Here is a 70096-nt window from a genome sequence, read left to right as displayed (position 1 = left end):
GGGAGGTTGTGCAGGTGGGACCCTCAGGTAGGTGATGGCAGGAGTTGGTATGCTAGTCTCTTCATGCAAGTCCCTGCTGCCTCACAACATCAAAAGACTGTTTCTTAGAAGGTCATGTTGCCCATCTCCTTCCCCTTTCCATGGGGCTCCTCCACAGGATATGATGGAGGTGGTTGTTTAATCTGTTTTAGCTGACTTGTTCTAATATTTCCCACACCGCCCTTTGGGGAAGTCCCTCTGAATGTCTAACCACTGTGCCTCATGCTGCAGTCACTATTTTCTCCTTGCTTTGTCATTAGAAGAATGAAAAGCAGTATTGCCTGTTAAATGAATTAAACTTTTTGTTCCAATGCCTGAGCAATCATAAATACAGCCACCCACCCACACTCCTGAGTCTTAGAAACAGGATAGGACGCAGAGGGTGGGGCCACCCTAGAAAGGAGGAAACTGAGACCCAGATTCAGGAGGAGGAAAGGCAAGAACCCATCCAAGACCGAAAGGGAAGGACCTAGGGTCCCAGCAGGCAGTTTTCTCTCCTTAGAGAGATGGACAAGGCAGAGGGCAGCCAGAGATAGAAAGGTCTGGACCAACAGACAGACAGCAGAGGGGGAAAGGGGGAGGGGGGGAACAGGAGAGAGACAGGCGAACAAAGGGACAAACAAACAAAGAGCTAGACAGACAAAGGGACCGTCAGCCAGGGACAAGCAGACGGGCGAGAGGAAGCTGACGGAAGCGCTGGTACGGCATGTCCAGGGCTGGGCACAGGAGATGGGCTCCCTCCGTCTGTCCCTGTCAGTCAGGGGCTCTGCAGGAAGATGTCAATCAGGGTGTCTGGGGCTTCTGCTCACTCAGTCCATTTCTATGCATTTTCCTGGGAATCAGTGTTCCCCTTGGGTCTCTCCACACCCTGTCCCTCACCCTTTAGACTCCCTGTCTGCGCCCCATCCCTGTCACTGCTGTCTAGGCCATCTTTCTGACCTGCCCTTCTCTCTCCCTGTCGGGGATGTTCAGCCACTTCCTGTGGGCTTTGGGAAGTTCCCACAGGAACCGGGCCAATCCTCCAGGGATGGAAGGCGGGCAAGGGCTCCAGCTCTGGGGGGACAGCTCCCAGGCCTGCAGAAGGGAGAGAGCCATATAGGACTGTGTCCCCGCATCTGACTGTCTGGCTGGGCTTAGCCAATGAGGCAGGAGGAGCCCCAGCAGGGAAGGTGAAAGAGCCCTCTGCCCCAACCCCTCTCCTGTGGCTCAACCTCAGACAAAACAGACCTCAGGCCGTGGGTGTAGGAGGGAGTGGCTGATTTGCATACAGTTTACATCTCATTTGCATGTTCCTGATTCCCAGTCATCCCACAGACGCTGTCCTTCCAATTCCAGGTCTCTCCAGCTCAGTCTGGCCCCTAGGAGGGCTGGGGGCAGAGAGAGGGTTGGTAGGAGCGAGGCTGGGGTTCTCACGCTGGTGCCCCTGAGTCTTTCTCAGGCACCTGCTCCAGCACAAGTCACATTCCTAACCTGCCTAGGGGCCCCACCTCTCCTACCTTAGATCCAGCCTCTCCACCCCATGGGCCAGCCACACACTGTCCTCCAGACATGCCTTTCACTGTCCAGCCTCTGACCTTTGTCCCCACGTTTCCCCCAGCCTTCCCCACCCGTCTCTGTTTAGCTCAACATTAGCCATCTTTCAAGGCCAGGCGCCAAGCTCTCCTCTTCCATGAAGACTTTCCTGATCACACAGCCCAGAGCAATAATAAAACTACAGTTCTCAATGCTGGAAGGCGCCTCAAGAAACCACCCTGTTTGTCTTACCTGTCTTCAGGTAGATGATGCATCACTGTCCCCATTTTATCGATGAGGCAACTGAGTCCAGGATCAGTTAGGTAAGTTTCCCAGCGCAGTATAGACAGTAAGTAGGGAGGAAGGGACTCTTCTCAATGTCCCCCATCCCACTCTCTCTTTGTCATTCGTTTGGCCAAGAGCAAAGCCCTATTCTGGACCCCTCTTATCTGGCCAGTGAGCTAACCATTAGATATTGTTGCTTAACTGGATTCTTCTGGATTGGGATTTTAGTCTCCCGAAGTTCCCTGGGCTCCAGTCATACAGAACCACTGGCAGTTTCCTGAATTCTCCTTACCCTTTCTTAGCAACATGTCTTCGCCCACGGTGGTCCCTCTGCCAGGTCGGCATTTCTCCCCACCCTCTCATGAAGGAGGAAAACTCCAGCTCATCCCTCAAAACCTAGCTCAACTATCACCTCCTCTGAGAAGCCTTCCCTGAAGTCCTTTGGCAGCTCCCTGGCACCACATTTAAGCCTCCTGGGCAGCTCTTGTGACCCTGCTGCTGACAGCACAGCCTCCCTCCCTAACCAGGAGTCCTTCAAGGGCAGGGATCACCATGTCCTGCTCAGCTCTTTCCCCAGAGCACACATTGTTTAATGGGACCAGATTTCATTACCACCTTCCTTCCCCATCCCAGGTGCACGGAACAGAAGCATCAGTTGGGGAAGTCAAGAAGAAAGACCAAGAAGTTGGTGCAGCATGCAAGAGAAGCCCCAGGAGATGATCCAGGGGTGCTGGGGGTGCATTTCTTGGTTTTCTAAATAATCCCTTTCACCTGACTTAATGCTGAATGAATGAATGAGTGAATAGAGAGAGAAAGGTGGAGGAACAGAAGGATAGAGCTTCAGGGAGAGAAAGAAGAAAAGGAGAACAAAAAAGGAAGAGAAAAGGTGGGGTGTGGGGCAGATGGGAGCAGAGTCAGAGGAAAGAATCAGAGAAGGGCATCAAGGACAGAGGGAGGGAGGAAGCAGAGAGGGAGGGGAAGGAGGGAGCCCAAACTTTCCTTCCTCGCACGCCCAGCAGAGACCCTGGCCTCAGCCTCAGTTCCCTCCTGCCCCCACTTTCCTGTCTGGGAAACGGGCACGTCACCCCCACTCCAAGAACAAGGGAGGCTGGGGATGGGGTGGAGGGTGGAAGCACCTGCCTGCTGTATACCCTGAGGCCCTGCCACTCACATGGTCTCACGAAGCTCGCCTGAGACGCGAGATTATCATTCCCACCCCACAGATGTAGGGACTGAGGCTGAGAGGCAGGTCATTTGCCTCCATGAAGTGGGGTCTGGCTCCAGAACCCTACTCTCCCCGAAACCCCAGGGCCCTCTCAGCCGTGAAGACAGGCAAGAGAGAGGCAGACGACATTTCATGTCCCACTTGGAAAGTCAAGGTGCAGAGGACAGAGGGGGGCCACTCCGCCACACCCCGTGGAGGACAGTTAAGTTGTGGTGTCATCTCCCACTCCAGAAAGGCCCCCCTGCATGGACTCAGTCTTCACCTAGTATGTTGATGATGCTCAATCTAAGAATCTGAAGACCTAACAGGGGCTCTGAAGACACATTTGAGTGGATGCAGAAAACCGGCTCTGCCGTTTCATCCTTCCTCTGCCAATGCTCCCCAGCCAGGGGAGGGAGTGGCTCAGGTGTTTTCCTTTGAAAGACCCCACAGAGATCCTCCCCCCCCATCCCCAAAGCCCAAGGATGCAGCAACATCCATGGTTCTCTGAGGCTCAGCGATGCACAGTGGCAAGTAAGTGTACCCAGCTCTCCTCTCTAACTCACACTAGGGAAGTATAGGTGGGGCCTCTGGACCACTGAAGACTCTCCCCTCCCCCACAGAACCAGCACCTCACCCCAGGTGAACAGGCAACTCCCCTATGTTCAGCCTCCCTCAGATACCAAACCCAGTGGCTCATGCTCTGCTCTATCTGGAAGTCCCCTCTAATGTCTAGCTTAAGTCTTTCCCGCTGCTGCCTGTCCAGTCCTCAGTAGTGATGGTAGAGAAGAATCTGAGCTCTAATGGTCAGGGCATGGGGAAGAGAATAAACACTCACTTCAAGCCTTGGGGAATGAGGAGTGGCGATGCAAAAAAAAAAAAAGAAGAAGAAGAAGAAGGAGGAGGAGGATGGCTCACTCAGCCCCATCTCTTCCCCCTAGCAGTGATAGAAATGGAGGGTAGACAGCTAGAAGGACTTCCTGACAGAAAAGGGAGGTACTTCTGGAGTAGGATTAGGAAGGGCAAAGGCTGCATTCCGCCTCCGGCAGCTTCCCGGCCTGGCAGAGACCCCTCAGTGGCAGCTGCAGGACGACGGCCAGCACTTCCAGAAAAGCTCAGTGTGCTGGGGCTGCTGGGAATCCTTGCGGCTCCAGCGGAAAGGAGAAAAACCTGGTCCCGGAGCCCCCTTGTGGCCACGAGGAGGCAGGACAGGCAGCCCTGCCTCCCTCTGCCCCAGCCTGGGAGCCTGACCTCCCAGCCCTGGTGCAGGGGAGGCAGCCCTGGGGCCCCACCTTCTGAGAGAGGCCCCATCCACAGCCCCCAGCTCATCACACCTACCAGCTGACCCCAGGAACAGGGTGGAGACAGAGATCAGAAGGGCCTCTGGAGCTCTGGGACAAGGGCGGAGGCCAAAACCGAATGGGAACACCCAACCTGCACACCCACCTGGCTCCGCAGATGTAACAACACAGACTGAGGTGGCTCCTCCCAGGCTCTCCATCACCCCGGTCCTGAGAAGGTGAGGGACAGTGGAGTGGATGGTGAGGGCACAGGTCCCAGAGCAGGGACAATGGGCAAGGCCGGGGGGGAGGGTGCCCCAGCCATCCTTCAGCACCATTTGGGCACTGGGTAGCCCTGACCACTGCCCCTTCTGCCAGCATCCACGAAGGGGTCAGAGAACCAGTACAAAGTCACCCTAACAGGGGCCAGAGGGGTGTGCAGAGGAGGGTCTGGGGAGAGGAAGAGGGTCATAAACCTGGACAGAGACCGGGTTCCCCTGGATCCACACGCTCCTCTCAGGACTGCTTCCTTCCGCTATTTGGAAGTTCTTCCAGGCATCTAACCTGAATCCTTCCTGCTGGGATGGGAGAGGGTTTCTCCCTGGGGTTATTATGGCTTTTTGCCTCTCTTATAAACCAAACAAATAATTCTGAAACCTGAAGAGAAAGGAGCGGCAGAAGCTGGCGATGGATGAGAGGGAAGGAGGGAGGCAAGGGGGAGTCGGTAAGACAGGGGACAGCCAGAAAGGTGATGTTTATGACCCTCTCCCCTCCCTATCTATGAGGAAGGAACAGGGAATAGGGACTCCCACTTGGAGGAGGGATTTGGGGCAGATGACAGGGAGGACTTCCCAGAAAAGGATTGAGGAGAACATTCTCTGAAAGTGTTTTAGAATATTAGAAACTGGAGATGACAGGGAGAGGAAGGGAAGATGGCAGGAGAGGGAAAAGGGAAGTGTCTTATCCATAAAAAGAAGAGAAATCAACACAGAGAGAGTGCAGAAAAAAGCCCTAGACCTCAAGAGGCGGGGACCTCAAGCAGCAAACCCTCAGAATCGTTCACTTAGCAGCGCTGGGCTTCCGTCTCCTTCCCAAAGTGGGGGTAACAGAGCCGTCTGGGGCTAGATGAAGGCAGCTCGTGCCTGGCTTCCTCCCACCTGCAGGCAGGTGAGTGAATCAGAGCAGGAGGTGGGCAGGGCCCAGGAGGTCTTCCAGCTTCCCGGCGCCACTGCCCATCCCCTGACTGTCCATCACAACCCTGTGGGCTTAGGGGAGCAAGGCTGAGTCCTGACCCCAGAGCTCCTGGATCACTGGGGCCCAGGAACCTGAATTCTAACCAGCCTCCAGGTGATTCTGAGTCAGCCCCAAGACTTGTTGACTTAGCCTCATGCTGTCATTTTTCAGGGGAGGGTAATGAGACCCAGAGAAGCAGAGCAACCTGCCCACGTCACCATCGGCACAGTGGACCCCACATGTGCAGGCAGGGAGGGCTTCTCACTTCTCCTCCGTGGCTCCTTGGCGGCAGGCTCCAGGAAAGGTCTTCCTGGCCCTGCCTCTCGGTCCCAATGCAGCTGGCAACTCCCTCCCACTCTCTGGCCCGTGTACAGACCCCTCGTCTTTCTTCACCAGGACCTGAGTTGGGCTCGAGCATCTGATGTCCATCCCAGCCCCTAACAGGTGGGAGGTGTTCAATGGGCATTCGTCAATGAATGACTCATCAGTCAGTCCCTCCTGGCCTCCCCCCAGAGGACAGGAACTTCCCTAGAGTCCCTGGGAAAAGGACTGCTTGCTCCTTTTGCCCCCAGTCCAAGTCCTATAGGGAGCTGGGATCCGGATGCCTTGGCGCCCAGTCCTTCCTCAGCCAGCCTCACCTGGGGCCGAGAGAGCAGCAGGACCCAGCTCTGCTATGTGGCTTCCCTGGTGAGCAGCTGGTCTACTCATCCCGCAGATAAACATGTGAGGTCAGCAGACCCCTCGGGAGGCCAGGCAGTGGCGGTGTCATGAAAAGACCAAGTGTCATGGGTGCTCCACTGCACCCCCAGGGGAAGGCCAGGAGAGAGATCAGCCTGAATGTCGTCACTGGATGCAGGGGTGAGATCCTGGGGGCCCCCATCCAACCTGGCTCCTGCAAGAGGTCCACCTGCAGCCTGAATGGGACCCACTTTCCTGCTCTAGGCCCTCCCAGACAGGCAGGTCCCCCTCTGTCAGCCCCAGGGGGTTTGTCCACCCCAAAGGTCTCCAGCTGGAGGGCACAGATCATGGGAAGATCAGATCGAGCGGGACAAAGGGAGAGTGGAGCTGTCCGTGCAAATCGGGCAATGACCATTCAGAGTCACACCTGGGACTCCGAGTGCTGGCAGGCTGGGAGCAGGTGGGGTAGAGTCCACCATAGAGGAACAGGGATGGGGTGAGATGCCAGGGCATAGAGAGTAGGGACAGCAAGAAGCAGAGAAGGGAGGGGACAAGGAGAGAGAGACTAAGACAGAAAGGATGGCACCAATGAAAAGAGGGCATCTTGCTTCCAGGTGCCTCAGTTTCCCCTCTGAAGCTCTTGCCCATAACAAGGTCTCATCAGGCAGCCTTTCATGGGAGCCCCCAGCCCTCCCATTGGCCAGCGGCTGGGCCTCCCTGTGGATTCCTAGAGCGCCCACAGCCCTTTCAGGAAGAGTGCATAGCACCTGACCAGGAGTCAGGCACGTGGGTTCCAGTTCCGTGTCTGCCACAAATGTGCTTTGTGGTTTTGAGGAAGGACTCGCCCCCACCAGCGCCTTAGTCTTCCCAGCTGTTGAAAAACAGGGGGCACACTGGGAAGTCTTTAAGATCACCTCCACTCCTCTGCTCGGAGAGACCAGGACGCCAAGGGCTTAGAGATGGTATAAGGCAGTGTGTGGATGGAAAGATCCTGAACTGACAATCTGGACTCATGGGATCCTCTTCTTTTACAGCTGGAGACGCTGAGGACCAGAGAGCCCATCGTGCCAGGACTGGGAGGAGCCACAGACCCTCAGTGCTCAAAGTATGATCCATGCACCAGCAGCATCAGCACCAGCAGAAGGAGCTTATAGAAATGCAGCATCTCAGACCCTGCCCCAGACCTATGAGACCAGAATCTGCATTTTAACAAGATCCCCAGGTGACATAAAGTTTGAGGGCGCTGCACCAGCAGATGGCCAAGTGCATGGGTTTCATGTGGAGCCACACATAGCTCAGACAGAGGCCTGGCTCCTCTCCTCTTGCAACTTCTGTTTGCTCATCTGCCTTTGGAGATGATAAAACCGACTTCACAGGCTTATTGTGAGGATTAGAGCCCACACCGAATGAGAAGCATTTGGTGCAGCGCTTGGCGTGTGGCAAGCACTCAGTCAGCCGTCAGAGTGGTTCCCCAGGCCCACAGGGCTGTGTGATACATTACGCTGAGTGATTGGAGCTTCCTTGGGACAGCCTAGTTACCTGCTTGCTGTGTGATCTCGGGCAAGGCTCTTGACCTTTCTGTGCCTCTGTTTCCTCATGTGTAGACTGAGAGTAGTCAGTGCCTCCCTTGTGAGCTGGTTGAAAGATGAGGTAATTAAATGATCTGATGCGGGTGGCAATAACCACTCCACAAATGATCTTACTGTTGTTATTATTATGAGCGCTCTGATCTCCAGAGACCTAGATTCTAAGGAAGAAGGCAAATCTCCTTCATCCAGCTGGGCCACGAGGAATAGGATGGGGCAGAACCTTCTGGAGGGGGAGCCACAGAAAGGGAAGACAGGACTGCTTCCAGGAGGCAGCCACAGTGGCCAAGGACCGAGCAGGCACTTGTTCCGAAGCCCAAGCTTTTGGACGGATCAGCATGCACACCTAGATCTGGCTGACAGAGTAGGAGTCTGAAAGCTCTGCCACAAATTTGCTGTGCAAGCTTGAACAAACAGCATGTCCTCTCTGGGCCTCCGCCCCCTCATCTGAACAAGAGGATTGGCCCCTTAGACAACTTCTGAGTCTCTTGTGGCTGTAACATGCTGATTCAGTAGTTCTGGTACATTCTAAAACATACACCTACCTCCCAACCTGTCACAACATGGGTAACCTCAGGACAGGACAGCCCCTGCCCACCTCCCCCTCACACACAGAGGCACAGGGACAGGAGGAGGCACGGGGGAATCCACCCGGCCTTGCCACAAACACACACCACTGGGTTCTCCTCATGGCCCTCCTGGGCCCCTTCCCCTCAGCAGGGCCAGGTGAGCTCGAGGACACCCCTTCTTGCGCACCACAGTCCAGGCATCTGCTGCCCCCTGCTGGCTAGAGAGGGGATGGCTGCCTTGCCTGCACAGCCAGGCCTCGGGGCCTGGACCGTGGGAGGTGGGATGTCCACCATGAACCCTGTCCTTAGGGCCATCCTCCCCTTTTGCTGCTTCCCTTCCAGGATCCAGAGAAGAAATGAGGAGAAGGAAGTCCGTCGGCTGCCCCGGACCCCACGGCAGGGAAGCAAACTGGAACACACTGATATTTATATTAACAGGCAGATGGCACTTACTATGCGCCAGGCACTGTCCTAAGTGCTTTACAAATATTGTTTCATCTGTCCTCTGAGAGGGGTACTAACATTATTCCCCATTTTACTGATGACCAGAGTGAGGCAAAGAAGTCTCAAAGCCACACAGCCCTCGGGCTCACGTGGGGCTGTACCACCCCTCAGAGGGGAAGAGGCTGAGAGGGACCACGTAGAGGTAGAGACACATGGACACAGCTACAGAAACGTGGGGGGGGGGGGGGGACAGGCAAGGAGTGAGGAGAGAGCAGCAGGATGGCAGGGAGAGGGAGGGGAAGGAGCGGAGGGAGGCGTGCTCCCCTTTGACCTCAGGGCCCCAAAGATGCTATCAGGCCAGACCCGGCCGGAAAATCCTTCCTGGATCCCTCCACATTCCAGCCTCTGCCGGGCTGGTTTTACAGCCTCGCGGTGCGGCCGGACACTGTTTATGGCAGCCCCATTCTCCAGCCCTTGTCTCCAGACCCCCAAGGCATCTGGCCAGGCTTCGGGAGGCTTGTGGGGGCAGAGGTCCCCCGCCCAGCCTCCCAACCCCTCCTTTGAACCCTGCTGGGAGCCGGAAGGACAGAGCTGGGTGGGCGCCGCAACGGCCCCTTCCAGGCTCCTCACAGCACGTCCAGGGGGAGGAGGCGGACCCCCAGGCAGGCGCCACCTCACAAGGACCACTGAATCCCAGCTCTGCCAATTCCTTGCTCTGTGACCTTGAGCACACGATTTAACATGATTTAACCTTGCCAAGACTCAGTGTACCCTTCTGTAAAATGAAAATAATAGTACCTCATGGTTATTTTGAGAATTTGACACATTATAAAGTGCCTGCCCCAAATTGCAGCTGATATTATTAGCAACTACAGAGTTTGTAAATAAGGCCAAGAACTAGAGATTCCCACCCCATTTGGGGTCCTAGAAATTTTCCGCTACTTCTACGCGCAGGCCAGTCCCTCTGCCACAAGCTGCAGGGTCCCACCTCTCACCACCGGGGCCCCACGTCAGACCCCTCCACCTCCACACACTCTGCCTGGGCTTGTGTGTGTTGCCCTCTGCTGGCAATGCACAGAACTGCACACCCCTCTCCCCTGGGCTGCTGGAAACCTGAGGCTGCGGAGGGAGAGGAGGCCCAGGAAGACGCAGAGGTTCTCCCCAGTGTCCCAAGTGCCTGGGAAAACCTCCATAGAATCCAGTAAAGCACCGTGGGCGATAGGACCCCAAGAGGTTTTGGAGTGAGAGTCAAGAACTAGACAGCCTGCGTTGTAAGGAAAAGTGTGGGCAGATGAAACTGAATGGAAGAGGAGAGATGAAGGAAGGCCTTGACGGGGCTTCCCACTGATTCAGGCAGAGAGAGTTCAGGGGAAGGGAGCTAGGGAAAATATGACGCCTCCTTCCCAGGGATGTCCCAGCCACACAGAGACTGGGGCAGGGGAGGATATGGAGAAGGAGGAATGGCTGTGATGCCCCCAGAGACACACGGAAAGAGGGGTCACTAGGTGTGGGAGGAGAATGCCCCCCCCCTGCACCCCCCGGGTGGGGAGGGGGTTAATGGGGCTGTCCTGCAGGCAAGATAAAGACTCTGGCAGAGCTGGAGCTGGTTCCCTGGAGTGTCTTCCAGATAATGCTCAGAACCTGGCTGAAGATGAACAACTCCTCCCGGGGAGAATCGCTAGGGAAGAGAAAGGAAGCTGGCCTGCTCGCCCTCACCCCCTCCTGCCCCACCCCCAGTCCCTTACGGAGGGAGGGGTGGAAGTTAGACCAGAGGAAGAATTTGGGATGGTGGCTGAGCCCGGGCTGCAGTCCCCTTCCTGACCCGAGGTGCTGAGAACTCCCAGATCTCCCCGTCCTCTGCCCACCCACCCATGCCCACCATTGAGTGATTTCATAAGAAGGTAGGTCCGGCTGGGGGGACTTTGGATGCTAGACCTTTCCTCAAAGTCATCAGCAACAAGTCCTTGAGCAATGTCAAGTCCTGCGGTCCCCCCTTTCTGCACCCCCAGACCTTACAGGTGGCCTGCTCTCCACCCTCCAGTCCCTTTCCTGCCAACTGCCCCCTCCCCACACCCGACCCCACTCCCCTGGCCGTCAAGAATTCCAAACAAGAGGCTGGGTTCCAGGCCCCATGTTTGTGTTTATCTCATGACAGGCTCTGTCTTGTCAGAAGCTGCCCCTGTGCCTGACCCCCTGCCCTGGCCCCAGAGCTCTGCTGGGAGGATACACTGAACAGGGATGCCCAGCGGACAGGCGCTCCAGAGGCCGGGCCAAGGAGTGTGGGGGTCCATATTTTCACAGCAGCCTGAGCCCCAAATGGGTGGGGCTGGGCACCTGAGGACCCCTTCTCCTGAAAGGCCTTCTCCGGACCCAGGGGCCACCTCTAGCTCCCTCCTTTTTGTAGGTAGATGTCCTTACATCAGCCTCCCAGGCCAGGAGTCGGAGCCACCCGGGAGCCCCCTCTCAGCCCAAATGTCTCCTCAAGCTGCAGGGCCCAGGTGCTCCTAGCCAGGCCCTCCCCTCCCCTGAGCCCTCTCAGAGTGGGGGCTTAGGGAAGGGCCTGCAAAGAGGGCACCAAGAGGAGGAATAAACACACAGTGCATGAAGAGAAATTGGAGATACAAAAATGAAACTGACCCCAAACAGGTCATAAACAAAGCAGGACCTACTGTAAATAAAGAGTAAAATTCACCATAAACAGAAAGTGAGATGGGCCATAACAGAGGGGCCTGGGGTGGTTAAAAACATAATCACTGACCCCTCCCCAAGTGAGTAAGGGAAGGGGACCAGGGAGCTCCTGGCCCAGGGAGAAGGAGGCCCTGGGAAAGGGACAGCATGAGGGACAAGAGCTTACTGCTCTCTGAAGGGGACCCGCACAAGAACACGAGTTGATAGGATCTCCAAACAGCACGAGGGATGGAGGTGAGACTTACAGAGTGACTTTCTGGTGTCAAGGGCACATTGTCATCTGCCACCACTTCACCTTCTCTTTTTATCCTCACAGCTCCCCTCCCTCCAACCCCACAGGGCAGTGGACAGAATCCCAGGAAATAGCCCAGGAGAAAGATTCAGAAGCTGGGGCCCACGCCAGACCTCAGGAGAGAGAAGGTCCTGAGTAGGGTGGGTTGTATGTGTAGAAAAGAGGGCACAAAGGAATCATCAGACACCCCAGCAAGAAAACAGTATGGAATACTGGCGCCGGCGGGACTCCAAACCCAAAGGTAAAGAGCCATTGCCACCCTGCCCTCCTCCCTCCGCTCCTCTCCTGACTCTGCCTCATCTTGCTCTTCTTCCCTCCTCCGGACTCTACCTCCTCTATTTCCCCTCATCTCTGGTAGCGTCTACACCATCCCAAAGCATCAGGTTCAAAGGCAAAAGTGAGTCAATCCTAGCATCGCTCTTATACGTCAACTGACAGGTCAGACTGAGATCCTGGGGACATCTGGCACATTTAGGACTTGCCTCGCTCTGTCTCTTCCCACTGTGTCCCACCCTGTCCTCACCCTGTCCACACACACACACACGTGCAAACCCTCTTCCTTTTCCTTTCACCTCTGTGCACACGTCCCTGCCTCCATCTGAACTCTAGAAGTCAGGAGAAGGCCAAAGCTGTGCCTGCCCTCGCCAAGGGATCCAGGTAGACCCGGTTCTGTCCCTAATCTAAGATGGGGTGTGAAGGTGGGGGGAAAGATGGGGCCTGTCAACCTTCCCGAACCTTCCTAGGACCAGAAGAAGGTCCAGACGCTGCCAGACCTTAGAGGCATAACCTGCTCCACCACTGCTCCCCCCCACCCACCACGCAATTACTATTCATAGTGCACAGCTGGGTGATTAATGACCTGATTAATAATTACTCAGGCTAATAAAATAATTAATTAATTTAGCAAGCCATTATTTATCTGTTCATCCTCAACCTGAAACTCTGCAACCAGGAGTTTGGGAATCTCCCCTCCAGGCTCTTTCAGAAATGTGATCGTTAATGGGGGCAGGGGAGGGTGGGGGTGGGACTTCTCCATCTCTCCATCCTGCGACGCACCTGGGGCAGGAAGGGAGCGGGCCTGAGGCCTTTCGGAGAATGCAGATGGAAAGGGCTGAGACAAACCAACTGGCAACCTTGAGCCCTGGAGGCTGACCAGGGAGGTCCCAGGGGGTAGGGGTGGAAGGCACTTTCCTGTGTGCAGGGGAGCATAACAGGGAGCTGGGGGGTGGGGCTGGGCACCCAGGTTTGGGGAATTCTTGGATGTGTTCTCTCCAGCAAATGATTGATGACACCATTTTCAACAAATGATCTTTATCTCGCCTCTTGTCTCCCAAATTTATGATTTTGCCCCTAAGCCCCAGGCTAGACAAGCAAGGACCCGGTGAGTTCGGGGGTGGGGGTGGGCTGACTTGGGGTGGGGTCCAAGAATTAGTGGGGTGGCTCCAGGCCCCCACAGCAGGGAGAAGCCGCCCCTGCCGTCTGTGTCTGGGCTCCTGAGAAGGAAAGTTCTGCAAGGAGTTTGATTTGGGTCTCAAGAAGCTAGAGGGGCTGGAGCGCCCCTTCCCAGTAGGAAGGGGAGCAAATGCCAGGAGAAAGAGGGCCAGGCTGGTCTCCTGGGGGTAAGAAGGGAGGGAGAGGCCTGTCCCTGCTGTGAGGGAGGGAGATGACTGGCACGTCCAGTCAGTCTTTAAACAGACGGGTGTCTCTGCCACGCTCCAGGCCCAGGGGCAGACACAAGACACCGATCCCGCATGGCTGGGGCTGAGGCACTGTTTGGTCCCACTGAGCAGCCCTATATCACACTGCCAGGATGTGCAAGGACGAATAAGAGCCCGACCTTGCCCTAGAGGCACTCAAGTACTTGTGAGGGGAAAACAGACTCCCAAATAGATAATGCCCCAGGACAAGTGCCGTAAAAAAGAGGTGTGTATAAAGTCCATGGGAGCACAGAAACGTCCCGCCTGGGGGTGTCAGAGAAAAAATCCCAGAGAGTGGACATTTGAACTGGGCCTGGAGGAATGAGCGGGAATTTGCCAAGTAATGACAGAAAAGTACGTGCAAAGACAGGGAAGAGCAGGATGTGTGTGCAGAACCGTGAGTAGGGAGGCAAGGAGGCAACCTGGTGAGACGGGAGGCCAGATCAGAAAGGATGAGGGGGGCCGAGCAGGAGTCTGGCCCTTTTCTGGCAGGCAATGGGGAGCTACTAGAGGTTTAAGGAGGAGAGTGACCTGCACTGATTTTTGTTTTAGGAGGAGAATGTGGGAGGTGCAGAGGAAAGGCGGTAGGCCCCGCGGCCACTTAGAAGGCGGAAGCGTGTCCGGGCTGAGATGAGAATCCGCAAGGACTGACAGGTTGGGACCAGGCGGCGGCCAGGGAGCTGGGAGCTGGCAGGTTGAATCTCAAACCTCCATCGGTCTGGATAGAGAGACTCTAAGCATGAGGCTGCTCCGGTTTTCCTCACTGCCCAGCGCCGGCGGTCCAGCGTGGGTGTGGAGATGCGCAGGAAACGGGGGACTCTGAGTCACCCACATTTTTGAGGGGTGGGGAGGAGCTGGACCTTCCTCACAGAGCTGAGGGATCGGGGGAGTTAGAGCCAGGCCTGGCTGGAGGGTCGGACGTCTGAGTTGCTTGTGCCATCAGCAGGGGGGCGTGGCCAGGAGAACAGAGATAAGCAGAAACCCGCCCATTTGGTGGCCGAGGGAGGGGGCCGCGGGGCGGGGCCCCCTGTGGCCAGCAGAGGGCGCGCGGGAGGCGGGCCGGCCCTGGAGAGGGCTCCCGCGAGGGCGGCGGCGAGGTGGCGGCGCGGGCCCGGGCGCCCTCTGCCGGGCCGGCCCCGGAAGCCCGGACTCGCCGCTTCCGCAGCGGAGTCTCCCCTCCCGCTCTCCCGCCGCGCGCGCTGGGCTGCGCTCAGAATCCCCCAGGGAACGGGGGTCCCGCCCTGGAGAAGCCGTCTAGGTCTGGGACAGCCAGTTCTGGGGCCACCCGTCGCATTGTTGGGCTCCCTCTCCGGCTTCTCGGACCGTTGGCTCTCCAGCTTTTGCTCGATCTCCTCCGGCGACCCCCCAGCACCCTCAACATGCATGTGTGAGTGTGGGTGTACCTACGCCTGCGCACGCAGGGAGGGTGTGGCTCGAACTCGGCTCTCATTTGCATACAACAAATTGCTTTCCCTTCCATTACTTCACGCAGTCCTCCTTTCAACCGAACAGGACAGGAGTACGGCCCCATTTCACAGGTGAGGAAATGGAGGCTTCAAACGCAGGTCGCAGGGTTAGTAAGTGCAAGACTTAAACCCTGGCTTCCACCCCAAGGCTATATTTGGTGTCCCTACTCTGTGCTAATCAAGGTGTGGTCCCTGTTCACAGAGGGTCACCCAGGGGAAACAGAGGAACGAGAGGACTCCGGCCCGGCTGGCGCAAGCAGGGCAAGGTTCCCGAAGGAGCCCTCGGAACAGGAATAGGGGTACAGGAAGGACGTTTCTGGAAGTGCCCTGAGCGCGCCAAAGCGGGGGGCAGGCGGGCGAGGTGCCGCCGGAGCCCCTCTGCGGATCTTCGAGGAGGTCGGCGCTGCCCATGTGCGGTCCGACACTCGGACTCATCCAGACACAGCCCGCCCCATCCGGCTGGGGAGAGGTCCCCGGCAAGCCCTGGGTGGAGCCAGGTCCCGGGGCCACCCAGGCGTCTGTCCCGGTGGGCGGTGAGAGTGAGAGCACCTGGTCGTTCGCCGCCTACCCCTCGGGCCCCGCAGCCCCTTTCGTGCGGGAAGGACGGCCGCCTCCACCTAGGCTTCCGCCAACTTTAACCATATTATCTCTCCTGCCCCTACGAGTTTCCACAGTAAGGGGGCGGGGGTTGCAGGTAATTCGCCTTCAGCCCCCGGGAACGACGTCATCATTCCTTTACACCATCCCCTCAGGTCTGACTCCAACGGGGAAGTCCTTCCTGGTGTCTGACCACCATTCCTCCTGCTGCAACTTCAGCTAAACCTTACAAGTTCTGTCCTCAGCGGAGCAAGTGGGTGCTTTAACATTCCTTCTCTTAGCTAAATAATCCAAAGCTCCATTCCCTCTTCCACGCTGACATCCCGTTTCCCCATCCTGACAAGGCTTCCCTTTAAGGGCCCCGATCTTTGCTTTCTGCCGGCTTTCACCGTCAAGATAATCCAAGATTGCTTTCTGATTGGCTGCCCCCTCCCTTCCAATTTCCCCTTTCACTACAGGACCTCCCCGGCCGTACCAGTATCCAAGTACCACGCGCCTGGGCGCGTAGATGGACTCAGTTTCCTCGGTGGGAAGTTGCACTGCCTCTGTGGTGCCCCTCTGTTTATGGGAGTTCTGCTCCACCGCACCTAGGTCATCTCACCCATCCCCCAGCTTCTGAACAGGACGCCGCCACATTCTGTCATTGATCTCAAAACTATTTGAGCGCCTACTATGCCTCCGGTCCGAGTTCCTCGCCTCAACTCCCAGCCCCTCCGGCGGCTCCCTAGGCTTAGAGGAAGGAGCGGGAGATCCAGGAGTGCCGATCTCCAGTCCAGGGCGCAGGGTAAGAGAGCTGAAGGTCGTCGGTGACTGGGTGAAGCCACTGGGGTAGGGCGGGGGTGGGCAGACGCCGGCGGGTCTGGGTGCTCAGGGGCCGCAGAAAGGACACTGCGCCAGGCGCCGCTGCCTCCCAGCGCTCGAGCCCAGCGCAGGATTTCCCATTCTTAGCGCAAGGAAGACCCCTTGTGGCTGTTGTGAGAAGAGCCGGCGAAGAAAGGAGGCCAGAGCCGGGAGATGACAGTCCCCTGCCCAGCCTCCCTGCTATCCTGCCTGGGGTAGGGACTTGTTCCCTAGGGGGCCTTCGTGGCTCGCTATGCCCAGAAATCCTCCACCCATTCCCATACCATCAAAACCCAATAACTGGGACTTCGGGAATAGAGTCTTCTCGCCAAACCACAAGGAAAAATAAAACACAAACAGTAGCAAGTGAAACTGTGGTTAGATTCCTGGAAGGACTTCTCTCGAAGCGGCTGGGAAGCAGGAGGATGGATTGCGATGAAGGGATGAAAGAAGACAGGCTTTCCGACCCTCCCCTTCCCTGGCAGTGGGGAGAGCGTTCTCCGAGTTCTCCGAGGAATCCTCAGCCCCTGCCCTGCGGCTCCTTCCCGCTCACAGCGAAGGAAGCTCTCCCCAGCCGGGGGCTCAGGTAGTGTCAGCGCCAGGGGCCGTCCCTCTGCCCACCCTTAGGAGGGATGGGGGGTGCGCAAGGTCATCGAGGACAGGGACGGGACCCCACGTTCGTCACGATAGATCGTTGCACTCCTGAGAAGATGCATCCCACCCCCACTCGCGTCTGAGCTCCTTTGGGGAGCGGAAGCGCGCTAACAGTGCTGCGCCCCTTCCCCCACCCTTTGACGCTGCTAGCTACCAAGCCCGGCCCGGGCAATGCAAATGTGCATACATTTGCATCCCCAGCTGCGCACAGCTGCATCCGGCTTTGGGCCATAAATTCGTGGAGGGAGGCTCCGGGCGAGCGGGTCCCGCGCCGCCGCCGCGCCTGTTCGCGCCCCGGGGGCCGCGGGTTCTCACGCCTCCCTGAGCAGCCGCCGGCGCTGTCCGGCCCTGCCCCGCCTAGCGCCACCTTCTGGGCGTCTGTCTGCCTCGCATGCCGCAGCTGCAGCTGCAGCCGCAGGCCAGGCCTGAACCCCCAGATCCCCCTTCCTCCATCTCTCTTGGACTCGACCGGGTCATTGTCCCCTAAATCTATTCACGTCTCTCTGACGCCTCGGGCCGGGGGCTTCTGGTCAGATTTTCGTGCCAGGACTAGTGGTAGCCTTCTAGGTGGCAGTCCTGCCTCCGTGGGTACCTTGCTAGAAAACAGGTCTGATCATGGTCAACAGCTTAAAACACTGCAGACCCCCTAGGCTTGCAGAATAAAGCTTATATTGCTCACTGTCGCCAAGAAAAGCCCCTCACGTTCTGCCGCATCCCTCCTTTCTTTATCTTCAGTTTTGTCTCCTGCATCGTAGCCAGACCCAGGCCCACAACAGCCTGTGCTTCAGTTACACAAAATTGCAGGCGAGTCATCAGACTCCCCGTGAGCTCTCTCCCTCTGCCTGCCCTTTACCTGTGCCTCGTCTCCACCTGGACCGCCCCTCCCTCTTGTCTGTCCTCTGGGGAGATCTCCCTAATTTCTCTCACTTCGTTGCTGTGTCCCAGTTCCCACAGAGCTTGGTCCCAGGAGATGCTCAGAAATACTGAATGAGTGAGTGAATGAATGAATGAAGAATAAAGCTGCAGTTGTCCCAGGCACTAGGAATATGACACACATACAGACACTCAGGGCTCCACTGGTCCCAAGTGGCCTTCACATGACCTCTGTGAGCCCACAGGAGAGCCCCTCTCCCCGGTCCTTTTGGGTCCTCTCATACCTCTCCAGGCACCCCCAAGGGGGTGAGGGGTGAGAAGCCAGGAGGATTATGAGTGGGGGGAGCTGGCGCAGTGACAGAGCACCTGACTCAGAGTCAAGAGGCCTAGGTTCAAACTCTAGTGCTGCATGACCTTGGAAAAATTAACTTCCTCTTGCTGAGGCTGTTTCCTCAACTGTCAAAATGGGAATAACATTGACTATTAATAGGGATTTCATAATAATTGAATGAAATAGTTCATGAAATGTGTACTACCTGTCAAAAAGGGTTGGATTCCTTGAGGTCCAGACAGACGATTTGGGGATCCATCTTGCCCCCTTCCCCTGGGGATGAAAGCACCTCCACGAACAATCTGAGCCAAGAAGCTAAAGGGATTGAGGTTTCCAGGCCCTCAAATTTCACCAGTATGCCTTCTGCAGGAATGCATAGACAGCAAGGCATTCATCCAGTAGGGTAGAGGTCATACCTGTTTGTTGCCTAAGGGTCCTCACTGCTGTTCCCTCAATGGCTACCAGGGGGCAGCACAAACCCCCAAATCACCTCCAGCAGCTTAACGGCTACTGGCAGGTGAGCCTTCTGGGCCATCCTCTGAGAACTGAGTCCTGGTCGCCGACTCCCTCCCCTGTTCTTCCGGTTCCCTCCCAGGCATGTCTTGGTGTCCCATTCACAGACACCCTCACTCCCACCCCCTACCCCCACCCCTATGCCCCGTGTCTCTTCCAGTGGCTTTGTGCTCCCTTGGCCAATTTACAGCAGGCTCCCAGGGCCCCTAATTGGCCAGTGTGCCCTTGATCATGGCCAATCTTGCCATAAATAGGCATCTCTGGATTGGGAGGGGCACAGCCAAAGCCTCTGCAAACAGAACACAGCAGAGAGTTCTGGGGAAGACAGACCTGCGTTCCAGGCCTGGCTCTACCACTAATCAACTGGGACACCTCGGGCAGATCACAGAGGGCTCAGTCTCCTCTCAGAGTTGTGAGGTGTAAATGCATTCATCCATAGAAAGCTCCACTTTGCTCCATGCTTGTCTGATCCCTCTGACTTTGCCCAGGGTTTGCCCTACCCCTTCTCAGGTCAGAGCCTCCCTCATCCCAGCTCTATTTCCAGTCCGGTGCAAACTTCCTTGAGCTGGTGCCAAACTCCATCATCCTAACCCTGAAATCCCCTTGGACACACACACCCAGTCCTATCTCACCAAGAGATGCAGCCTGGACCCAGCTTCACACCAGACAGGGGTGGTGCCTAACATCGAGGGAACTGATACAGGGTTCCAGCCCACTCTCACCCATAGAGCCCCACCAGGCATCTTCTCTGAGTGAGACAACTGACTACTCAGTTATCTTATAGGAGGCTGACTTGTGTGTGTGTCAGGGATTATGACATCCAACAGGCTGGGCACCCCAGGAATGTCCAGGCCTCTCACCCCATCCCACAGACAGGAGGGCTTGGTGAGGTTGTCCCTGCTGAGACTCCTTACCTTCTTTCATGATGACAATGTCCAGGAGGCGCCCCTCCCTCGTGTGGTGACTTTTCCCTCACTCCCTATCACACCTTATCCTTCTCACCTTTCTTTTCACTCTCTTTTCTTTTCCTCTCCTTTTGTGCAGCCACCCTTTCTACTTCCGTTTCCTCTCCTCTTTCTTCTTGGTTAGTTTCTTCCCATCCTTCTCACCCTCTAGAAACCGTATCCTTTCTCCATCCCAGATGTTTTCCCTGGTCTCCCAGGGGAGGTCTCCATCATCTCCCTCGAATTCCCCACCTCTGTCCTCTCTGCTTCCCCTCCCAGGCCTGAGACACCACCAGGGCCATAGTGATTTGAGCCACTTTTTGGAGATCCCACTCAGAAACCAATACCTTCAGCTTCTTCAAGGGACGTAGATAACGTCTAACCTCCGCTGCTGGGGCAGCCTCACTGATAGGGTATCGAGACCAGGACAGTGCAATGCAGAAAGCAGGAGGGCTAGAGGCAGGACTGTGGGGTTGCGGCCAGAGGTGGCCAGACATTCTGGGCAGGGAAGGTCTTGTGAACTATTCATTGTTGGTGTTCTTGGTGAGTTTCACACTCGTTGGTGATGATGGAGACAAATCCAGCCTCCCTCGATGTCATATCATGTCGTTCTCTAACTTATGTTCACATCGTTGTTCACCGTCATCTTTCCGTAATGACCATCTGGTCATCTGTAATGACCAGAAAATCTGGAATGCCCATCCCCCAGCACCAACTGCATCTTAGACTGTGAGCTCCGGAAGGCAGGGATGACACGTAACCATCAGTAAAGCTCTTTGCTTTGAGAAGTCTCCGGAATACTCAGGAGGCAACAGAAAGCAAGTGGATACAGAGGAAACAGAGAAACAGCTGAGGCCCAGAGGGGTAGATTTGGGGATCATGAGCCTTGTCATGAGCAGTGGTTGAAATCATCAGAGCAGATGAGCTATCTCAGGAGGAGGGAACAGTGAGATGGGAGCTGAGACTGGAACACTGGAACCACCGCTATTTCAAAGGTATGAGGCTGAGATGAAGCAGCCAGGGAGGTTGAAGGGGGCCTTCCAGACACCAGCTCCTGAGAGCATCCATACATAGTACATTCATAAGAGTTTTAAACAATTGTTGTCAAGAGTACTTAGTGCTACAGGACAATTTTATGATGCTAAGTTAAAAAAATACAAAATGGTACACACACTACGTAAAAACACGAATTTGAACAAAAAACAGCCAATATGGACAAAACCTAGTCAAGCACACAAACATAAAAATATGTATTATATTAATATGCTAGGATTATGCTTTTTCCAATTTTTGCTTATATCAATTTTTGTTATGATTATGAGATAAAATATTTTATGAAAAATTAAATAATTATTCAACATTTGAACTGAGTCTCCTCAGGAAACTGATACCCAGAGAGGCAAATTAATTTACCCAATATCACACAGCCTGTGAATGACAAAGCCTGACTTGAATTCTCACCTAATGATTCTTTCCCAGTGCCTGGGCTGTTCTGGGCTGGTGCTTTGGCTAAGTCTGGAGCAAGGTCAGTTGTGAGCTTATATTGTTTCCTACCCTCTCTCAATCCACACTTTATCCTGCCGCCCTGTGCCCTTGGCCTTCTGCTAGCATGCTGCCTCTGAAGCCCTCTCTGGCCTCCTGGCTTTCCACCTGAACAGACACATCACCTGCAATTTTCTGCTTCCGATCTGTATGGCTGTCCTGGTACAGAGCTAAGAGCAGCTTTCCTCCACCTTCCTTAATGACTTCTTCCTCTTGGCCCTGAGAAGCCCATAAGACATTTTCCACAGCCCATCCAGAGCATAGTCCAAAGCACCTTTCAATCATGTTCATAAATGATTTGGGGATTATCTACTGCCTTGAATTACTGAGGCCATTGCTTCCCCTCTATTAGTGACTCAACTTGGACTCAATGGAATTTAATATATTCAAATGAACACAAACATGTATTCAGAGAGTGATATTCAAATTAACACATCCCTCCAACTCGCACACACACAGACCTGCCGTTTTGTGGGGAGGAAAGGGAAGCTCTTTGCCCCATCTCTTTTTGGAGAAAGCAACAGCGACTCAGTTCTGAGAAATCTCTAATGTGCATTAGGGTACCCCTCCTGCAGCCAATGAGACACCTGTACTGCCAACCCCCTAGTTTGCCCCCCTATATATGCTCCCCTCTCATACACTTCCTGGGATCACCTCAGGTGGTCTGGGGATGGAGGGAAGGAAACATCAGGATTCCAGGCCCTCCACCCCTACACCAGGGTGGAAATTAAAGTCATTCAGGATGCAGAAGGGCATCTTAAAGTGATCAGAAATGTTTTTTAGATTTTCAGGGGAGTCATGCAGTCCAGAGCAAAGACTATTCTAACTCAGAACACATGAGGGTAAACGCTAAGCTGATTCATTGCCCAGAGCCCTTCAGAAGTGAAGTTTCAGCCGTCTGTGTCTGGGTGAAGAAGACATTCTGCCTGGAGGCCGAGGATGCAGGCCCTCCGTGAGCTTCCACATTCCCCGCATCTGTGTCTTGGTGTACACACGCACACGCACGGGTCCCCTGCACATCATCTGTTTTTCTAAGCCTTCATCTCCCAAACGTCCTCGTTTCATTCCAGTCTCCCAGTTTTTGACACGGACAAGCTTGTGCCGCCTCCTCACTCTCTTCCACCTCCTTTATCCAAGCTTGCAACTTCGTCCCCAACCACAGCTGACCCGCTCCTTAATCCAAACCAGAAACTCTCTTTTCTGCTTTGAGTGAAAGAGACATGGGGAGGGGGGTCAGCAAGATGGTTTCTACCTGCCCTCTGATCCCTTAGGCTGATGAATGGGGCAATGGAGATCTCCAAAGGAGGAAGTTTTTACTCCCATGCTGAAAGGCAGCAAAAGACTGAGGCAGAAATAAGGATCCAATTGTTTTAGCTGGACACTAAAGATGTGGATTTCTAGTCTTGTTACAAGACTCCAGTCATCTCAAGGAGGATTATAAAATTCTCAAAAGTGATTGTCTTGAATTTTTTTTAACAGAAAAATACCACAAAGAGAACTGACTCTGTTTCTGTGGGGATGGCAAGGGTCTCTTTCACATACAAAATCATGAAGAGCACAATAAAAATAGAAATTGCTTTTCAAGGTTAAGAATCCTTGTTTTAGACATCATTGCTGAGAGAATCAGGAGGGCTGAGGATGGGAGACGCTCCATCCCCAAGAAGAGAGATAGGCGGTTTTCCTTTCCCCACACTTCCAAAGGGGAAGAGGAAAATATCTGTGCTTTTCTTTCCCTCTCAACTTCTTCCCTCAAACCCTCTTATTAGCTATCTACTCCTAGAAACCAGGAAATAAAAAACGGAGAGGAAAAAGGGAGAGAGGAATGAGAAGATGGTAGAAAGGGAAAAATGGGAATGGAGAAAGGACGATAAGAGAAAAAGTCAGGAAGAGGCAAACAAAAGGGGAAGAGAAAACAGAGGGAACATCTGCGTCCTGGTCTAGAAGCGGGAGATGTGCCCGCACTGCACCCTCTGCAGCCGCAGATAGTCCCAGCCCTGCTCTCTCCTGGGAGCATCATAGTAGCTCTGTCCCCTCCACCTCCCAGCTCCCTGTGGAGACACGCCTGGAATGGTGAGGCAGGACCTAGAGAAAGGGGGTTCATGGCAGAGGACAAAGGAACACAGTCAGGCCAGGTCTCTGGGAGCTGGGCTCTCCTGGCTCCTGCCGGGAAGAGCTGAAACATAAAGCAGCAGAGGGTCAGGGGGTGGAGGAAGTAAGAGGCGAACAGGCTGCACAGGGAGTGCTGCATGGTTTGCAAACAGCGGAAGGAATGGTCCATCGCATTCCTACGCAGCACAGGCAAGGGCTCACCTGCCCTTCCTTCCTTGCTGCAGATCTCACCTGCCCCCACACCACCCTTGGTGCAGATGCAGAAGCAGAGGTTCATAAGCTGCAGCAGCTGTGGCCAAGACTTCAGCTTCCCACCGGCTTCCTTCCCCAGAAGAGAGCAGAGGCAGGAAGCGGGGCAAAAAAGGAAAGGGTGCCATAATAACCCCAAACCTTTTCATCTCAACAGCCCCCATACTTATCAGCAAGCTCAATTTTCAGCATCTCTTCCTTTCCCTGGCTCAGAACCAAATGATCACACAAGGCTTTCCTGAGAAGAGGCATGAGGCTGTGGAGCCAGCACCGCCTCTTGCCGTCTGGGAGGGGGCATCACATTATACACAGAAAGAGATGCACCTGTTTCCAGAGGTGGCATGGGGTAGAAAGGGCTCGTAAAGAGTCCCAGATTGTTGCAAGAAAGATAATAATTTGATGGGGTGGAAATTAAATGTCCAAATTGAGGCTACTTATGGAATTTAAAGGAGGCGGAGAGAACATGGGGTGGTGAGGCCAGAAATGAGAAGAAAAAAGACAAAGAAAGAGAAAAACACACACGATATAGTAGACAAAGGGGAGAAACCATAAAAAATACAGACGCACAAATAAAGACAGAAGCTGAGAGAGGAGGGAGCTGGCACCTGGAAATCAAGATGTTCCAGCTGCAGAGGGGGTGTGGGAAGCAAGAGAGCAGAGTGGGGAGGAGGAGACAAAGGCCGAGGACCCAAGGAGCTGAGAACCAGACCCTTCCCCTCATGCGCCTTCAGCTTGTCCACGACTTGAAGCAGGTGAGTTCACGAGGTTTCTCACTCAGTCTTCACTCCCCGCCAGTCTGCTGCAATAACAGAGCCCCAGTCCTCAGGTGGCGTGCTCCATACACCAGCTGGCCCCAGCTTTTGCCTTGTTTGCACCCCTCCCCCCACAGGCCACACTCAAGGCTTGGGTAGCGCTAGCTTGGCATGTCCGCAGGCTGTGACAGGCACGCTCACGTGCAGCACACACTCCTGTGCAGCAGCCCTCAACACTAGGGCTTTCACCCCAGCTCACACTTCCTCGCAAAGGGCGGAGGCTGCCTGGGGGCTGCTTACTCCTAACAGGGCGGTTTCGAGCTGTGTGCTCAGCAGTCCAACTAAGCACAGACTCCCACACAGCGATGCTCCATTTTCCCCAGGCTGTCAGCGCTGCATCGATTTCACTAGCACTGCAGCCCTTTAGTGGAGACAAAAGGGGAGGCAAAATCGTCGGGCTCTGGCCTCCTCCAGCACACGGAGAGGCAAGATTCCTGGGAGAAGAGTTATGAGCGATGATGAGCTCATCTGAATGAGTGCCATGCAGGCATACCCTCTGACACACTGGAGGGAAAGAAAAACCAAGACACACTTGTTTAGGAGTTGGAGTGCGGGTGTCAAAACCCTGGAGTCTTGTTTTCCACTGGGCCTGAGGCAGAGACAAAGTGGCATGATGGTGAGAGAACTAGAAAGAGATCTAAAGGGAAAGGGGCAAGCAGTCCCAGGCTTCAGTGGTAGCAAATAAATAATGTCCAGAAGGGTCTGGCTCTGAAGTGGACCAAATGGCTCTCCTGTCCCATGTTTATGAGGTCATGGACCATTAAACCAGCCAACCTACAGATGTCTTTATAAGACTTTATGAGATTAGACTGGGGAGACCCTATAACTCAGCAGCAAGAAGCGACAACAGGGAGAACTGCAGGTAAGAGATGGTGGAATCAAGGGGGCTCAGCCTTCGGAGGAAGGCTGAGTAGGAAGACCATAGTGGGAAGACGTCTGGGTTCTGGGGTCCCTCCATCTTCCTCATTTCTCACTCTTCTGTGAATTTCTGCCCATCTCTGTTAGATTCAGAACTGCATCAGGCTTACATTACCCAATAAATTCTTGATTACCTATCTACATTCTTTCCCTCCTGATCCAACTTTCAATTGCCTGCCCCCTGCCTTATTCCTGACCCACAATAATTTGATCCTGAGAAGATAGTTTCTTTGGTATTTGTGTAGCAAATCAGATAGTAAAAGTTATATTTTAAAACTCTCATTTATTGGGATTTTCAAACCTGGTTTAGATTGTCAATGTGATTTTCCACAAATTCTAATAACCAGGAGCTGACTTTTCTAGGGGGCTCTGAAGGCTATTTATTCTCTGAGCCACTGGGAGCAGGAATGAGCATGGAAGCTAGGAAGGCACAAAATCTGAATTAAGGGAATAGAATACAGAACAGGATACATATTCTCTCATTCCCTCAGAGTTGTGCCACCCTGTGGCTATTTGCAGAAAGTCAGAGACAAAGGATCCTTATAAAAAAGCCTTTGTTCTCCAAGCCTGGCCGCTCTTTCAGGAGTGCATGTGTGACTACTGACGGGCAGTCCAGGGCCCACTTTAAGGAAGGGGTGTAAGACCTAGATCTGTAAACCACCACTCAGGATCCACATTTGAAAAGCAACCATTTATTAGAACCAATACAAGAGTATGAAAAGAGGGGAAAGAGGAGGGTGGAAGAGGGGGAGAGAATGAGGTCTGCGTTGGATGTCAGTTGTCGAAACACATAAATTGCCTACTTTTAAACATTTACATTTAAAAGGCGAACATATATATATATCACTTATCCTAAAAAAAATCAAAAGCAGACATGTTTGGCTGAAATAGAACCAAGAAACACAACCAAAACTCCCCCACAAACCAAAAAGGTCCATAGAGAATTCAATTTCTCATTTTTCCATTCAGAAATCTGGCTGCCAAGTGTGATTTGTTTTGCTATTCAGGATGGTACAGAATGCTGAAAGAAACCCAGCCTCTCGAGTCTCCTAGATCCCATCCTGTGGGAAGGGGTGGGGAGGCCATGGGTGAATCAACTCCTGGCTACTTGGCAGGATGTCAGACTGTGCTCTCTCCATCCTCCAGGACTCCACAGAACCACCTGGTGCCGCCAGTGCTGGGTGAAGAGCAGAGCAGAGTCCACAAAACACGGAGAACCAGAATGTGACCACAGCAAGGGGCCAGGACCTTGTGCTTTTTCACGAGTTACAAATCTAGGGCCAAGGAGAGGGAAAGAGAAAGAGCCCTATTGGGTAGAGGAGCCAGATGAGCCCCTAAACTGAGATAGAGAGTAAGGCTCTTGAGCCCACACCTGGGCAAACAGAAATAGTGTCCAAAGTTTTCCAAAACCAGAGTGAAAAGACGTCAATGTCAGGTTCAGACTGTGGACACTGAGAAAGAGGTGACAGATGCTGAATACAGTGAATTGGATGAAGTTTTAAGGAGTATCAATGCCCGATTCTGAGTGTTAAACATCTATCTAGAAAAAAAAACTTCCAATGTGGCTCTTTTCTGGCGGGGGATGGAGGAAATGGTTATGTTTATCGAACCAGCTGGTTCCTCTGGGGAGGCGGAGGCTCAGGTACAGATATCACGAAGTGCTGCAGTGACCTAGATGTCTGGGCATCAGTTCGGGGAGCAATAAGCAACTACATAAGTCAAACCCACTGTGTTTGCTTTGCCCCTGAGACAGCCCCAGTCTGTCCCAAGCCCCTGGGGTATGGGACCTTAATTCCCAACCTGAAGAGAAACAAACAGTAGCATCCTTGCCTCATGATTCCCTAATCCAATGCTCTTGAGTGTGAAACAGCCTCTTTGTGGATGCAAGACATAGAAAATACTAAGTGCCTTCCTCCATAACATCCTACGTCTGGACTATTAAGACTCCAACATTCACGAAAACACTGTCAACATCTGGACTAGCAGCTTTGATGAGGGGTGGGGGGCAGAGATCTTGCCAAGGTCACTAAGTAGTTAAAACCTTGGGACAGCTCAGTGAGGACTAAAGCCTATGTCGGCCCTAGACTTCAGCTCAAGGCATCCTCCATCTAGGACCCTAAAGTATTCTATCAACTTTGATTACAATGCCTCACAACACCCCTGTGAGGTAGGTCAGTATTATTACCCCCATTTGACAGATGGGGAACTGAGGCATTGAAAGGAGTGACTTGCCCAAGGTCAACCATTATGGATCAGTTGAGGAGGTTGGCACACACAGTCAGCACCCACTCAGTTCTTGTTCCACTCCTTAGAGCATCTGACTTCTTAGAGCACACCTGGGAGCAAAAGGCAGGCAGGCACACCTCTGCAAACTAGATGAACTCAATCAACCCCCAAGTATTAACTGAGGGCCTATTATTTATCTAGCGAGGAACCTTGGAGAAACAAACTGATTCTGAAAGTCATGTATTAACGGACATTTTGAAAATAAAATTATGTTTTAAACATTAAGGGCATGATTCTTTTATAAAGAAATATTCACTTTACCCTAAGAGGTGAAGGACTAAGTCACACCAATTCTCAAAGTTCTGCACTGAGTAATCCAAATTCCTAAAATCCAGAACGACACAAGACCACACTCCAGCAGGAAGTTAAGAACCATTTCCCCAGGGCTGGTGTGGGCAGTGCTGAGCTGCAAGGTTGGTGGGGAAAGGCCAGCAACAGCACCCGCAGCAGCAACATCCTCTAGAGGCTCAGCCAGGAGGTAGGAATCCTAGCACCACCGAACCCCTCCTGCTGCTTCCTGCCCGTCCCCCAACACCCAGAGGGCACCTTCCCAACCTTCCTGCCTCAGCTTGACTTTAGGAGGTGCAGCATCTCCACAGCAGCTGAAGATTAAAGATATAAATGGTGACCCCTATCTTTGCATTCAGGGAGAGGGGATGAAATGTTCTCTATCATTAGTCATAAGACTCTTGTAGTATTTTTTCCTCCTGCCAGAGGCATAAGTCCTTAACAAAAGAAAGGCAAAAGGAAAAACACTTCTTCACCTCCTTTGGATTTACACTGGAATCTGGTGGAAATCATTACGACCCTTATCCTAAAAGGAGAGGGAAAACCCTAAACCCACAGCCAGCCCTGGTTTGGAATCAAATCATAAAGCTACCTGTAAAACACTCACTTGAGACTGAAAAGTGCCGTAACCTGATTAAACTCTATCGTCTCAGACAATCTCCAGGCAGGACACCCTCCTGGCCCCCATACCCATCGGCAGCAGCCAGAGCAGGGTTCCACATACGCTGGAAGCTCCAAGAATGATTTATCAGCACACGATATAACATTCACCAGGGACACTCCAGTTCCAGGAAGGACCCACCATTCCAAGACCTAAATATAAACCTTTTTCCATGTATTGCTGATCACACTGAACAACTCCAGGTGATGAGAAAGTTCAAGACTGATTAAAGCAGCAATGACAGTTCAGCTTCAGTCTGTGGTGGAATTTCTGAAAAAGGGTGATGAACTGGCCACTGGGGCCTGGATCAACTGTGAGGGTCACACCTGCCAATGCCAGGGGACATCACAAAACAGGAAAAAAAAAAAAAAGAGGAGAATGACAAGATAAAAAGTTCATTGCATTCAATTTGGCCTAATTTCTTGATAATAGTTTCCTATTAGATTTTCCGATTAATACTGATGGCTCTTACCTAGGCTGTGATAATTAGGTTTTGATCTATTGTGACATTAATGATCACAATCAGTTGACTCTGAAATTGTCTTAATTAATGGCTCTTCCCTTGTCGGTGCCACCAGTGCAGGTTCTGTCCCCTCTCCCACCACCTTGTTTTAACTCCTTCTCTCACTGACCTCAGAGACAAATAGCTTTGGAGGATCACTTTCTTCCCATAAACCAAATTTTAAACTATTTTAAAACACTTCTCTGATAGAGGAGCAATAGGAGATGATGTTAGGTGAAAAGAGGATCAGGATGAAAAGGCAAAAGAACATGCTGTCCATGAGCAGGAAAAATCCCATCTTAGAAAACAACCGAGTCAAGTGTGATGTTAAAGTAGCAATGACAAGGTGAAGCAACTCTAAAAAGACAAGATGAGGTAGTTTAAAATTCAAGAAATCCAGAGCAAGCAAAAAGAAACTGGAACTGCTTTTATGAAGCTAGCCAAAGAACTATTACACTTTAATTTTCCAAAAGTTACTCTAATTCCTGGGAATTCTGACTTTCAAAGCTAGTCAGCTCTCAATTATCCAGGCAGAGAAAAGCATCTTTTTCATGTCATGGTATGGGTCAGAACTAAGAAGGCTTTTTCCTAACAAGGCAAGGCCTCACCCTAGACCTCCCTAGATTGACTAAATCTGAAACTCTGGGGGATGTGTATTTCTGGGCAAGGTTTCCACACAATTGACACAAGCATCTGCTTAGAAATTACCATCTTGCAGCGCTGACTAAAACTACTACACTGCCCAGAACAGATGCCCAGGTGTTAAGAGAAGTGCCCCAAGCCTTCTTCTTGGCACACCTGTCATTGGAAAGTATGTCCCTGTTTTAGGCTTCAAGCCAGCCTCATGTTAACTCCTCCAAAAAGGATGAGAAACTGAAAAAGATGTGAGCAGCTCTGATAAAATGTCCATGAGGAAACAATGTTACAGAACCCACAATAATGTAACAACACACCTGCAACACAGTTAATACTTCCCATAAGCAAGAATTAACTGGACCATTAAATTCTTAGGCAGAGAGCCTAAAATAGGGGCAGAAATCAGGTTCTCAATGCCCACTCACCTGCTGTTTCCCCTCTCAGTAACAGCATGTCTAACTAACCTTTAGTTACCTTTATTTCCTGGAGTAAAACAAGCCCTTGTTGTGGTGGATCTATAGCTATTTAGCTACATTCATCCAAGGTCACATGAGCCTTTTCCACATATGAACCAACTGTCACCCTCCTACTTCAGCACCGTGAACTATACCAACCAGTTGCCTCTGCCCCCAAATAAAAAATGTGTACCCATTTATAGCATTTATCACACTGAACTATTAATAGTCAGTTGATCCCACACCAGTATGAAAATTCTTTTAAGTCAGGGACTGCAGCTTTTTGAACTTTGTATCCCCAGAGCCAAAAAGTGTTTGTTGAATGAAATGCTGATGTACACTAAGGTGGCTGAAATATGAATGGCTCAATACAAACCCACCATTATTAATTGGATGGGGGGCACCCAATCCTGAGCATATACTCTTGGGTGCAAGGCTGGTAACATCTCTATTTTCGAAAACATAACTTTGATGACTAGTGATAAAGCCAGCATGAAACCGGAATACACTGGGTCCACACATTTCCTCTCCGTCTCACCACAGGGTATGCTTGCTTGGTGGTTTCATTACAAAGGTACAGACTTCAACACTGTAAGATTTACTCTAAAAATCTAAAGCAAAAGGATGGAGTCATGGTGCAAAATGAGCTTTTCCTGTGACCTAATTTGTGAGAAACAACTGCCACATTTCAAATCTAATGACACAGCTCTTCCTGGGGTTCTCATGTCACTGCAAAGTAGTATTTTAGGCCCTCAAATATGAACCCTAAGGGCAAAGACAATTGCTCCCCAGCCTACAGATCCTGCTGACCCCTCTCTATACCATAGGTGAGCGGGCCTAAACACAGAAGCAACAAAATCACATGATGAAAATCCCAAGCAACTTCCCCAAGGCCCTAGGATTTGGCTTGAATATAAGGAAAACAGACTGCAGGGTGGCTACAGAACAGGACTAACTTCTCATCAACAAGTAGTGCGTAGCTATGGCTCGGGGACAGCCAAGGAGCACAGAGACTTTTGAGCATTAAGGAGCACCACAGGCCCAAACATTTCCTTGTGCAGACAAAAACTGGACTGCAGGAGGAAAAATGATACGGCTCTCTCCAGGTTAAAAAAGGGTGCTTCCATCAGGGCTGACGTTCCCAACAGCTGATTTTAACAGGGGGGCATATGCCCAGCCCAGGGCTCAGAAAAGCAGCTACACTGACCTTGGTAGACTCTGCTGGGCGAAGTTCTGCTATATTCTGTGGAAAGGGAGATCCTTGAATGCTGATTACCAGGAGAAATTCAGCATGAGAAAGATGTTTTGAAAGAGGTCTAAACACAGGAAAAACAGACTTTGAGCACCTGAGACCTAGAGGTTTAAGAGTGCTTACTTAGCCTCCGGCTATTAACTTTTCTGAGAGGAGACAGCCCATGAAAACAGGTTTCTGTTTGAAGTTGCAATTCTCCAAGGGCCAGGACAGCTACTTGGCACTAACAAATGCTGGAGGCACATGCTTGCATCTGGTTTCCCTTTTGCTGAGGGCCAAAAGCAGTACTGGCCTCTGGCTCCCTTTATTCCTGGAGAAGAAGCTGTGGGTAGGCAGGGAGAGAACAAAGTTGTTTCGGTGGCACTCAGTACCAGACCATGATTCAATAAACTGTGGATACAAAAAAATGAAGTGAAAAGCAAGGTATTAAAGGGGTAATGAGTAGTAGATGATACTGGGGTTATATTGTTAAAAGGAAATCAGATTTTGATGAATGCCTTAAATATTACCCATAACCCCAACAACCACGTATCCCAGGTTTCTGAGGAACAATCTCAGCACAAGATATCTGTTGTGTTCTTCATTCACATGCTAGATTTTGGTTTTCAAAATATGGTCACTGTGGTTTACATGCCCACAGTTCCTGGGAGAGACACACTGGCTACGTGGATAAGCTGTCGTTTTCTCCACCTGCAAATTGAGACACAGATCACCTCCTCAGGGGCCCTGGCCTACTTTCGTCCTATTCTTGTCTACTCGAATTGATATCCTTGGTTACTTTATGACAAATCTGTTTCCTGACTATCCTTTCTTTTAGATACCCATCAGATGAAGAACTAACAACTGTCAATTAACTAGCACTTGATCTAGGCCTCTAATTCCTTCAGAGAGTAAAGGAAGATGGAGTTAAAACTTCTACCCACTTGAGGTGTGGGTTATGCATTCTCACCCAATCACATTCCCATTCAGAAGGATTTTCCTGGATGACTTAACCCAGAAGCTTCATTGTTCTAGTCTGTCACGTCACTGCAGCAACAGCTGTCTTCTCAACTGTGCAGTATAATTTCTGACATAATTTATACAAGCACACAGAATTCAATCAGCAGCTGAGCAGGGAAGCAATGTTAACAAATGCTATGAATGGGCATATGATTTGCATATTATTCGGCTCATCTGTGAACTGGAGCAATCTATCCATTCCCCTCATTACTCTGAATAATCCAGAAATGGTTGAATGCTCCTGGCCAGACAGCTATATGTTTTAAAAATCAAAAGCAACAAAAACCTCAATGGCTGGTGAACTCTAGAGTTAAGGCTATTTCAAGCATTTTATTCTTATTTCCTCAGCTTTGGGCTGGGACAAGGATGCTCAAAACCCTGCTATTTCCTTACTTTTAGTCTTGATCCTCTAGCACCCCCTCAACTACAAGATGAAAAGGGTAAAGAGAAGTAGGGCATTTCTTAGAGGACAAAGGCAGGATATGATGAGAAAAATAACCTCTCAGGATAATGGCAAAGCTGGAGGAAGCCAAAAGGGACATATTTTGCTGAGTAGGGAGAGAAGGTTGTGTCAACATATTAATGCCAGGGCTTGTCACTCTCTGAAGTGGTAGTCTTTAATAGAAATGCATTTTAAAAAATAAGATACAACTAAGAGTTTGAGGGTGGAAAAAAGAAAGACTAGGGGCCAGCCCCCTGGCTGAGTGGTTAAAGTTCTGCATGCTCAGCTTCGGTGGTCCAGGTTCACCAGTTCGGATCCCTGGCACGGACCCACTCCACTCATCAGCCATGCTGTGGAGGCATCCCACATACAAAAAAATAGAGGAAGATTGGCAGAGATCTTAGCTCAGGGATAATCTTCCTCAAGCAAAAAAAGAGGAAGATTAGCAATGGATGTCAGCTCAGGGTGAATCTTCCGCACAAAAAAAAAGAGAGAGAGAGAGAATTAATACTTTGGAGACTCAGTGGCAAATCCAAGAGTCAACAAAGCAGGAAATTTATGACTATGAATGTGATGAATACTTATGATATTGTGAACATCATAATTGATATTGTGGCCAATGGCTCCCCTGCAAGAATTCCCCACTGAAAATAACTGCATGGAGGGGAAACTTGGGTCCACTGAGAAGCGAGGGTCAGGTTTGAAGCCTCTTTGGTAACAAGAATGCTTTGGGAGGCCACAAAAGTTGGCAGGGTTGGAGGGTGCCTAGCACCTTGGCACAAGCAAGCACCAGGCAGTCACTCACACCTATAAGAATATATAGTCCAAATGCGAGGGGTGGAAGGAGATAATACATATATATCATACGTGATAATAAAGACAACTGTACCCTACCCCATCATCCTCATGTACCAATAGCTAAAAATCTCCACAGTTAATTATCTCATCATTTTGTGACAGATTACACCGCCTTGCAGAAGCAGAATCAGGGATTGCTAAGAAAGAAGGCCAAAAGTCCTGGGGCTAAAAGAAGTGCCTTGACAAATTTGAATGCAAAAATTTCAAGTCCTCCAAAGGATGGAGCTATTCTGGGAGGAACAGTGAGGATGAACAACAGAGGGTGGCCCAGAAGACCACACCAGGAACCCTGTATCCTCCTGGGTAGAGCTGAATGAGGTTGGGAAAGCCCCGACAGGTAGGCAGTTGCTATTGGCTTTTTAAAAAGATGGGCCACATCTTTTCCATCCCAGCATCTCAAAACAAAGGCTAGCTGGTCATCAACATGTTCTAAGAATCAAAGCAAGAAACCTAAATTCATCATCATTGTGACAAAATCCCACAATCTAAAAAGTGACCAACCGTGAAAAGATCAAGACTCTAAGGTGGTTAAAAAGTTAAAACTCATCTTGAGGTCACAGGGGAGCAGAAGGAAGAGATCAGGGCAAAGGAAAAAACTGTAGGAATTACAAACAGTATGTAAATGCCTGGTCTTCACAGAGAGACACTTATCATGAATCAGACCACCAGTTATGTTACAAGAGAACCAATACCAACATTTCTCCTGTGGAGCACAGTGATAAGCACATTTTTTATGGATGTGTTTAGGATAGAAGGGGGTGGGTTGAAGGGAGAGGAGGTTGGGAGGTCAATGTATTATGTACAAAGAGAAATGACAGAGACCACCCCCTCCTTTAGCTCTTTGCTGTTTCTTTCTCTTTGTTTTCCGCGTCCTCAGGATATGCATGCCATGTCAGTCTCTCTTCATAAAAGGCTATCACAATCTGTGGACATTTGACGTTAGCTTCTTTTGCAAGAACCAGGTCGGCTTCATCTGTGTCTTTCCTGGAGAGAAAGAGCATGAGACTTAGAAGGAGAGGAAGCGAGAGTGAGAGTCTGTCCAAGCACAGGTTTATGTCATTATATGCTCTTAGCTTACTTGATTTCCTAGTGAAAAGGACCCTAAGAGTCCAATATTTGCGAGGAGAAATTTAAGTAAATAAATTATTAGTAAATATCACTTTACTATATCAGATAGAAACAGAAGTCTTCAGCTAGAATTTAGATGGAAAACATAGGCTTAATCAAAAGGCTGAAAACTACATTATAGAAATTCTGCTCCTGTAATTTTTATTTGTGTATGAGCATGTGAGTGAACACACAATCAAATCTACATTCAGCCCTATTGATTATGCATAAAGTAATCAATCCAGTTTCTAGATCATCTAAGTGAAAGGGTCCTAACCCTCCTCCTATCTTGTGGCCTTTTAAACACTCATTATCCTTTTGGTCAGAACAGTGGATTAGAACAATAGGAAAACAGAAATGTAAGTAAGCAACAGAAGTTATAAAAGGGAGAGTAAGAGAAAATGTAAAATGTAAAATCTAGTCAGTAAAACAAAATGTAGGAATTAGCTACAAATTTCAGTTATCCAAGTTACACAGACTATACTATCACATATAAAAGATCTAGGAAGTTCCTTAACCAGGATTCCAAATCAAAACAAAATATTTTAAATTAAAATTCCACTGAGATGTGAGCAAAGACAACTACCTCCTTTTCTAGAGAACTGAGATGTTCAATTCATAGAGGTAAGTATTATGGGTGAGGAGAGGAGGGGAAAACACACAGCTGAGAGCAGATACTCAAAAATTTGGACTGTGGTGGAGAGAGCTGGTTAATATATGAATGTAAATCACAAGTACACATATGGCTGAGTGGGAAAAGCAGTCAATATAGCTATACACTTCTGACAGAATACAGTGGCTTCAAATATAGGCTTGGGGTAGTTTACCAGCAAAATTTCGATCAGATAAGATATTAAACCTTTTGATTATACAACTTTTAAGGTAATTAGCTTCTTTAGTGGCACTGTAGCACGAACCCTGTATTTAGAGACCAGATTTAAATCACAAGCCCATAACGCTTGGAAACAGAGAGGTAGCGAGGGCCATCCCATAAATCACCCTGTCTTTAAGAAACCAAATTGAGAGGAAATAACTACACTTTCCTCTAAGAGCCATTCCCTCTACCGGATGAAATAACTTGTGCTTTCGCCACTATGATTCTTAATGCTTTTTGTTGAGATAATTTTTCTCTTTTAGACATTATTCAGTGGTCTGGGTCCTCAGTGATGGCAGAAAGTCTCACTCAACTCCTATCCCACGGCCACAGGCTCACAGTCTGACGGTAAATGATTCCGAACCATGTAAATAAATGGTTAGGTCATGTTTATATGTTTCCTACCTCAAATCTAGCTTTTTCCAGTATATGGGCTAATATACTATAATTTGGCTTAATACCAAAGCTTCAGAATGTCTTAAATCCATTCTGAACTGTAATTCTCATTTGATGCTGACAGTTGGTATCAGTTAAAGATCCTTGGCGAGCAAATTTTTTGGGTGGAATACTCAGGCTTCCCTCCCTATCTTCCACACAAATTCAAGTCACTGGCAAAGAAACACAATCGTAGAGTGAGGCCCAATCTCTCTCACCATTTCATTAGGAACATTAAATCACCACAGGAATCTGTTGCCCCAATGATCTTTTCTGGTTCCAGTCCTCTCTCAAAGCCTCGAGCGATATCATTGCTCTGCTATAAAGAAAAGATGAAGAAAGGTTACAGCTTGGGGAAAGAGTACAAAACCTCCTGGTTTCTCAGCTCAACAAAGCACAACCTAAGTAAATATCACCTGATACCATTTCTGTCACCAATTCATAAAATTCTTAGAACTTAACAAATACAATACGGGTCAGTCAATGACAGTAATGCCAAGAGAGATTTTTGCAAGATGCAGTTGTCCTTCCAGTATTCCTTCAAATGATTAGGAGCGGCCCCTAAAATCCTTTAATATCCCTTAAAATATTCTGGAGTCATCATCTAGGAACTCCTCTAATCTTCTAATCTCCTTAATATTATAAATTGACTACCCCTAAATTGTTGCTTCTGAGATAAGTCTGTTTACCTGAACTAATCCCTTTTCTCATTTTATAAATTTCAAATATACCACCCCCAATCTTTATTTTTTTAAGATTTTCAGTTTACCTTAACACTGACCAATATTTTTAGTACTTCTTTTCACAGTCATTTATATTTATGAAGGAACAGAGATAAGAATGGCTCAAGGTAGTGCCATAAAACAGCATATCTCTTTCAGCACTCACAGCCTACAGAGCCCACGCCCTTGGAGAAGAGGCCCTGGCCTGTGCCTGTCCCCTCCTGATGTGCACGAGGCATTAGCATTCGAGGACAGAATTGGACAGTGATTTAAAACAAACTGATAATTCCTTAGGGGATTATTCAAACTTGGTCAAAATGCAATCATGCCCTCTAGACAAGGAGCTCAGGGACTGATTCGGGAGTGATGGCAATGGTGAGAGCAAAATGGAAAAATTTTATACAAACCAGGTAATTTAAAAAACTTATTATGAAAGATAATGCAAGCTTATCTAGTGGCAACACATAAAAAAAATTTAGAAAGACTGGCCAAATGAACTAAATCTCTGATGCCTGATTTTCATAATAAAATCTCTTTGATCTGACATTCATCTTGCCTTCCTCTGAGAGATACAAAGCATTCAGGGTCCAGGTGGTCCCCAAAGATACCAGAACCCACATTGAGAAGGAAATTCCATGCATGGATCAGGGGAGACACTGACTCAAAAACAGCGTCTTTTGGGGGCACTTAAGGGGAGGAGGTTCCCAGATGTGCACACAGCTGCTCACAGCTGGAATGCTGGCACTCGAACTGCGTCATAAATCATAGCTGGCGGCTGAAAACAGTTTGCCACATAGGGAGGGAAGGGAAGAAAAATGTTCAAGCTGCTGAAAGGGAGCCGAGGCGAGGAAAATGCTAAAATCATCACACAGGCAGTAATCTTAAATCAGGCATAATGCCGACTAACAAATTTCTTCTACAGTGGTCTAAAGAAAGAAACGCAATCCCCTCCTGTACCTTTAAAGCATACAATCACCTATCTTCCCAGCTACCTACCTGACAGCTACCAGCAGTGCTGAGAATGCTGTCAGGGGCCCCCGATGAACATTACAATGTAAGGGACATGTGGGGGTTGTTTTGAAGGTCAGCAGCATCAGAACCTGGCCTAGGAACGAACTCTCTGCGCTCGCCAGTGGCTCTGAGCCAAATTACTCCTTTTTAAAGAAACCTTAGGTTGAGGAAATACACACTATATGTCACAAATTGCTAGTCAGAAGTCTTATGCTGTGTTGCTTTTTGGTCTCTTTACTTAGCTAGAAAATGAATCAAATGACAAAAGCCAGAATAGACAATAATAATAAAAAAAAAAAAAAAAGAAAGAAAGAACAAACCACATCTTAGAGGAGGGAAGGCACTCTCAAATTCTTTATCAGTACAGTACACCATAATGATATACACACCTCACCAGAATAAGGCAGTTTTAAAAAGAAGCCTGAAATAAATAAAATTAATCAGGGAAACAAATAAGGAAATAGACACAAACCAAGTCCACTTTCATTTGCAGCCTCCAATCTTTCACTTTTATTTCAATTCTTTTAGGAAAGCTAGTTTCCCATTTTCTCTCCTATGGAATCACCTGTTTAAGTCTATATAAAATACTGATGCCTATGTCCAACCCACAGAAATCTGAATTTAACTGGCCTGGGGTGCATCTTGGGTACTAGAGGTCTTTTTAAAGTCCCTCCCTTTCCCTGGTGATTCTACGTGCAGCCAGAGCTAAGAACTAATGCTCTAGAAAAATAGGTATCCAAGTAGAATGAAGATAAATAGGGATGCTTATGGCAGTGATGCTAGAAGATTCAGAAGCAGACTTATGCTTTTATTTTATTAAACTTTAAGGATATGATACATCCTTCACCACAAAAGGCTTCACAAGCTTGAAATAAATAAAAGGAGTGGAAGCTGGGGGGAGAAGGGGTGTGTATGTGTGTGCACAGATGGAAAAGATATAGATGAAGAAAGAGAGACAATGACAGTGCTTTATGTTAGTTGCTTGACAGCTGAAGATCAGAAGGATTAAAGCAACCAAATAAAACAAAATTTCATAAACACACTTTCCAAACAGAATGAAAAATTCAAAAGGAAGATGAAAATTAATTTATTTGGAGTATGTAGAAATAATAGGATCAAAAGAGAATATACAAGCCACTGAACTGTACATTTTAAAATGATTAAGTGTACATTAGTGAATTTCACCTCAATTAAAAAAAGAAAGAATATAAAGGGTTGAAAATAAGTGCTATTTTTGGAACAAAAGAAAAAAGGAAGTGAACCAGTAAACATTTTGAAGCCCTCTATCCTCAGAAAAATCACCAAAGACCTTCCCTGTCTAAGATAACTTAGCCTTCTATTTATGGAGAAGGCAGAGTGGCTGAACGTTTTACAGGGATTTACTTTTGGAACCTCAAAACAGTACAATCAGTGGACGTACACACATTACATTTCTCACTCAGCCAGGAGGGGGCACTGTAGTTAATCAACATACTTCCCTGGGAAGCTCTTTTGTTCAACAATTTACCCTGCAGGCCACCCTTAGAACAAAAAAAAAAAACAAAATAAGGTTCTGGGGGGGCGGCTGGTAGCAAAAGAATAGTTTGTGGAACAATGGGGAAAGGAAGCTTACCTCTCTCTTTTTTTTAGATTTGATATCATCAGCACTGTTTGAGAAATTGGATTTCCTCTTGTTACTTTCTGACTTCTCTCTGGGTTTGTTATTTTCACCCTCCTTCATCTTCTTATACTTTTTCATAAACTCAGAAATTAGCTCAGGGCAATCCAAATTTTTCTCAGGTTCCCAAGTATTGTGCTCCCTGGGCAGGAAGAATAGAGAAAAAAGGAAAAGAATGAGGGGGAAAAAGAAATCCAATGCCTTATTTTAAAGAAGATAAGTAGGCAAAAAAGGAAAGAAACCCTTTGCTTAAAGGAAATAACAAATTTGATCCTAGAATCTAAGTGAAATGAAAAAATACATCCACAAAAATACTTGCACAGAATTATTTACAGCAGCATTTCAATAGCCAAAGACACAAAACAAATTCAAATGTCCGTCAACTGGTGAGTAGATAAACAAAATGTGGTATATGCACACAATGGAATACCATTCAGCAACAAAAAGGAACACAGTGTTAATTAATACATGCTACAATATGGAAGAACCTCAAAAACATTCTACTAAGTGAAAGAAACCAGATTAAAAGACTATATATTGTCTGATTCCATTCATATGAAATGTCTAGGAAATACAAACTTAGAGACAGAAAGCAGATCAGTGGTTCCCTAGGGTGGGGGTCAGGATTAACTACAAACGGGCTCAAAGAAATCTTGGGAGGTTATGGAAATGTTCTAAAACTGGAGTGTGGTGATGGTTGCACAGCTTTATAATAACTTACTAAATCACTTAATTGTACATCTTCAATGAATGAATTTTATAGTATATAAATTATACTTCAATAAAGCTGTTAAAAAGTCAAACATGAGGGGCTGGCCCCGTGGCCGAGTGGTTAAGTTCGCGCGCTCCGCTGCAGGCGGCCCAGTGTTTCGTTGGTTCGAATCCTGGGCGCGGACATGGCACTGCTCATCAGACCACGCTGAGGCAGCGTCCCACATGCCACAACTAGAAGGACCCACAACGAAGAATACACAACTATGTACTGGGGGGCTTTGGGGAGAAAAAAGGAAAAAATAAAATCTTTAAAAAAAAAAAAAAAAAGTCAAACATGAATTCTGCTTTATAAGTGGGAAAATAATATCAGTTCAGACATATAGTCATCTATGCAAATCCTGAAGAGATGACAATCTAATAAATCATGTACCCCCAGTTTACACTGTCTTAAATACGCTACTTATATTTTGAAGAAATGTCAACAAGATATCGGGAGATTGATAATAGTTATTTAGAAAAAAGGCATTAAGTAAGGGCTTATTTAAGATTTACTTAAAAGTAATGGCTTAACTCATTAGAATATAGGCAAACCATAACGAGAAGACTCAGAGTGGGATTTGGAGTGCCTTAATTCAATGCTCTGGATTCAAGTCTAATGTCACCAGGTAGTCAAATATATTTTTAGATTAATAAGCAAAACAACCCACAAAAAACCCAAACCCAAATTAAATAATTGGGGCTAATTAAACTTGGATCAAGGGAGTTCTACTATGAGGAAAGCAAATAGTTGGTATTCAAAAAGTCATTCTCAGGCCAGCCCGGTGGTGCAGCAGTTAAGCTCGCACGTTCCACTTCTCAGCGGCCTGGGGTTCGCCGGTTTGGATCCTGGGTGCTGACATGGCACTGTTTGGCATGCCATGCTGTGGTAAGTGTCCCACATATAAAGTAGAGGAAGATGGGCACAGATGTTAGCTCAGGGCCAGGCTTCCTCGGCAAAAAGAGGAGGACTGGCAGTAGTTAGCTCAGGGCTAGTCTTCCTTTAAAAAAAAAAAAATCATTCTCTGTATTCGTGACATGGGTTTTAGAAAACCAAACCACCAACTACATCATAAGTTTATGGAATCAAAGCAAGAAAAACCTACATGGAAAAAACTAGACCAGGTACTGTCTTCATTCCTGGCCAGTAGCAGAGAGTTTTTTTTGTTATTTGGTAAGGACTAGTTTCTATTAAGATACATCTGTAAATATATCATAGAAGCAGTTTCTACAATCCCTTAATTGACTTGGGAAAATTTTTTTAACGTATGCACTATACATTTTAGGTGTTTTTTTTGCTGAGGAAGATTCGCCCTGAGCTAACATCTGTTGCCAATCTTCCTCTATTTTGTATGTGGGTCACCGCCACAGCATGGCCATCGACAAGTGGTGTAGGTATGCACCCAGGAACCAAATCCAGACCACCAAAGTGGAGCATGCTGAATTTAACCACTAGGCCACAGGGCTGGCCCTGGTTTTGTTTCTTTTTTTGTTTGTTTTTAAATAAAGATCTAAATCTTTAGATAAGGAATGGTTTGAACACATGCCATAATAACTTGACCCAAGAAGCAGAATGATGGAAAAATCTGAGATATTTACTCCAGACTTAAATAACTTTCTGTAAGAGGACCTTAAGAATGAGACAAAATTTCTAAATCATTTGAACTAAAACTGGAAAAGCCTCTCCTTCATAGCTCTTCTTTCAGCAAAAAGAAAAAAAGTCCTCATACAGCAACTTTCCCCCAAATCCACAGACCATATAGTTTACTATCCCAGAAGAAATTAAGGCACCAAAATCAAGAGGTATGCCAACATTATAACATAAGCAAGCAAGTGTCGGGGTAGGAGAGTCTCTGCTGATAGCAAGGAAAGCCAGTCCTGTAACAGGATTATCCCTTTTCCTACCATATGGGTATTCTGTTTCTACATCAACCAATTTTCACCCAAAAGACACAGCATGTTATAATTTAAAGAGCCTAGGTTTCAGGGCCAAAGAAATCTGATACTGGATCCTTCTTCTAGCACTTACCAGTTATGTTATCTTCAGCAAATAACTTCACTAATTTCGTCATCTGTAAACTGAAAATACCTCTAAAGGCTGTTACGAGAATTAAAGAGAAAACATGAGGTAGAATCTGACCACTGCCTAGCAAACAGCAGGTACTTCGTTGTAGACAACGCTGCAGGGGCAAAATTTATTGTAGTCTTTAATGAAATCCTGGGCATTTCTGACAAAGAAGAAATGCTTAATCTGTCTACCCCAAGCCTTGTCTTTCCCTCTTTTATCTATTAAGGTACCAGCAGCTCAACTGCAGACATAGTTTCAAGTACCTTCAAAATGCCCAAGACTTCCCAGTGGTGGTGACTCAGTGGGCCCAAGAAATACCTGTAAAATCTTTAGGTGTTATTTTAATCCCTATTTCATAGGCTCTAGGTCTCGCAAACTCACAGTTCCCATCTCCAGACGAGGCTGTGTTACCACTTCTCTTTAGAAACCTGAGGGCATATTCTGATTGCCGTGCTACCCATATCTAGTGCTCTGTGTACTAAGCATCCTGTAGTGCACAACCTGTCCCACCTACACCGCCAACAGTGCTCTGGATGAGAAACCTTCGTCCACGTAATGAAATAACCTTACGTATGTTCCAAATGCTCTTGATTCATACCTTTATCCAAAGGTACTGTCAAAACACTGAATCTTCTAGTATATTTAAAGCCCTACACTTTAAAGCTGTGATGTTCTGTATGGTAACTACTAGCCACATATGGCTGTTGAGCATTTGAAAAGTGACTAGTCCATGCTATAAAATGTAAAATATACATCAAATTCTGAAGACTTAGCATGAAAAAATAATGTAAAATGTTTCAATTTTTTGAAGATTTAAAAAATTTTTCCTTTTTCTCCCCAAAGCCCCCCAGCACATAATTATGCATTTTTAGTTGTGGGTCCCTCTAGTTGTGGCATGTGGGATGCCGCCTCAGCATGGCCTGATGAGCGGCGCCATGTCCGCGCCCAGGATCCAAACCTGTGAAACCCTGGGCCTCTAAAGCAGAGCACGAGAATTTAACCAGTCCGCCATGAGGCTGGCCAATCAGTCAATTTTTATGTTGATTAATGTTGAAACAGCATTTTGATATATCGTGTTAAATAAAACATATTATTAAAATTAATTTCACTTTTCTTCAATGTGGCCACCATAATATTTAAAATTACCTCTGTGACTTGCATTTTATTTCTATTGGACAGCACCAATCTAAGGAGCCTAAACCAGCTCCTCTCAGGTCACTGGGGTTCTGAGAAACCCATTCTTTGTTATTAGGCAATCATAGGAAGGGAATTAATCAGAAATGCCTAATGATTACAAAGCTGCATGTATTTCACCTTTCAAGCAACCTCTTTTATGCTTCAACGTGTCTAGTTCCATTCATTCCAAAGGAAAAAGTAATTTATTTTAGCACTTCAGCGCAAAGCCAGTTACTGCCTAACAGACATTCCAGTCAACATTTCAGTATCATTCTTAAAGCTCATTGACTTAAAAAGGTTTCTCAGGTCTTCAAAATAAAAAAAAGATTGATGGATAAAGAAACAGACGATAGATCATATTAAAATGTTAATTGTAGGGGCTGGCCCCGTGGCTTAGTGGTTAAGATTAGCGCGCTCCACTTTGGCAGCCCAGGTTAATGGGTTCAGATCCTGGGCGTGGACCTATATCATACTCCTCAGCCATGCTGTGGTGGTGACCCACATATAAAGTGGAGGAAGATAGGCATAGAGGTTAGCTCAGGGCAAATCTTCCTCAGCAAAAAATAAAAATAAAAAGGTAAAAGTTAATTGTAGAAACTAGATAGTGTGTATCCAAGTGTTTACTCAATTTCTTTTGCCTCAGCTGTACATCTGAAATTTTTAAAAATACATACTGGGAGGAGCCAGCCCAGTGGTGTAGTGGTTAAGTTCATGTGCTCTGCTTTGGTAGCCTGAGGTTTGAAGGCCCACATCCCGGGTGTGGACCTAGCATCACTCCTCAAGCCATGCCATGGCAGCATCTCACATAAAAAATGGAGGAAGGTTGGTACAGATGTTAGCTCAGTGACAATTTTCCTCAAGCAAAAAGAGGAAGATTGGCAACAGACGTTATTAGCTCAGGCCTAATCTTCCTCCAAAAAAAAAAAAAAAAAAAATTGGGGAGAAAAAAATGTGGCCTTCAGATTTAAGTCTCTCATTAAGATAAGTGCTTCATTCTAGGATATTTCTGAGATCCAAGGATCATTTTGGAAAGCTATGGGCTATGGCATTGAGGATGATTTCTGCTGCTGCTGCTGCTTAAATGTATGTATTTCAGCTTAGTTATATCCAAAAGAACAGCAACAACAGTTTATACCTACACTGAGCTTATGTGTCAAGCTCTGTACATCTACCAACATCTCTATGACAAGTATTATTCCTTATCCCTATTTTTTTGAGGAGGAAAAAGGATTAAGGAACTTAACCAAGGTCACCCAGCTCATATCATAAGTCATGGAACAAGAGTCTGGACCCAGGCAATCTGGCTCCCAAGTCTACACTCCTAACCAATTCATTATACTGCTTCTCAAAAGCATTATTATTAGAACACCAGCTCCAAGAAGGGGGAGACTTTGTTTAGTTTATTGCTGTGTCTCCTGACTCTTAGGAAGGGGAGGTGGGGAAAGAAAAAGGCAAAGATGGCTGTGGTTCATAGAGAAGTAAACCAAAGGTGCCCACCTTTGCAGTCCTAAAGCCTAAGAGAAGGCACTTACTCAGAAAAACCTTTCCACTTCAGTAGGTATTCCACTTGCCCCTTAACCACGCGCCTGTCTAGCACCTTCTCCACAACATACTCCTCCTCATCCTCTGAAGAAGAACTGTCAGCTGTCCGCTTGGTTTTCTTTCCCATGTCGCACGCTGTTCCACCTGAAGACTAAGGCCACCGGGTTCCTGCAAATGGGAAGGACAAAATGGTCAGTACCCACGTGAGGAGTTAAAACTTCCTGTCTCTTCTTGATAGGATGTGGGAGGTGTAACACAAAGATGCCATGTACCCTTCTCTTGGGTCTTGAAGCATTCCACAGATGAGTCCTAAGAATTTAATCAAAAAATAGGTCAAGCCCCACTTTCCCAACCACAACTTTCTCTTCAGGTAACAAGACCAAAATTATTAGATAATTGTCTAACTCCTCTGATTTCAGATTCCCAAAGACAAGTAGCAGGGTATGCTCCTTCTGGCTACTTCTGTAACTGTTTACAAGCCAGGAACTCAACGAGAAATGTGGAAAACCTTCAGTTAAAAGAATGAAAACCTTTCCCTCCAAAGGGAATAAAGTTCTTTATGAAAATGAAAAAGCAAAAACCACCAAAATGCAACTTTCTCCTGCTCTGAGCGCCTTGACTAGTCTCTTAGAAGCACAAAAAAGGCCTGCTCAGGCACCTTTCACCACATTTTCAGCGACTCGGTACATTTCCCTTCAACAAATTGAGCTTGTCCCTTCAGAGCATCCATCAGCTCACAAAAGCAAGGCTGACATCTCAAACACACTTAGGCCTCCTTTTTCACTTAGGGATAGGAGGGAGGCAGGGAGAAGAAAACATTTTTTTAGTCCTAAAAATCAAAATTAGTCATTGGATTGTTCAGTAATTCTCCAAGTTCAACCAATCCAAATAGCTAAGGAGGTACCTCTCCTCTTAACTGAAGTTGACTTTGGGCCAAAGGAAGAGGAGGAGGAAAACGTAGTCTGGCCCCAGACTCACATCAACATGAAGCCTTGAAACACAGAGGAACCATTCATAGGCCCAAAGAAAGCTGAAGCAAAGCCACACAAATGGAAACTGAGTTAAGCACAGAAATATGCACAACCAGGGGGGACTCAGCAGAGAATCTAGTCTTTTAAATTCCCACGTTGTTGTTACCATAATCATTTTTAAGAATTCTTCCTTAACCATGTTAAATGGTGCCCACAGTCTGGATGATAGAGTAGCAGGAACTGTTTTCTCAGCTGAACTCCATTTTTACTTTGCCGTAATCTTTAGAGATTTTTTTCAGCACTCTCTAAAATATTTCCATCGTGACCAGAAGACCACTCTCAGGAATAGGGAAGGCCACTACTAATCTCAGAATTTTACTTAAGTCCAGCAGCATAAAAAATTGCATTTATCAATTTACTTCAAATTAGCAAAATTTAAGGAATTATTCCAAGAATATATAGTTGGAAACCATATCCCCAGAACTTTCTAGCAATACATCTGCCCTCCCAAAAAACTGTCTATACCCATTACTGTCCTGTAATAAAACTAAGTTTCTTTAAAATACTTTATTTGGAAGAAGGAGTGGGGGGAAGAAAGTACCTTAGGTAAGGGGTTTCAAAATAATTTTTCCATGAATTTAGGAGAGAGTCCTAAGCTTCAAGGAAAAAAAAAACCCTGATTTGATTTATTTAAAATAAAAACAGCCTCCGACCTCACCAGAGACAGGAAATGTCATATTCCAGGGAGAGTACCCCACCCCCACCCCCACTCACCTTGGAATTTCCGGGAGCTGAGCAGTTTGGGTCAGAGCGCTGGGGTTAAAACCAGCCCCGGGTTAGATGCATGCAGTTAAGCATTGTGGCTATGGCCTCCCCTGCCTCACGAGGAAAAACAAGGATTTACATATGTGTTTTTCAGTTTGAGGGAGGGAAGAGGAAAATCTCCCTTTATACCTTCATGCAGAGGAGAAGCCCCAAAGGTAGAAGATGAATGGGGGTTCCCTCCCTTACCTACCGGATCGCCCCAGTTCTTTCTTTCCCTCTGGGCTAACAGGAGGGGCCTCCCCTCCCAGGTCTGGGGCTTGGCGGGCTGGCAGCTCCCCCGCCCCCACCCAGCTGCCTGGGCGCCACTGCGCAGCTGTCCCAGTCCGTTGCCATGGCAACTGGCAGCAGTACTAGACTAAGGGGGGAGAGGCAAACGGAAAAGTTAAAAGGCTTAACTTTCTTTTTCAGTGAAGACTGGGTGGAGAAGTTGGAAGGTACCTCCCTTGGCTTCCAGGCCAGGCATTCAGAGCTCAAGGGAATTGGTTCTTGGGTTTTAAATCCAAAACTTGTGTTTACTCCTCCAAGAGCACTGGAAGTTAATCAATAGCATTTTAAGATCATCTAACAGGATTATAGCTCAACTGGAAAGGGGGAGGGGAAAGGCTAGGTCCTTCCACAACAGGATCAGTACAAACCACCTACCCCCAATCCAGCCCACAAGAAGCACGCTAGACAAGGCCTCTTCTACCATCTGTCACTGAACAGTTAATTAAAAGTGCTTGGGTGGAGGCTAACAGGAAAAGGGGGAAGGGAAGTATTTCAAAGATACATACAACTTTCCTTCTTTGCAGGATTATTAGAAACAGAATCCAGAAAATTGAAGCACTACCAAAGAACCTTTCAACTGAAATTACAGGTAGAAAAAAATTTAACCGTTAAGTAGTTTAAAAAAGGGGAAGGGAGAGCAGCTCAGCCACAATCTTTACTGTTAAATTAAAAGTAAAACCACTTCATTAGCTGTTCTTGTAATGTGATAAAACAAATTTTAAAAATAATTACTACCCACATGAAACATTAATATATAATAATTAAAAACCCTGTACATCAATAGTTCCTAATACCTGAGAAACGGAGGACTGAGATAAAGAAAAGAGACACTTAGAGGCCTGCAATCCCATAAATTCTCCTTTCTCCTGGCTCTACAGAACATTTTAGAGAGCGCCAAAATCCTGCTCTGCTTTACAGATAGATATGGGTCTTGAGAGCCAGAGGTTGGTGCCATAGGAGAATAAGAAAAAGGGGCAGGAAAAGCAGAGACTGGTGATTGTTTTGGTTATCAAACAGAAGAAACTACAGGGTATAAGAGCAAAGCAGACATTTTTCAACTACTCAGGATTTCCTCAAGTTTGAATGGACCCATCAGGAAATCTCTGAGTAAAAACTGCCTCTTTTGTCTCTTCCTAACTTTTTTTTTTAACTCTTCGTAGTTAAAGGATAAAAACAATGCCAAAGGAATTAGATCAGGGTTCTGATTCTGTGATTAACCTGCCATGTGTGATCTGGAGTAAATAATTTTAGATCTAACCCTGGAATCACTAAAATGGGTCAAATAAATCCCCACTGCCTACCTCCTAGGGAATGAGCGAGTTTATGTCGCAATCAAAGAGCTGGTAAGTCCCCTAAAGAGAAGCTTTTGTAAAAATGTTATAGGGCCGAATACAACAGCAGTAGGAAATACGTGAGCTTCCAAATTCCTAAGCCGTTAAACCATATCACATGCAGTAACTCCTGCAGCTCACCCAACATGTTAGCAGGTAGCAAGAAAGGAGGAGCAGTGCCTGTTAGCTAGGCGCGGGCAAACTAATAAACCTTCAGAGAACAGACAGGTACGTTCTCTCCCAAGGTTAAAAATATCCACTCTTACTCCTTAAAACTCAGAAAAGCACTGAAGATGGCAGAATGAAAAAACTAACTGTAATTCTGTGAAGGGATAAAGGGCAGGAAAGAATGAGAGCAACACTAACATTTTAGTGAAATCTTTCAGGAAAAAAGCGAATTCAATGAGGAAAGAGACAAAAATATTCTGGTGCCCACTCCTCTCCCTAAAACATAAGGAAATAAAGAGTCAGATCAATTCCCTCTTTCCCACTCTTAAGACCTGCCTGACATGGCTGAGGTCCCTTTCTCTTTGGGAAATGGGTAACAGCTGACAAATCAAATTGGGCCTGATGCCAGGAGTCTGAGTCCAACCATAATATTCTGTAAAGAATGGCATGCAATTGTCTTGTAAATCTCCTGGACAGTCACAGATCAGAAGCTGGCAAGGATGACGACATAGTTCTGATGGAATGTGTCTTATCTTAACCTTGAAGTTACAGATCTGCTCAGGAGCAGCAGTAAGAAATGAGAAATGCACTCAGACACTGGAAGCAACATAATTCTCTTTGAGACAGTGCGACCCAGTGCATTAGGGTCAAATGAAACACAAAGCCAGACGGACAATTTAAGGGCTAGAGCCTGGACCAGATAAAGCATCAAGACTGGTGGTTCACGCTGAGCTTGGGAGGAGGGAGCATTCCTGTATGAGAAATGAGACAGGGCTGGCAGGATGATGGAGTGATTAAGGCAGAATCCCGATACCATGACGGAGGAAGAGAGGGTGAGCCTCTGAGCGCAACCTTATCCTTGTGGAAATCTCCATGGGAAGGGGTGAGCAGATTCTCAAGTTTCCAGAGTCTTTCAGGCATAACAGTCTCAGCCCTTTCTTGAATATACACAGGAACTCTCTGGTAAAGGCATCAACAAGTACACATAGATTCTGGCAATTAATTGACCATAAGGATAGAGCAGATCCCACCAACCCTTCATATCAAAGATATAGGGCAAATTCACTTCATAGGCTTCTGAGTGCTGGGGGAAAAACACCTAACCAGGGATCTGGTGAGAAGTCAGCCTTGGAAAAACATCAAAGAGCTCTGTGGTCAGGCACAGTCAGAACCCGCATTCCAAGTCGCTGACAGGAGACTTCTTTAAAAGATGAATCCTCCAGAAAAAAGGGGGGGAAGAGGTGAGGAGGTGAAACAGAAAGAGGAGAGGGACAAAAAAATCCCACACATTATAAGGGTAAAAGATAAACATCTAAAACTGCCAGTCCCCCCAAATTACAGAGAGGGCACCTCAGAAACCTGGAGCAACCAGAAGAGATGGAATGATTAGCTATTCAATTAACCCTTCAATCCTGGAACCATGGAATCACAAAGCCACCCATTGGGGTCTCTGCTATCTGTCTGCTCTGTCCAGTTCAGGCTCTGCTCCAGTCCCTCCAGTCACTGCTTTTCAGTGCCAGCTGTCTTAGTGGCTTTTCTTAGATCCTGGTGTAGCACATTTTATTTTCATCACTACTTACGAGCGAAAGCATATATATAACATAATTCTAAATCTTTCTCTAAGCTTTGTGTTTTGTTTTGTTTTGTTTTTAGGAAGATTAGCCCTGAGCTAACATCTGCTGCCAATCCTCCTCTTTTTACTGAGGAAGACTGGCCCTGAGCTAACATCCATGCCCATCTTCCTTTACTTTATATGTGAGACGCCTACCACAGCATGGCTTTTGCCAAGCAGTGCCATGTCTGCACCTGGGATCCGAACCGGCAAACCCCGGGCCGCCGAGAAGCGGAACGTGCGAACTTAACTGCTGTGCCACCGGGCCAGTCCCACCTTTGCATTTTTTTTTTTTTTAAAGATTTTATTTTTTTCCTTTTTCTCCCCAAAGGCCCCCAGTACATAGTTGCATATTCTTAGTTGTGGGTCCTTCTAGTTGTGGCATGTGGGATGCCGCCTCAGCGTGGCCTGACGAGCAGTGCCATGTCCGCACCCAGGATTCGAACTGACGAAACACTGGGCTGCCTGCAGCAGAGCACGCGAACTTAGCCACTTGGCCACGGGGCCAGCCCCCATCACCTTTGCATTTTTTAAAAAGTAATGAAAACCAATTGGTAAGTCACCTCACTGAACTGTCTGGAGGTGGATGTCAGACCAAATGTCAAAATGAGCTCTCTCTCCATTTCATATTTCTATATAAATTCTCTAAGTCCCTTAAGAAGGCAAATCCTCCAGAAAGAAAACCAGGCTGAAAGAGTAGGAAAGGGTGACAAATAGTCAAAACAATCTTGAAGAACAACAACAGGGGCCAGCCTGGTGACGCAGCAGTTAGGTGTGCACGTTCTGCTTTGGCAGCCCGGGTTCTCTGGTTAGGATCCCGCGTGCAGACATGGCACCACCTGGCAAGCCACTGGCTGTGGCAGGCCTCCCACATATAAAGTAGAGGAAGATGGGCTCGGATGTTAGCTCAGGGCCAGTCTTCCTCAGCAAAACAGAGGAGGATTGGAGGCATATGTTAGCTCAGGGCTAATCTTCCTCAAAAAAAAAAAAAAAACAACAAAGCTGGAGGATTCACACTTCCTGATTTTAAAACCTACTACAAAGCTATACCAATCAAAATAGTACTGTACTGGCAGTAAAGTGTGTTTCCTCATAAAGTTAAACACAGAATTATGGTATGACCCAGCAATTTCACTCCTAGGTATTTACCCAAAAGAATTGAAACCAGGGACTCAAATAGATACTTGTATATCAGTGTTCACTGTGACATTATTCATAATAGCCAAAAGGTGGAAACAACCCAAGTGTTCATCAACAGATGAATGGATTAACAAAATGTGGTCTATCTATATAATGGAATGTTATTTAGCCATAAAAAGGAATGAAGTACGGATACATACTACACAACGTAGCATATTGATAACAACACGCTAAGTCAAAGAAGCCAGACACAAAAGGTCATATATTGTATGATTCCATTTATATGTAATACCCAGAACAGGTAAATCCAGAGAGACAGAAAGCCAATTGGTAGTTGCCAGAGGTTGAAGGAGGTGGAGGGTGGACAATGGAAAGTAACTGCTTAGTGGGTATGGGGTTTTATTTTGGAGTGATGAAAATGTTTTAAAACTAGATAGAAGTAGTGCTTGCATAACATAGTGAATGTACTAAACGCCACTGGATTTTTCACTTAAAATGGTTAGTTTTCTGTTATGTGAATTTTACCTCAATTAAAAAAAGAAAAACCCGACAGGAAAAAAAGCAGGAAAGGGTGAGGGCATGTGCAAAGCTCCCTAGCATATATATTAATTAAATATGCCACACTGATGGGTGACTTCAGTCTGTCCAGGCTTGAGAAATTCCTCTTTCTCCTCTAAGGCCCTTGGGGAGACCTGGTGGCTTAGGTGAAGATTAAATTGTCAGCTATGGCACTGTCTCCAAGGTGTCCTCTATACAGCCTTACTGTAGCAAATGAAACAGATGAAACGAAACTAAATTTACAGAACCATTTTAATCTGGTCTATGTTCTTTGCTCTTCATGAATCTAGAAGTACCAATGGTTTTAGGTTTGTAACACGTAACGGCATAAAACTAAAATACTCTCTATAAAGATGTTTTCTTCCATTAGATTTATGATTTCCAAAGTATTAGCCATGTGGCATTTTAACAAAAACACAGCATAGAAACGCACATTACAGCTGTCCTGGCTGTCTCAGGTTTTGTTAAATGGGCTGATAACTATCACTCCACCTCTACCAAAAGCCCATGAGCACCCAATTCAAGGGGAGTTAAAAGCTTTTTAAATGTCTATTTAAGAGACTGGATTAGGAAAGGGTTGAGGAGGAAGATTAACTGTGGTCGTTAACACCCCTATCATTAACCAGCCACATATAGACAACACAAACTGTATTAATAGAGAGGAGTGTTGAGAGAGGAAATATTCTCCCTTTGGCTAGCACAGCTCCAGCTCAGCAACCTTTAAAAATCAGGCCAAGGCACTGCTTCAACCAGTCATAGAATCATTCTGGGGCAAAGTATCCTGTCTGTTGATTATTCAAGCTTCCTGCTCCAGTGAGCAAGGGAGTAAAGGGCCTTTTGTTCTTTTAGATTAAAACATATATATTATAAATGGAGATAAACGCTGCCTTATAAATTTCATTTGGCTGTACTGTCCTCCAAGTTCTGACCACCATTAAAAAATATAAATGAATGTGTACCACAGCCATTCTCAGAACTGCTGGAAGTTCAAAGTCTGCTTCACTGGTATATTTAGCAGTAACACACAAGTTCTTGTTATCTCATCACCAGATCACAATCCTACAAAATAATCTTACATGGGATTTGTTTTTTTTCATTTATTAAAAAATCTACTGAATTTCTTCTCTCTGGTATCAGTCTCCTTTAAATTTAGTCAGGGCACAACTAAACCCTTACTGGGCATGAGGTCAGATATCCAATTGTTCCAAGATTTATGAGAAAGTACAATTTGGCACCACCGTGGGCAAATGTCTTCCAGATGGCGCTTTCCAACAACTCTATCCTTGGAATGTACTGAACTCATCGCAGGCACCACAGTTTCAGGTGGGTGTTAATCTCACACCCACTCCTCTCTTAATTAAATGTGACGAAGCATAACTAGTAGATCCTGTCATCTTTCATGAAGAACCTGGCAACTTCACCATAAATAAATCTTAAGAAAAATGGGTAATAGCAATGTCTGAGTAGATTACCATGAATCACAGATTTTTACATATCACTTTGGCAGAGTATGTTCACAAAATATGGAAGGATTAAAAGAGAACTAAAGTGTCCACCCCCAAATAAAATTATGGTCATAAAGCATTTTTCAAACAGCCATAAAATTAAGACTCGGTGCTTACTCTGGCATCATCTAGTTTGTACAGATTTTGGACACCAGCAGCTTAAGGGTTACAAAAGCCCCTTCAGATCATTTCAACAATCCTGTTTTAAGGAAGAGCTACTACTATGCCAGACAATTTATGTTTTCTCATAGTCTTTGTTTAACGAAGACATTCAAGAGACATAAAAATTAATTTACATAACCATAAACATCTCTAATTTAACTGTTGAGATGGTATTAGAATTCAAATCAATATGCTAAAATCTAATTAATACAAGCTAACAGAAAAGGAGTTTTTATATAATTAGAATAAGGAAGATATTTCAGACTGCAAAACTTCAGAGAGTCAAAGAGAGCATTCCTCCAACATATGGCATAATTTTGTGCTCTGCCATTACCTTGGTGTATCTGCAACATGAATTATATTGAAGTCATAGCCTACAATTTAGATAAATAAAATCAAGCCGGTATTGAACTTTTCCCATCCTGTACAACGGTATCCTTGGCAGCTCCTTGGCCATCTATTACTATCCTGACCAATTTCTCTCTGTGGCAATTTAAAAGCTGTAAAAAAATACATAATGGGTGATGACAGGAGAAACAAACCCACGCCAGAAATTATTGAACCTTGTAGGTCTTTGCAAGTGTCTCTATTGACATTTAAGTGTGAGTTACTATGCCACAATATCATAAACGTGTGCTCTACACTTCAGATATATTGATAGTTAAATGCAAAAAAAGGCCACCATCAGATAAACAGCTAAAGGGATGGCCAATTTCAGACCACCCAGCTCTTCCACTAAGCGTTCTGACGTGTTACTTAAGCCAAATAAGATGTTTCTGATTCTCTCTTTGTCCAGTTTCCAACTATAATCCCAACTCAAATTCTATGCCAAAGGGATGATTAATATAGTAATTCTTATCCTTGCTCTAAAATTGTTTGGTTGGTTATGGGATATTTATCAAGGGCCTAGTAAGTGTCAAGCATGGCATGGGCTCTGAATATAGCCCAGTCTTCAATTTAAGGGCTGAGGATTTAACAGTTCCTCCTTGGTTAAGTCAGCACTGGTCTGACCTGTCTCCAAAGGTTGTTACAAAAAAGCTACAAAATGGGTAACTTGTTAACAGTGGCAAGATCTGGACTAAGAACAAGGAGATGTGGGTCCTATCCCAACTAGATCACTGAAAGGTCAAATTGCACAGTTCACTTAACCTTAAGGGTGTTAGTTATTTGCCCTACTCATCTCATAGGTCTGATGTGGGGGAAAAAAACTAGAAAATGTTTTAAAAAATGTAAAGCAAACAGAAGTTAAATGTCTCATAGGAGATGAAGTTAAAAATAATGAATGCATTGGTAAGTGTTCCTTTCTCTTCTATTTTTTTGAAAGTCTGTGTAGAACTGATATTGTATCTTCCTTAAGTTTGGCAAAATTCACCAGTGAAGCCATCTGGGCCTGGAGTTTCTTTGTGGGAAGGTTTTCAACTACAAATTCCATTTCCTTAGTAGATACAGGACTAGTGAGACCATATTTTTTCTGAAGTGAGCTTTGCTAGTTTGTCTTTCAAGAAAGTGATTCATTTCATCTAAGACACTGACTGTACTGTCATATTTGTTTATGATATTCCTTTACTACCTTTTTAACGTCTGTAGAATCAGCAGTGATATCCCTTCTCTTATTCTTGAAATTAGTATCTTCTTTGCCTCAATCAGACTTGCCTGGTTTACCAATTTTATAGCCCTTCTCAAAAAATCAACTTTCAGTTTCATTGATTTTCTCTACTGTTTTATTTTATACTTCATCAACTACTAATACTTTTATCTTTACTATTTCCTTTCTTTGGGTTTAATTCGCTCTTCTTTTTCTAAGTTCTTAAGATAGAAATATAGGTCACTAACTTTAGACTTTTCTGCCTTTTTTTTTTTTGGAAGAAGATTAGCCCTGAGCTAACATTTGCGGCCAATCCTCCTCTTTTTTCCTGAGGAAGACTGGCCCTGAGCTAACATCTGTGCCCATCTTCCTCTACTTTCTATGGGGAACACGTGCCACAGCATGGTTTGACAAGCAGTGCCTAGGTCCACACCCAGGATCTGAACCGGCAAACCCCCAGCCACTGAAGCGGAACATGGGAACTTAACCACTGCACCACCAGGCCGGCCTCAAGATCTCTCTGCTTTTTTTTTTTCCAGGGAAAGATTCACCCTGAGCTAACATCTGTTGCCAATCTTCCTCTTTTTTTTTTCCTTCCCTCCCCAAAGCCCCAATACGTAGCCGTATATCCTAGTTATAAGTCATCCTAGTTCTTCTATGTGAGCCGCTGCCACAGCATGGCAAGTGACAGACAGGTGGTGTCGTTCTGTGACCTAGAAGTGAACCTGGGCCATGGAAGTGTAAGCACCAAACTTTAACCACTAGGCTACCAGGGCTGGCTCCTTTCTGTGCTTCAAATTGAAGCATTTAATACTATAAACTTCCCTCTAAGCACTGCCTTAGTTACATTCTACAAATTTTGATCTGTCATGTTATCATTTTTATCCAGTTCAAAATATTTTCTGATTTTCTTTGTGATCTCTTCTTTGATCCATGGGTTACTTAGAAGTGTGTTGTTTATTATAATTATAGATGTATATATTTCAGTTCTATTGTCTTTCTTCCATGTATTTTGAAGCTTTATTAGTTGTTGTGTAAAAGTTAGGATTGTGTGTCCTCTTTTTTTTTTTTTTAAAGATTTTATTTTTCCTTTTTCTCCCCAAAGCCCCCTAGTACATAGTTGTATATTTTTAGTTGTGGGTCCTTCTAGTTGTGGCATTGGGACGCTGCCTCAGCATGGCCTGAGTGGTGCCATGTCCACGCCCAGGATCCGAACCTGTGAAACCTTGGGCTGCTGAAGCAGAGGGCACAAACTTAACCACTCGGCCACAGGCCTGGCCCCATAGGATTGTGTGTCCTCTTGATGAATTGATCCCTTTATCATCTAACCTGCTGTTAAGCTATTTGCCCTACCTACTTCACATCTATTATGGAAAAAGAACAGGAAAACACTTTGGAAAATATACAGAAAACAGAAGGTAAAATATTTGATGACAGAGGAAGTTAAAAATAACTTTAATGAATTTTCTGAACTATCTGTAAGTTTTATCTATGCTTGTCTCCAACTACTCATATAAACAAGGTTTGCCTATGTTTTATCAGATCCTTAAATATACTTTACTGTTGTGAAATACCGAACAAATTAGCAGTATATTAGCCTCTACAACTCGCTGTGAGGTAAGTGAGTCTTACAGATATAGGGTTGAGAAACAAGGCACATGGAGTTCAAGGATTTGCCTCAAAAACTAAACTTAAGATAGATTTCCCAGCCTGTTGGTTGACCTCTTTTGCACAGGGCATTTTCTTCCGACATAATTATGCCCACTGGCTCAGATATGAGCTTGCTTTCTTCTAAGAAATGTAGATTATGATCAGAGAAATACTTGAATTCAATTTAGTTCCTCCTCTCCATGGAAGAAATAAATAATGAGCTATAAAACTCGATCTTGAAATAGTCCTTTCAACAACACCATCTCAACCCCATGCTTTCTAGTGTCCTTCCTAGCAATGAAGCACAAGAGAACAGGCACTCCGTAAGTCTGAAGCACAAAACTGCGTGTGAAGATGAAACTAGGTCCATGTCCTAGTTTAAGGTAGAAAAATCCATCAGTGTTTAATTTTGACAAACTACTCTTACTAGAAAGGAAATCCAAACTACACAGTCCACAGTCTCATCAGGATGAGAGTGAGAAACGGCCCAGCTAGTCCACTATACTCTTTGTAGACAATTATACACAATTAACAAGTACAGGTTTGTCCTCCTGTGTTAATACCCCAAGGAGCTGACAACCAGCCAACAACTCAGTCTTCCGTCCTCAAGCCCTAGGTGAGACCATCACAGAACTCCACTGGCCCAAAATACTACAATGAGTTCCTAATCTGCATGTAGAATTACTGACTTCATAAATAAACTCCAAGACAATTTGGGAGTCATTTCATAAAAGTCTTAGGCCTAGACGGCTATCAGCTATCATCCATCCCATTCCTTTTGTATAAGATGAAGAAACTAAGGACCAAGGAGGTCAGATGGCTCACCCAAGGTTATATCACTAGTTAATCACAGAAGTGGGAAGAGAACTCAGGTTCCCTGAACGTTTTTGTTTTTCATTTGCCTCTCATTTTTAAAAATAACCTTTTCTTTTTTGAATTAAGTAAAACATTTTTGGATAGGGGTTAGAGAACCAAAGTGTAGTGGTCTGAATGATGCCCTCCTCCCAGAAATCCATGTCCTAAACCCTCAAACCTATGAATATTCCTTATATGGCAAAAGATGTAAAAGAAGAAATTTATCCTGGATTATCCAGGTGGACCTTAAATCCATCACATATATCCTTATAAGAGCGGAAGAAGGAGTTTTGGGACAGATATACAGAGGAGGAGACAATGTGAAGACAGAGCAGGAAGAGATGAGGCCACAAGCCAAGGAATGCTGACAACGACAAGGAGCTGGAAGAAGCAAGAAAAAGACTCCCTTAGGGCCTCCAAAGGAGGCTCAACAACTTGATGGCAGACTTCTAGCCTCCACAACTGGAAGAAAATAAATTCCTATTGTTTGAAGCCACCAAGTTTGTGGTAATTTGTTGTAGCAGTCACGAGAAACTAGTACATAGAGGATATCTAATTTCAAAAATCATAAACTAGACACACATAAAACCAATTACTAATCTAAAAAGAACCGTGCTTCAAGTGACCCAAAGAATGCTTAAAACCTTTAGTCCCTCATTTCAAGGGGTAAACTGAGGCAATCACAGGATGCAATGTACCCAAAAAGATATTGGCAGATCTGAGAAGACAAACTCAGAAAGGTCTAATATTTACATAGCTGCTAAGAAGAACAGTGTAGGTTTTCCCCCAAACATGCTAGCTGGTAGCTCCTGGACAGACTAAACATAGGCAACAGTTGTCACTGTGGGTGTTCTGCCAACACAAGTGTAAAGTTGTCATCAGAAATGAATATGTGGCTTCGAGTGCTTACAGAAATCCAACAAATCTGCGTCTTGGACTCTGCACAAGCCAGCTCTTCTCAGAATGACCTGGACTCCTTCCCATTAGTACAATGATCAGCTAAAGCTATCCTCTATAAGGAGGGAAGGAAAATCAAAGTTTATGTCAGGGAAAAAAAGATAATTGCCCAGAGTCCAAGTTCATGAATAACAATGTGTAAATAGCAGCCATACAAGTGATACCTTGCACTGTAATTTATTACATTTAAAATCCATATCCACAGCACAGAGCTTTAGGCCCAATTTCACATAAGGTGAACAGAAATAAAAATAGACCAAGTAAAAGAACAAAGAAGGACAAGAAATGCTTTACCAGGGGTTGTTAAATGGGCTATTCCAGTAAGACATTTAAACCATGCTATGTGCTTAAATAAAATACCTCAATAAAAAGCAAAAACTACTAGTCTTTGTCAGAAAGCTTTGTACTCTGGTACCTTTCTCTCTTTTCTAGAGCTACTGTCAAAGGCTCTGAAAATCACCAGAACTTTCCTAAACATAATAAAAATCCAGTCAGTTCAGAGATATGTTCTTTCTCTTTCCCCAACCACCATCCTGGTTACCTTGATGGCAGACTTCTAGCCTCCACAATTGCAAGAAAATAAATTCCTATTGTTTGAAGCCACCATGTTTGTGGTAATTTGATAGAAGCTTTCTATGTATTGGTTTTCAGACAGACCAGTGAAGATGCATTATTTTCCATTTTAGTGAACAATGTCCTTTTCTGGTTTGGTTGCAATAGCATGCCTCGAAGTTCTAAGCACAAGTGTCCAAAATTTAATTTATTCAATACAAACTCAACATTTTGTCTTGTTAATGGAGTGGTACAAGTTAACAACCAAACCTGGTTCTCCAAAGGCAAGAAATAAATCTAAAGTCAGGATTTTCAATGTGATCATCTCAGAATTTCAATGAAAAATTATCCACTAAAATTTCCCCACCAGAGAGAAATGTTCATCAGACCTATTACTACGACACTGAAAGAAAATTCACAATAAAACAAGCACTTTTTCCTTGTACACTACAGTAAACCAAGAAGTCTATGTTCAAATCCTGAAATCTTTCAAATTAAAATATATCATTAAAAACATCAAATAAGGGGTAATTGAGTAATTTGTTTACAAATACAAGTTGCTGGGGCTAGAGATGAGAAGAACTGACTCAGAGAGTAATTTAACATGGCATGATTTGGTTACCTATTCTTCAGATCAGTTATTTTTCTTTTTCCCCTAAACTGTGGGTCTGTACACAGCTGTGAAATCATTTCAGCAGAAACTGATCTGTGTTTTTAAGAAAATGAAATAGTGTCCTGCAGATGAGAAAATATCAGAGTGCTTTGCACATTTATACTTATACCATATTTGTATAGTATATACATTGTTTCAATGTGTATACAGGATCAGCGTAAAATGTATTTCTTGCTGAGGGTCAAGGTCAAAAAAATTTGAGATGCTGAACCAAAAGAATTCCAGTAAAGAGGCTTAAATCAGCTGAAAACATTAAGAAGTATCTGAAGCAAAGTCTACCTTCTTCAAAAAGATATTTGCCATTATTTTAGGAAGCCAAATGAACACAAGATGCAATCAATCATGTTTAAATTGCAAGGAAAGGTAAAAATCTTAATGGAATTTCCCTTTTATCCAATGGAACAATTATTACTCTCTATCTGAAGAGATAATCATTAGGATTTAGTGATCCATTTACGACAGGCCACTTCTTAAACATAAACACTTCAACCATCTTCTTCCTCTATCTAATTTCCAACTAGTAAAATAAAAGATTTTGACAAGATAATCGACTCTAGTGTCTCTCATTTTAGGTCAATGATTTTCAACTGGGGGAGATTTTGTGGGTGCATGTGCGCACCCCCCCCCCCCCACCCCAGGACATCTGGCAATGCCTGGAGACATTCTGATTGTCGTAAGTCGGGGGGTGGGAGGGTGAAATGTATTTATCTGGCTCAAAATGTCAATAGTGCTGAGGTTGAGAAACCTTGCAGCACATCAAGATTGTATTCCTTTCAAACCTAAGCAAATTAGGGACAAATACCTTAACCTGTGTCACTTTAGTTGCTCTTATAAGGTAAGCAGCTGCATTATTAGCCTACCTACAAATAGTTTCTAACCAAATGTGAAATAGGTTTGTCCTTTGCAAGCACCAGAGAACATGGAAATCTCTCCTCTGTTCATTACAAGCTCAACTAAAATCATCTTCCTTTTGTACAATGTCAGAAAGGTCTCCTATAAGTCTCCTTAGTATGTAGTTGAACTTATTACACTATTCAAAAATTTTTCCCTTGACCCTAAATAAGTCAACAATAGAGAAGTATAGACTCTAAAACAGCCAATACATAATAAAAATTCCTGTATTTTATGAAGACATCTTGGAATAAGCAGAATGGACATTACCAATAGGAGACGGACTGCATGTAAAACAAACACTTTGAAGGAAACCTAATCAAAAGGCAAAGACTAATTCCCCAACACCCTAACGTATCATCACTCTCCTTAACCAACTTTCTTATTATCCAAATTCAGACATCCTCAAAGAACAGCAGAAAGAAGGGCTTAGAGACTCTTTAACGATGTAAAGAGAGAAACATACTAAGGGTTGAAAAGTTCTTCAAAGAGACTAAGATAAAAGGCATTGGAGAGACGGGGAAATTCTTGTAAAGTGCTTAGCCTGATGCCTAGCAGGTACTAGGCAAGCAAAAAAAAAAAAGTTACCTTTTTAAATTAACATTTTTATAACAAGAATCACCTTAATTCTTAAAAGGAAAAAGAGTACTCTTTCGAGGTGTAAGGAGAAAAAGGGTGGTAACAAGTACGTGATAATGACTGGAAACAAGAACCGACTTTCTAACTTAATTGTAGTCACGAATTAGCATTATTCCTGAAAGGATTTTTGCATTACAGACCCCACCTTTTTCCCTAGAGGTAACATCCTCGGGTCTGTAGCTTTCCAAAACTTTTTCTATAGATTTACAAATATCTATTTGTCCGTGGAAATATGCATCATTATGATGTAGATTTTTTTCGGGCGCCTTTCCACGGGAGTACATACAGATTTATCCCATTCGTTCTAACATTTCAAGTCAGTCTTCCTAAAGAAGCGAGTTCTTAAAGTCAAAAGACCTCTCTTGCTTCCCGTAAAATCTAAAAAGTAGTGGACGGTGGGAAGCACCGACGTGGGAAAACAATGCCGAACTCGAGGCAGACAGGAGCAAACTTAGAGCTTCCGGACCCGGGAGGTCTGGGGATGGAGGCCGACGGGCTTTGTTAGAGAAGTCATGGTGGAGAAAACACCCACCCCGACGCGCCATCACGGGCATTGAACCCCCTTCCCTCAACCCCAAATCTAAGACCTCCCTCTTCTGGAGAGCTGATTGGACGGCCTGCCCGAGCGCCTTCCGGAGGCTGCCCGCCTACTGGCTCCAAACCGGGTCCATCCATTAACCCGCCCGACTCTCGCGTTCCCCATTGGAGACACACCGCGGCCTCTAGGAGGAGCCCAACCTACCGCGCGCTGCGTGCTCATTGGCTCGGAGAGACGCTGCTCAGGAGGGGAAAACCCGCCTCCCACATTCCGCCGGCCCAAGGACCGAGCAGAAGGCAGCTAAAGGCAGACCCAATTGGCCTATACACTCGCCAGTCAAACTCCTCGGCTGCAAAGCTCCACAGAACCTACGGGGATAAAACATCCCGCCCCTGTCCTTCTATTGGCTGCCCGGACCCACCGCTCCCCTTTCACTGGCCCCCACCTCGCGGTCCATTCATTTCACACAATAACGGGCCCAACTGGAGTCGGTTCAAGACCTCGTATGGGTAGGCAAGGCTGTCAGCCACTTACCCGGGATAGAGACCGATCACTCACGCAAACGTCTTCCCTGTTCGTCTGTGGTGAAGCCGGACCACAAGCCACTGCTGCCGCCACCTTCTGCGCAACGCCAACCGCCCGCCAAAACGGATCCTTCCCTGCGCCTGCGCGACCAATCCTGGAACCGGACCCTTTCTCCGCCCATTACGCCTGCGCAAAACGGGGCACAACTCCCGCCACTACGCAGGCGCTGTAGGTTCGCCGCCGTCTCCCGCCCGCCATTTCACGTGTTCCAAGCGCCAGGCGGAACTTCTTAATGCGTCTGCGTAAACTCGCCATTTTACTACACATGCGCTCACCAGGCGGTCTTCGTGGAAAAAAAAAAAAAAGTCACCCGCTAACTACCTTTTTAATACATAGTATTAATCATGCTTTGCTAAGAGGGCTGAATATAATATCCGGGGCGTGGAAGATTAAAGTTATTTAAATAGCCAAAGTACATTCAAATATGAAAGATTAACTGGCTAGCCAATCAGCCTGGTTAAGAATAATATTACTCGGGAACCAATGGCCCCCCAAGGGGTGGAGACTGCGTAGAACGCCCAAACGGATGACGTTAGACAGCAGTGCGGAACCGCACACCAATAGTAGGAGGAAGCTGTTTCAAATATCCAATCAGAGCTGCCCAGGGGCGGAGTCTACCAATGCCGAAAGCGAGGAGGCGGGATAAAAAAGCGAGGCCGAAGGTAGGCTGGCAGATACGTTCGTTAGGTTACTCCTTTCTGCCCGTGGACGCCGCCGAGTAAGCATCGTTAGTCTCCCCTCCCACTGCAGTCATGTCTAAGTCAGAGGTGAGTAGGACGCTCTCTCCAACTTCAGTTTTTTCCTCGCCCCTCCCGGAGTTCGGTAGGACGCGGCCTGGTTTGGCTGCTTGCACCAGCCCATTCGGCAGCTCTTCTGTCGCTGCCAGGGCCTACCCCTCCCAAAGTTCAGGTCGCCATTTTGTCCTCGTCGTCGCCATGAGGCCGCTGTCTTGCCCTTAGTTATCACGCCGGGCTCTTTCCTCCTGGCAAAACGCTTAGGCACATTCAATGTATTTTTCACCTTGTCTCGGTGGGCAAGTTCCTTAAAGAGTAGCTACGGTTGCTTACTGGCACGTACCCCGCCCGCCGGGTCCTTTTGTTGCGCGTGCGTCGGAGGGAGAGTGGGGACGCATGCGCTCGCGGCTCCCCAGCCCTTGGCCTAACGCCTGCCCTAGTGCGGGGAAGCACGTGGCCCGCTGCGGCCCCAAGGAACAATAAGTGCTGCGTACGTCGTTGTGTAGTTTTGCTTCTCCTAACCGGAAGATGGTTTGTGTTACAGCCCTACTTAACGCTTTTATTTCCTACTCCTAGTCTCCCAAAGAGCCCGAACAGCTGCGGAAGCTCTTCATCGGAGGTTTGAGCTTTGAAACAACCGATGAGAGTCTCAGGAGCCATTTTGAGCAATGGGGAACGCTCACGGACTGTGTGGTAAGGCTCGGAAGACACAAAAGGCAGTAGAACCTAGTTGATTTCCTTGGCTTATCTTGCTGGAGTTCCTGTCTGAATGCTTGTGAAGGTTGACAGGATTTGAGTTGGAAACAACTTGGCAAGGGAAGGTGTGGCCTTGTTAACTTGTTAAAAAGCTTCCTCTTAATGGGTTTACCCTAGATGGGTAGAGGGAAACTGAAGAGCTTTGTGTAGTTTCTTTTTACGTTGGTCAGGTTAGAAATGACAATGGCTTCTGGGATCTCAGTGTGTATTAAATGATTTAACGCCTCAGGTAATGAGAGATCCAAACACCAAGCGCTCCAGAGGCTTTGGCTTTGTCACGTACGCCACTGTGGAGGAGGTGGATGCAGCTATGAATGCAAGGCCACACAAGGTGGATGGACGAGTTGTGGAACCAAAGAGGGCCGTCTCAAGAGAAGTGAGTGGGTTTTTTTCCCCTTCCCTAAATATTGATGTGGGGATAGAGTTCGCTAATACAATACAACTTAATTGGATTTTCTCCTGTTAGGATTCTCAAAGACCTGGTGCCCACTTAACTGTGAAAAAGATTTTTGTTGGTGGCATTAAAGAAGATACTGAAGAACATCACCTAAGAGATTACTTTGAACAATATGGGAAAATTGAAGTGATTGAAATCATGACTGACAGAGGCAGTGGCAAGAAGAGAGGATTTGCTTTTGTAACTTTTGATGACCACGACTCCGTAGACAAGATTGTTAGTAAGTATCAGATGACTGGGATTTATTTGCTAATGGTTCTGAAGTCTATGTTCTCTAAAGCCTGAGATCATGTTCTCTTTATCTTTGAAATTTTTTAGTTCAGAAATACCATACTGTGAATGGCCACAACTGTGAAGTAAGGAAAGCCCTATCTAAGCAAGAGATGGCTAGTGCTTCATCCAGCCAAAGAGGTAGGTTTGTTGCTTAATTAAATCTTACAGGTTACTTTGAGTAATTCCAACCCGCGTTGCTTAACACTTAACTTTTATGTCTTAAGGTCGAAGTGGTTCTGGAAATTTTGGCGGTGGTCGTGGAGGTGGTTTTGGTGGGAATGACAACTTTGGTCGCGGAGGAAACTTCAGTGGTCGAGGTACGTATGGTTAATAGTTTACTAAGAATTAATAGTAAGCCTGTAGTTTAGTTACCCCCAGATAACTTAATCCTTTTTGCAACCTGTGGTAGATGGAACTACTGGCCCACATTTTATCCAAATGTACTGCTGGTTTCTCACTATCCAGAAGTTAAAATTTGGGGTATGGGAATCAGTTTGCAGTACAGGGAGTGCTTCCTAAAATTTAAGACTTAGAAGACTGATTTGTGTGTGCAATGCATATACTTGAGACATGGTTTATAAAACTCTTCTTTCTTTCAGGTGGCTTTGGTGGCAGCCGTGGTGGTGGAGGATATGGTGGCAGTGGGGATGGCTATAATGGATTTGGTAATGATGGTAAGTTCTTTTCAAGGAATACACAGGTGAAAAATTTCTTGGCAACCTTTAGAATAGGTTAGTAGAGACTAAAATTCTAGTGCATGACGAGCTCAATTCTGACCGTAACAGCATGCTGTGAGCGGGCTTTTAGCCATTACGCTTGCGCAGATTTTGACTGTTGAATACTTTTGTCTTATTGAGAAGAATTGTATTCTTGTAGGTGGTTATGGAGGAGGCGGCCCTGGTTACTCTGGAGGAAGCAGAGGCTATGGAAGTGGTGGACAGGGTTATGGAAACCAGGGCAGTGGCTATGGCGGGAGTGGCAGCTATGACAGCTATAACAACGGAGGAGGCGGAGGCGGCTTTGGCGGTGGTAGTGGTAGGTATCGAGTGATCTGAGTACTTGGTGCAGTAGCTAGATTAGTCTCTTAGAATTGATGCTCGTGTGGGGATTTGGTGCTCTTACAGCATTACATGGTGCACTGCATGGTATCCATTTTTAATGGGCTTGCTAATGCTACCTCCTAGCTTTAAGCTGGGGCCGCCTCACTCCCAAATAGATGGATAAGTGGATAGTGGCATCTTCGATTAGAATTAGATTAGCTTCTGGCAGGATTTAGTATCTTAACTCCTTTGGCACCTTAGGCACTTAGTTGATGTATCCAGCCTGTGTTTGCAGTGTCCCTGAATGGGTAAAGGCCTTAAAGGCTAGAGAGTTTTTGGTAAATTTGATGTTGGGCAAATTTTTACACTACTGGATTATTCAACTGAATGCCTTGCCCACAAAGGATGAAATAGAAAGATAATAATTGGAGCCACCAGAGTTTGGGAGGAAGGCAGGCAGATCATCCATCTTTTTTCTATCTGAATACTAAATAGCATGCAGAACTATCATCTGCCCCAAGTAACAGATGAGGCCCTCTTTCCATTCCTAGGAAGCAATTTTGGAGGTGGCGGAAGCTACAATGATTTTGGAAATTACAACAATCAATCTTCAAATTTTGGACCCATGAAAGGAGGAAATTTTGGAGGCAGAAGCTCTGGCCCCTATGGTGGTGGAGGCCAATACTTTGCCAAACCACGAAACCAAGGTATGGTATATGTGTAATATTGATAGGAATACATTAAATCTTTAGGTGATTTATGTGTAGACAATAAAAACCTAACAATTTAAAGTCTTCAGAAAACTTGAGTGACTGGTAACTTGTAGTCAAATTGGAAAAAAATCATGTGAGTTCAAACTCTTGAATTTTAGTTTTATTGCCCCGATTATAAAAACATTACTATTAAAGGAACACATTTTATTATTAGGTGGCTATGGCGGTTCCAGCAGCAGCAGTAGCTATGGCAGTGGCAGAAGGTTTTAATTACTGCCAGGTAAGTATGCACCTTTTTGTGTTTTGACTTAATTTTTATAATTTGATGAACCCAGTAACCCTAATGTAGCTGAGCAGTACAACATAGTTAACATTAATTGCAGTAAAATTGTGGATCTTAAGTTAATATTCAGATCAGCAAAATTTGTGGGAAACAAAACTTGCTATTGGATTGTAGCCTTGAGTCTTAATATGTTTAGATTAACAACTTTATTCCATATTGTTCAACAGGAAACAAAGCTTAGCAGGAGAGGAGAGCCAGAGAAGTGACAGGGAAGCTACAGGTTACAACAGATTTGTGAACTCAGCCAAGCACAGTGGTGGCAGGGCCTAGCTGCTACAAAGAAGACATGTTTTAGACAATACTCATGTGTATGGGCAAAAAACTCCAGGACTGTATTTGTGACTAATTGTATAACAGGTTATTTTAGTTTCTGTTCTGTGGAAAGTGTAAAGCATTCCAACAAAGGGTTTTAATGTAGATTTTTTTTTTTTTTTTTTTGCACCCATGCTGTTGATTGCTAAATGTAATAGTCTGATCATGACGCTGAATAAATGTGTCTTTTTTAAATGTGCTGTGTAAAGTTAGTCTACTCTGAAGCCATCTTGGTAAACTATCCCAACAGTGTGAAGTTAGAATTCCTTCAGGGTGATGCCAGGTTCCATTCGAAATTTATTTATAACCTGCTTGGGCACAGAAGCCATTGTCTTCAGAAACCTTGGTGTAGTTGAACTGACAGTTACTGTGTTGTGACCTGGAGTTCACTGTTAAAAGGGTCACCCAAGCAAAGTCATGGAGTTCATTTGGTTATTAATATGATTGTTGGCACATCCTATGCAATATATCTAAATTGAATTATGGTATCAGATAAAGTTATAGATGGGAATGAAGCTTGTGTATCATCCATTATCATGTGTAATCAATAAACGATTTAATAATACTTCTTGAATGGAATGACAACTGTATGGATTTGGGACTGGCAGAGCTTTGGACTTTCCCTGCCCACTACCCCTGATCATGTTGACTGCTTCTATCACAATTCAAGTTCAAAACTCTGCCAGAGAATAGAAACCAGCTGCTGGCTAATGCCACCCATAAATCCACAGATTAGAAGCGTTTGGGAGACCTTTTTAAACTGGCCAGCACCAGTAAGAGTATCTTACTCTTAACACGGAAACAGGCTTACATTAAAGGAAAACTGCAGTTTTTATTTTGTTGTGGTTGGGTGGGTCTTTGGAGGTTTGTAGATTAACCACATTAGTTACCTATTTGGAAATTAAAATTATTGGAGATGGTAAGGAACCACATTATATACTTCAATGTTAACTGCAGCTTTCCTTTAAATATGACACAAGATAACACGACCATCCTAAAATGTTAATTGTATAGAAAATGATTTCTAAACCTTTTAATAGTTAATATCCAATCATTGTTATTTGTACATAGGTTCTTTTGAGCCTTCCCTTTGGTACCCTCAATTTCAGTAACAATGTACCTAGCAGCATAGAGATTTTGTTTATCACTAGGACTGTGTATTCCATCCCATGGTGTGTTACTTGGAAGTTTGGGGAGGAGGGTGGGTGAAGGTGGGTGGGAGGTGGAGGAGGGTGGGAAAGCATGGGTGATAGTGCCATGGGTTTGATATTGGCTGAGTTTGCAATGGCAGGTGGAACCTTAACTATTGAGGGAGTTTGCAGATACCTCAGGATTCGTGACAATGCCTTTAAAGATCCAGGAGAGATGTTCAGCTACTAGGAACTGCTAGCAAGTATAGCGCGAATGGCTCCGAGCTCAGACACTCTACAGCTGAGAGTAGACACTTGTGGTATGTGGAGTACAGATAAGCCAGGGGCAGGCCACGCACGCTCCATGAAAGCTAGGAGGGAGTGAAGTTTCAGGACCATCGCAAGGAAGGAGGCAGACGAGAGTAAGGCACACCTGACTCTTAGGACTAGCAGTCAGAACCAGGAGGAAAGGTTTTATTGCTATGCTGGTAGGTAAGAACAGATTTTACTTACATCCATATAGCTATCTATAATCCAGCTTTCTGTTATGTTTTCCTTAATATATTGAGCCAAAACTAGTCCAGTTAAGCTGAACTTGGTTTTTCTGGAGATGAATTGTTTTAAATTGACACCCTTGTCTTGGTGGCTCCCAATTGAAGGAAGTGAGCACTTCAATTATTTCTACTGTGATAGTAGTGCCTTTTTGCCCTTTAATTTTGATTTATTTCTTACCTTCCTTTGACCCATTTCCTTAAAACAATGGCTCAAAGTAATGCATTAGAATCTTCCCCAAAATGGTGGTGGGAGGGTGGGTGGACCATTAATGGGGGTGGGGGGTTTAGCCTGAAATGGGACTTGGTCTTAGAGAAAAGCTGGTACTAAAGGTTGTTTACTTTTCTAGGGAGGAGTCTGCCACTACAGGCTTATCAGCTCTCTTTTAAAAAAACAGAAACTCATCTGTCCAAGTTCATGGCTAAAAGGTAAGTTTTTATGAAGTAATGGTCTGCAAGAGTGCTTGGTATTGCCCAAGTAAAGAGAATAACAAACTGCCTCAGAACCAAAAAACATGGGATCTCATAATCTGGTCTTAATGGAAGACTGTAGCCAGCAAAACCAGTTATTAAAGCAGCTGGGTTCCCAGTAAAGGGAATGGATGTGATTGTAGAAGCTTCACTTGCTTGTGTAAATACTTCATAGACTTTTTTCTTTTTGCAGGAACATCCTTATGAGGACAACCTTTATCTGAGCCACTGCACTTCGTTTTCACTGCCATGCAGTTGTCGTTAGCTGCTCTGCAGCTTGAGTTAATCATTCAATTTTGTGAATGGGCTTTTTAAATAAAATGCTTTTTAACTTGTTTTTTTCTTGTGCTGTTTGTGATACTTGTGCTAAATAACTCGATACTGTGTTTTTTGCCATTTCAAGTTTGAGAGTGGGAAATAGAGGAGTTAATGACATACCAGGTGTCTAGTAAACCAGAATAATTGAGTCAAAATCCCTCCCCTTCACGCCTTACCAGTGCTTCCCTGGATCCTTTTAAATTTAAAGGAGCAAGCTGTTATGTAAGTGTATAGTCACTGCATCTTGAAGCTAGCAGTTTAAAGAAGAGTGGAACAATATCAATGCTTTAAACCAAAGCACAAGTTGAAATTGTAAATAGGAAGAGGGCTGGCCTCGTGGCCAAGTGGTCAAGTTCGCGCGCTCTGCAGCAGGCTGCCCAGTGTTTCATTGGTTTGAATCCTGGGTGTGGACATGGCACTGCTCATCCAACCACACTGAGGCAGCGTCCCACATGCCA

The 70096-nt window shown here is 46.3% G+C and overlaps 3 protein-coding genes across 9 annotated transcripts; 2 read left to right on the top strand and 1 right to left on the bottom strand.

Annotated features, from left to right (window-relative positions):
* The first annotated feature begins 14246 nt into the window (after positions 1–14246).
* On the top strand, positions 14247–16930 carry LOC124225069 (uncharacterized). The gene is made up of 6 exons (XM_046637480.1): positions 14247–14297; positions 14548–14894; positions 15000–15045; positions 15176–15272; positions 15726–15823; positions 16029–16930. The coding sequence occupies exons 1-5, from the start codon at positions 14247–14249 to the stop codon at positions 15791–15793; spliced, it is 609 nt and encodes a 202-aa protein (XP_046493436.1). The 3' UTR covers positions 15794–15823; positions 16029–16930.
* Positions 16931–34438: 17508 nt separating this feature from the next.
* Positions 34439–62644, bottom strand: CBX5 (chromobox 5). Of its 4 annotated transcripts, none has more exons than XM_046670697.1 (5): positions 62490–62644; positions 45067–45244; positions 39496–39682; positions 36369–36469; positions 34439–34718 (listed from the first exon to the last, which is right to left on the bottom strand). In XM_046670697.1, the coding sequence occupies exons 2-5, from the start codon at positions 45201–45203 to the stop codon at positions 34568–34570; spliced, it is 576 nt and encodes a 191-aa protein (XP_046526653.1). In that variant the 5' UTR covers positions 45204–45244; positions 62490–62644; the 3' UTR covers positions 34439–34567. The 4 variants fall into 4 exon arrangements, with proteins under 4 accessions (XP_046526653.1, XP_046526660.1, XP_046526678.1 ...); XM_046670704.1 differs by lacking the exon at positions 62490–62644 and adding an exon at positions 47063–47145; XM_046670722.1 differs by lacking the exon at positions 62490–62644 and adding an exon at positions 47059–47078.
* A 533-nt stretch (positions 62645–63177) lies between these two features.
* Positions 63178–69656, top strand: HNRNPA1 (heterogeneous nuclear ribonucleoprotein A1). Of its 4 annotated transcripts, XR_006890950.1 has the most exons (12): positions 63262–63307; positions 63851–63967; positions 64260–64406; positions 64497–64707; positions 64806–64898; positions 64985–65077; positions 65360–65434; positions 65637–65795; positions 66352–66507; positions 66728–66793; positions 69200–69278; positions 69514–69656. XR_006890950.1 is itself a non-coding variant. In XM_046677955.1 (11 exons), the coding sequence occupies exons 1-10, from the start codon at positions 63293–63295 to the stop codon at positions 66781–66783; spliced, it is 1122 nt and encodes a 373-aa protein (XP_046533911.1). In that variant the 5' UTR covers positions 63178–63292; the 3' UTR covers positions 66784–66793; positions 67024–67733. The 4 variants fall into 4 exon arrangements, 3 of the variants coding, with proteins under 3 accessions (XP_046533911.1, XP_046533925.1, XP_046533932.1); XM_046677955.1 differs by lacking the exons at positions 69200–69278; positions 69514–69656 and adding an exon at positions 67024–67733 and having other exon boundaries at positions 63178–63307; XM_046677969.1 differs by lacking the exons at positions 69200–69278; positions 69514–69656 and having other exon boundaries at positions 66728–66794.
* Positions 69657–70096: the final 440 nt, after the last annotated feature.

The sequence above is a fragment of the Equus quagga genome, chromosome 1 (assembly GCF_021613505.1).
Source record: "Equus quagga isolate Etosha38 chromosome 1, UCLA_HA_Equagga_1.0, whole genome shotgun sequence".
In the NCBI taxonomy this organism is placed as follows: Eukaryota; Metazoa; Chordata; class Mammalia; order Perissodactyla; family Equidae; genus Equus; species Equus quagga.
This window is presented reverse-complemented; position numbering and strand designations above follow the sequence as displayed.

Excerpts from the sequence above, each read along its gene's own strand:
- CBX5 (XM_046670697.1), bottom strand. The coding sequence starts at position 45,203 with ATGGGAAAGAAAACCAAGCGGACAGCTGACAGTTCTTCTTCAGAGGAT. Across the intron at positions 39,683-45,066 it reads AAGTGGAAAGGTTTTTCTGA|GGAGCACAATACTTGGGAAC; the intron begins GTAAGTGCCTTC and ends CTTCCTGCCCAG. Across the intron at positions 36,470-39,495 it reads AATCTAAAAAAAAGAGAGAG|CAGAGCAATGATATCGCTCG; the intron begins GTAAGCTTCCTT and ends TTTTCTTTATAG.
- LOC124225069 (XM_046637480.1), top strand. The coding sequence starts at position 14,247 with ATGAGGCTGCTCCGGTTTTCCTCACTGCCCAGCGCCGGCGGTCCAGCG. Across the intron at positions 14,895-14,999 it reads AGCACCCTCAACATGCATGT|TCCTCCTTTCAACCGAACAG; the intron begins GTGAGTGTGGGT and ends TACTTCACGCAG. Across the intron at positions 15,273-15,725 it reads CCCTCGGAACAGGAATAGGG|GTCTGACTCCAACGGGGAAG; the intron begins GTACAGGAAGGA and ends CCATCCCCTCAG.
- HNRNPA1 (XM_046677955.1), top strand. Across the intron at positions 64,899-64,984 it reads TGCTTCATCCAGCCAAAGAG|GTCGAAGTGGTTCTGGAAAT; the intron begins GTAGGTTTGTTG and ends TTATGTCTTAAG. Across the intron at positions 65,435-65,636 it reads TAATGGATTTGGTAATGATG|GTGGTTATGGAGGAGGCGGC; the intron begins GTAAGTTCTTTT and ends GTATTCTTGTAG.